A 53,787-nucleotide genomic window follows, 5' to 3' on the forward strand; every position below is an offset into this window, starting at 1 on the left:
AATGATTAGTATGAAAAAAGAGTTTTTTAGGGTTCAAATACAATGTTCTTTATTTTAATGTATTTATTTATTTATTCTTGATGGACCACTAGTAGGGGGTATCAATCAGTTGGTTTGGGCCGGTTCGGTTTGGTTTCACTGGTTTCTGTGTGAGACTAGGTGAGTTCAAAATCAATTCAATAAGGTTGCACATGTTTTGGTCTGGGTTGGGTTCAGTTTCTTATCAGTTTCTCTAATCATTGTGTTATCAGATTAGTATTGGCTTCGGTTCAGTTTAATATGTACATATATTCATAAGTATGAGAAAAACCATGTTTTTTTGGACTAGCATCAGTTTCTTATCAGGTTATATCGATTTGGGTTCTGTTTTGATCCGATTTTAAAGACAGTACAATGTCTTTAAAAACCCAATCTAAAACTGATCCAATAAGCTTCATTTCAGTTTTGATTCGATCTAGTTCAGGCCAGTTCGGCCTTATTTCATCGGATTGAACTAGGGTTTGACACCCTTAACCACAGGTACATGGAACTCGGAAGAATTGGGGACAACAAAATTGAGGAAATAGACAATGCATGGTGGAATTAGAATAAAGGGAACTGAGCCTCCTCCATGCAATTTTTATTTGACCTTTAATGCTGACTGAAACCCTATTATTATCTTGTTGGGACCATATTCATGTCGGCCAAACACATATTTTGATGTGTTACCCCCAAAAAAAAAAAAAAAAAAAAAACATATTTTGATATCACACAGTCCCATGTGTATATCTTGCTTGGTTTATTTGGTTTATCTTTTATTATAATGCAACTTCTTTACTTTATATGAAAACAGAAAATACATAAAACAAGGACATGTCATGCCAGCATGCATGGTTTGAGGAATCGGTATTGAATCAATTGGATTGGTCAATCTGTATCGTTATTGGTGGAGACCAATCTGGAATTGGTACATCTCTATCTTTATGGGGAAAAAAAAGTCTAGAAACTGGTACACATGTGACACTCCCCAGTGCAAATCCTATTCGGTTCGATTTGATGCAAAACCGACCGTTTTTTATATGAGACAACCAAATCAAACTTGTTTCATTTCTAAAATCAAAAGTGTACTGAACTTGTTTCGGTTCAGATCGATTTGATTTTAAATGGCCGGTTTCGTTTTCAAATTGACACCCTTAGATTAGAGGAGACCCCTCTAGGTTACATGAATCTTATTTATGTCACAATATGATCAACACAGACAGTTTTTACATTAAAATCAGACATTAGCAGCCTGATTAACAGCTAATATTTAGCTTAATATTTAAAGCAGCTCAATCACAAATTAACACACTCTTTTGCTCCTATTGCAGGAAATGGGTAGTGAGAGACAACTCTTTTCAATCTCTGTTGAGCTGATTTACATCAACTGTGGCCTTGAACCCAAATACTTTTTTTGGGAAAAAGAATGCCGGCTGGTCGCGTGGAACCTGTGCCCAGATGCAGGAGCGCACAAAATTACCACTCCACCCCTGTGAAATAAAAAAATTCATTCATGTTGATGCCACTGCATGCGCTCTCAATGACCCCCACACTGGTGCAGGGACCACACGATTAGGAAGTGATCTCTTGCCTATTTTTTATTCTTGTAACAATTAAGCCCAATCCAAACTACCCAAATCATTAATGGACAGGGATAGATATGGACCACATGCCTGAGGCTATCCCATTTATAATCAGGTGGGTTTGGATCCTGGACAGCCCATGAAAAGTTAGCAGAAAAGCAGGAGATGGGGCCTATCTACTACTAAAATTTGGTCCTACCTAACCTGCAATTTCCATAGTTTCCTCCTCTTTTTGCTCTATAACTATGGTAGAGCTGCAAACCCACAGGTTCTTACAAAAATTAGTGTCACTCTGCAACCTCTTAAGGTTCTTTTGTGGATTAGTTTACAATCAAATAATATTGTCCTACTCATGATTATATTTTGAACAGAAACCCTGATCCTACATTTCTGATTCAGGTCTAACTTAAGTAACCACTTAGATTCATTTCAATCTCAATAAACACCTATTGCTCCTCTTTAATTTGCACAACCACATCATGGGTTCCAATGTATTTGGATGTTGGGCAATTTGAAAGATGCGATTTGGTACGATCAGGCGAACTATACAGGAGTGGTTACTCAGAGATATGCACCATTTTAGCTGGTAAATTTGAAAGTGTAGTGTCTTTACATGAACTTAAAGAGGAAATATTGAAAAAAATAATAATAATTTTGATCTACATTTTTGTGTTTACATCACTTCCTGAGGAAACTCTGCCTATTTATGCTAGAAACAGGCCTTCTATTTCTTCATTCTCCCTAAATAAAGTAACATATAAAGTTTAGGACATATATCTGAATCCCTAAATAAAGTGAGACTAGAAATCAATTTATATGTTCCCTAGATGCAAGGTGTGAGAGCTGAATACTGTAGGCTTCTTTTAGTTCTGCCAACACCTCAGCCATTGTTGGCCTTTTTGATGCATCTCTCTCCACAGACCTTGAAGCTACAGAAGCTACCTTTTCCATGCTCTCTAGAGCAAAAGTTCCCTTCAAGCATTCATCCACGATCTCATAGGCACCTGCTTGCAAATATGGCTTTGCCTGCAAGTGACAATCAAATTCCAAAATAACATGACCACTGTAGAATTGACTGACTGAATATGAATGATGGTAATATGTTACAGAAGACCTATTAATCAATTTCATTTAGAATAATAATGTCAGGGCCAAAACTTTCAAAATCAAGATAATCTTCAATGTTGACATCAAGAAGATGCATAAACAACTCTGAGCATCAACAAATTAACACACACACAAGGTACAACATAAAGTTAATACTATGGTTCTGGTAATTTTCAAATCCAGAAGCATTTGAAGCTTATAACAGTTCCTCTCATTTCCCACGTCTTCAGTGAAGAAACAGGAAAAACAATGCCAGTAGCTCAAGCAGAAAAATAGAAGCAAAGAAGAGCACTGGAGTTCTACAACTCAACTAAGCCTCATCGCAATTAAATGGGGTCAGCTACATGCATCCTATTTTTCCATTCAACTCTGCTCAAAACTTAAAAATAAAAAACACTGAAGTATTACTAGAAATAATTTAAAACCCTAGATACTCATGCTTTCTTGTGGAAACTCAGAGACAATATGTCCAGAAAAGAATATTGACCTGGTTCTAGAGGGATAAAACTACAAAGGGGATTGCGCTACTGAAAATCTGCTTATCAGTTTCTCCTGATAGAAAATAAGGCCCACCACCAATATGCTCTCTACATTCATGAAAGAATTAGATGCAGTCTCTGTTAAATGGGATTATCCCCAAAAGTTGAAGTCACAAAAGAAAGTAAATGTCCCTGCCCAGAGTCGGGACTTTGCTGAGATGGCCTTGATCATTTTGCTCCACAATTAATGACTTGGTTATCTGGTTCCTAACAATGTAAATGCCAAGGTTAACCATTTCCCATTTTTGACCATTTAAAGCTAACGAAGAGATGAACTCTATAAAGGGAAGAAGTATGATCCAAATCTGAATGATCAAATAGAGAACCAGAAGAACACAAGCTAGTTTTCAGTGGCAAAGGTATAAAAAGTACTAAAGGCTAGATAGTGCAGGTCCCAGGACTTGATCTAATAAGCTCATCTAACTCCAAGATGTTCCCAAGGCCCCAAAAAAAAAAATTTTGAGTCCAGGAAACAAAACTTTTAGCCAGAAAATAAATCATAAAGAAAACTTGAATTCTGAACAATATGTGAACCCAATTTGTGTATACTACCTCCAAGAAATAAAAAGAAAAGAACAAAAATATCTAAGATCTAATTATATGCCTCCTCAGTTACAAGATAACGAACAGATACATACAGGATTACAGTGCAAGCAGCATATGCACATAACATGGCCATCTCAATATTGAAGCACCAAAGCTATAGTAATGCATTGATAAGTAAATTTGTTAAATCTGTTACTTTCTACAGTGCCCTTTTGTACACCTGACATAGTTTCAAGCTGTCAAATCAATAAGTACACAATCAAACAACAGATCTGTTCCACTACCTTCTCCTAAGGACTGAAAATCCAGACTATGATTTTTAACATAGAATCCTAGAGTTTTGTATCCCAAGAAAAGGAAATGCTACAATTTCCCCTAGTTCTTTTTTAAGTATTATAAGTAAACCCCTTGAATTAATCAAGATGACCTATTTAGAAGTGATTTTTCTCAATTAACCCATAAAATTTCTTATATTCTGGATGGAAGAAAATTCGACGGGTGCAGATTTTGAACAGATACAAGACAATAAAAAATATTAAAAAAAAAAAAAACCATGAAATCAAAAGTACCCATAAAACCAAATTATATGAATCTGGAGTGCCAGCATGACTCAAAGGTTCACGACCACAAATAAGCTCCAAAAGTACAACGCCAAAGCTGTAGACGTCACTTTTCTCAGTTAATTGCAGGGTGCAATAATACCTGCACAAAGAAATGATGAATAAGAATAAAGACTTACTTCACCAAGAATCAAGTCAAGGATGAATTCAAAGACTTACTCAGGGTCAAGATAGCCAGCGGTTCCCTTGACAACAGTGGTGATATGAGTTGCATCAGCCCGAGGTACTTGCTTAGAGAGACCAAAATCGGAGACCTTGGCATTCATCTCCGAATCCAAAAGAATGTTGCTGCACTTCACATCACGGTGTATGATTCGTGGATTGCTTCCATTGTGCAAATAATCCAATCCTTTGAAGGGAAAGGTTAAGGAAGATGAACATTAATATCATAATATATATCAATTACATAATCCTGACAATTGAAAGGTTATAATTACTTTGATATAGGAAAGAGAAGTACCTTTTGCAGTATCAAGAGCAATTTTCAGCCTGTGCACCCAGCTTAACATTACCTTTTTGCTGTTTGGACCTGAAAAATGGCTTATTCAAAATTATAGAAAGAAATACCCATCCTGAAATATCAAAAACCCAGACTACAAAACAGTTGAAAATGAATTTATGAGTTTAAGACTAGGAGATAAAATCGACTTGTTTGATACAGCTTACCATATAGAGCTTCGGCCAATGATCCACCAGCTAAATACTCGTAGACTAAAATTTGCTTCTTTGATTCATAACAAAATCCTTCCAAGGATACAAGATTTTGATGGCGAACTAGTGACAAAAGATGCACCTGCAGCCCCCAATGACACACAGAAAACCATGAAACTTTAGATCAAACAAGAAGCATTGAGCTGAGGAAGAAACAAGGAATCAACCTTCTTTAAGGAGTCCACTTTGTTTAGTGAACTGACAACAAGATAAGGCGAAGAGAAAGGAAGTGGATAATTTAAAAGAAGCAATTCTAAAAATTTCCAAGCATGAAGTCCATGAAAGACCCTGAAGGCATAGCCATCCACCAAATGAAGATCATATGAATTCCACAAAAAAAAAAAAAAAAAAAACTTTCTGAGCAAGAATAGAAAACCATTCATTCTTCTAAAGCATTAGAAAGAACCAAAACTTCAAATGCAATAGGCGTTGTTTGACTTCTCAGTTCTCACTATGGACAGGTTTGGCTAGCCTGTGATCAAAATCAACTCTTTAAGATTGATGTCTTCTTTAGAAGGACTGACATACGTTGAGGGTATGCTTAAGTCAGTTGGCCATGTTACATACGTAGGTTGTGTAACTCTCAATGTACCCAATCCATAAAATCCCTAAATTTTAAATCAGGTCTCTTGTAAACAAACAAGAAGTATTGATCCATCGTATGTCCAGTACAGGTTAGCCCAATTTCTCAGGGGAAAGGACAAATATAACAAATGTTGATAAATTTTTTCAATGTTTTGAACAGATCCTTTGTTGTTCCTTTTTTTTTTTCAATCCTTCCGTAGGGAGAGGGTGAAATATCACACATGAATTTAGGACCCAGAATTATGAAGCACTATTCCTTTCACCAACATATGCCATTATGCCAGCATAGATGGTGTTATCATGATCAGGATCACGGTCATCGTGGTCATCATCATTAGCATTTTGAGAAGTTGATTAATGATCACTAGTAAGCATTCTGAAGACTATGGATGGTAAACCTCATTGATAAAGGAATCAGCCCCAAGTTGAGTTTGGTCAAACCGCACTTTCACAGCAACTAATTTTCCCTCTGGAAGTTTTCCACAATAAACAGAACCAAAACTCCCATGACCAATAGCCTTCTTGAAGTTGTTTGTAGCTGCTTTGACCTCTTTGTAAGACAAGACCCTCGTTGCATTCCAGTTACGCATCTCAGTTGCTTTCCCTAATATTACAAGCAGCAATGGTATTAGAATGAAGTCAAAATCTAGTCACAATACCATCTTTGTGGACTCTGAAGCCGGCATACTTGGTGTAGTAGTGACTTCAGTTTCATTTCTCCTCCTTCTGTACATGAATACTGAAAATGCAATAACGAGAACAGCACATAAGGCACCTCCAATTGCACCAATTATAATTGCCCTTTGATTACGGCCACTATGCTTCTTCGGGTTGATTATTGTAACCTGTGGGGCATCATTTGTAGTATTTCCTGTAAAACCATTGCATGTTGATGAGGAGAAGGAAAGACACAAATTGCCCGATGTTCTGCAAAAAAAGATGCATTAAAGGTGTTGGAATCTCCTTTGCCGAAAAAGGTGTCTGTCTGTAAATGAGACAATGATAAAGCACCAATGCGTACCTAACTTCCAAACTTTTTCTGTTTAAAGACTGTGGTAGGGGGCCTAGAAGTTTGTTGTTTTCTAGATTTCTGCAGAAAATAGTTTGTATATATTAAAACACTAGACACTATTGGACTAAATAAAGAGGAGTGGTGCATCATTAGCTGAACTTCTTATGTGACTTACAGTAGGTGAAGATTGTTCAAATTTCCCAAGCTCACTGGGACAGTTCCTTCTAAGCTGTTGTTTTGCAAGTCCCTTCACATAGAACAAATAGAATGCACTAGTAGTCATATATTTATTGTCCATCTGTGGATCCAGAGAAGACATTTTTGGGATATGAAATGTCTTATGTCTTCATTATGCTGAAGAAGGTTATTACTGCATAGCCTGAATCCAATAAGTAGATAAGACAAAATACTTGAAAGCTAGCTTCCATAAGTGCTTCATGCTGGAGATAAGACAAAATACTTGAAAGCTAGCTTCCATAAGTGCTTCATGCTGGAACTTACAAAATCTGAAGGTTAACCAAGGTGTCAAAATCAGACCCAAAGGATGTCAGCTTATTGAAACTCAAGTTCCTGCAACATTTATTCCATGTTATCCCAAAACTAACAAACTATGGATTTGGATTATATAAATAAACCAGGAAGAAGTTTACAATTTCTCAAGTTGTTGTAGGCTGACCAGATTCTGTATCTGTCCAGCAAGTGATGTGTTGTGCAAATCCCTGAAGCATGATTCCACCAGCAGCAAAATAATAATAACAGTAATAATAATAAACACTAACTTCAAAATATGTATAAGTAGTCTCTTAAGAGTATTTCAAAATCTTACAATGTCTTGAGATCCAGTAGGTCATCAAATGTTGGGCTGATTGCCCTCAAGTCAATATCTGAAAGCTCCCTAACAGGGAAAAGGAATGGTAAACTCATAATAAGATCACAAGTCTTGTCTGGGACAAATAGATGAATATAAATCTTCCTAATATTACACTTACAATGATGTAACCATGCTTGCTTCACATCCAATGTGTTTCCATTCTGTTGGAGAGCATGGATCATCTTCCCATCCTAGATCTAAACCAGTAGACTCTTGGATAACCTGGAGGGCTGAAACTGCAGCATATATTAACACATTATGAGTGAATTTCACCAGTTAATGACATGGAGTGTTACTAGAAGCTGTAGACACGATTAAAGGTTATTTTCTTCAGTACTTATGGCACCTGTAGTTGAAGAAGCCTCCAAGGGAATATCAACAACCTCATACACCTCGATTGCATTCACTTGTGGATAGAAACTGATATTTTGAAACGTTATGTTCAAGCTTCGGATGCCCTTCTGTGAAAAGAAGAGAACACTTGCTACCGAACTCTTCACAGTATAGTTCAATCTCACAACATCCCCATTAATTAATACATCAAATGAGGGTGACACAGGCAGAATCCCACCAAAATACAGGGAAATATAATAATCTCCTAGGTTATCAAGAGGAAGGTTGTAAGCCAAAACGTTCTTTCGTGTTAGAACCCTTGCTGACTGGAGAACAGCAAGAGGCAGGCTCTCCTTAATTCCTGATAGATTTAAAGGAAGCTGAATATTGAACTCAGATGAAAAACGAAGAGGAGAGAAACTCTGATCAGCATCCCATATACGATCATACAAATCAACAGGGTACCTGGTTTATAAAATAAATAAAAAAAATTACAAACAACAGAACTTTAGATAAACTTTTAAAAAAAATACAACAATGATGATGACTAAAGAGTTTTTTACCTTATTGATCCATTACTGTAACCACAATTGATTCTATAGCACTTTCTTAGTGATGTAATTGGGAAGTCCTCCATGCCACTGGTGTAAGCTCCCAAAGGGAGTGAGCGGACTTCAAGGTAAGAAATTACTGGAACTCCCCCATCAGGTTTTGAAACTAAACAGAATGAGAGAGTTTCTTTAGAAACTGGCCATATGAATTCTTCAACCCGAGGATCAGAGGTGGTAAGATTTATGGGAGCAGTGATGGCTGTCCCAAGAGAAACAAAAAAGGCTGGAGGCTTCCCTAGTCCATCATAGTTCTTGTAGTAAAACCGAGGCCTAACAAGAATCATGGAAGACATATTCTTTACTGGCAGTTTGTAACAATTGCGTCTCTCTTGGGCATCTGGGAAGTACCGCACTGGGACTTGAGATGATGAAGAACCTTCAATGAAGTTCACTGTTGTGATGTTGCCTGTATTCACATAAGTATCGTCTGGAACCCATGAAATGTTACTGGAATCCACAAAACTCCTACCTTCCCCACAGTATAAACTCAAGAAACCTGTTGAACACAAAATGAATAAGCAACTGTCAGCATACAAGAAGAATATCCAAAATTCATTTAAAAACTGGAATAGATCAGGTACACAGAGTAAAGGAGGTATTAACTATCAACCACCCATGTAAATCACATAATAGAATTATACTTGACATAAATTATTTTTTTTTTTTGAATGAATATGCAGATTGAAACAAGCTGTATCTTAACTAAAATGAAGTATATCCATACTAAAAGAAACAATCACCCATCAAATTAAAACAAGAGTTTAATTAAAGACAACCATAGCTCAAACAGAACACAGTAAAAGTAGTATCAACCATCAAGCACTAATGTAGATGCTAAAACAGAATTACATAAAGCAATATATGAAAATATGAACTAAAGCAACTGCATGTTCCAACATTTCCAGATCAGCTTCCTAAAATTCTTATACAAAACATTCTATCACTTACAAACTATCCAATTCAACATATAAATTTTATTTTTTTGGTGCGTAATTCAACATGTAAGTTCATACTGTAGCACAAAGAAAGAAGTACATATTAACAAAGAAAGTAAATTTCATATTTTTCAGATAAAATCAACCCACGTTCTAATAATTTAGTTTTACCAGAGTTCGAACAAAAGCAAATTCTTACCTTCTTGATCGCAAAGGACAGCCCTCCAGAACCCATATACCAGAGAAAACCCAAGACAAAAACGATACAAGTCCATCAAATTTAACGGCCGAATGAAACCCGGAAAATTGAAGATCATCTACTCCTCAGCTCGAAGTTCGAACTGATTCAAAGAAAGAGAGAAAGAGAAAGAAGAAATTGATGAAGGAAAAGGGCCAACACAGACAGGGTACACAGCTTTTTCCTGCTTTTCTGCTTTGGGGGGTAAGAAATCGATAGGAGTATGACTAATCAGTGAAGAGGTTAGCTTGGCTCCAGAGTTGATGTCGTGGAGATGGAGGAGAAGGTGATGATAAGTCGGGTAGGGTGGACGATGTTGGGGTTACCGTTAGGGTGATTATCTCTGCCTCCACAGTAGTTCAAAGAAGTGGAAGCTGAAGCATTGAACTTGGCTTTCATGGCTGGCTCCCCCTACCTCCCTTGTCCCTATAGGTGGACTGGGTCGACAAAGTGTCAATTTCAAACGCTTTGAAAGTGATTAGAGCCGCCGTGTTCCAGTGCACCGTATCGGATCGGGTATCGGTCACCTGTAAAACTGATATGATATCAATACAGATCGGCTGTATCAGACAAATTACCCCTGCATCTATTTTTCAAAAATGAGTTTTTTTAATCATTTTACTCATTGCTGTACTGTGCCATTAATACGGTATTGGTACAGTATCAGAGTCGATTCCTTGCAAAACCAGTACATATCGCCCAATACAAACAATATGATACCGATACCTCAAACCATGTTTGAGACATGTCACTGATCCTAATACCAATATGGATTGCTCTGAATTGGGTAAGATCATACGGATTTATCCTTGTTTTTCTTTAAAAAAAATCAGATTTATTTATTAAACCCTTGGTTCATACCAATCCATCGATACGGGATCACCGAGAATAAGTGTCATTGCCTTCGGATTCAAATGTGAATCACCTGAATCATGCCATCCCGATACCGATTTCTCAAACCATGCTGTATTTACAAATTTTTTATTTTTCCTTTTGTTTTTTGGAAAATTTTTATTTCACTACTTGATCTGTCACAAAATATAAGAGAATAAAGGGATAGAAAGTAAAATAAAATTAAATACTTATACTTTGTTTGAATTGTAAGAAATAAAGAGAAGGAAGATGAAATCAAATCAAATAAAAAAGAGGAAAGTTTTGTAGTCATTAGCTCACACAAGTATAATTAACAACAAAACATAATTATAAAAAAAAAAAATACCAAATTTGGTTATTAAATTTCACTTTTATTTTACAAGTAAAATCCAATTAAATTGGATCGCAAACGAAAACCAACCTAAATGGGTTGTGCGAAAATTCTTTTGCCAATATTCTTAGGTTGATACACTTATTACTTATTTTGTCTTATGGAGGAGGATTGATTTGGGAGTTTCAACAAGTTCATGGATTCACAAATTCTCTGCATTGCCAATATGTTAAAGGGTTAAAGTTTTTTCTTGATGCCGGCTTAAAACTCAAATTGCATACCTCCTCATCTGAAGTATTATAGCACCCCTATAAAATGTACCAAGTATTCCCTATTTTTTGGGTTTCCTAAAATACCCCCTCCCCTTCAACGCCCGAAACTACACATGCGTCGGAGGGAACTTTGCCCCTATGTTAAATTTAATGCCATTTCTCAACCATATGCTTCATTGAGTATTGGAATCGTCTCCTTGATTTATCAATGTACAATATCAACTTTTAAATTATTCTATTTATATAAAAATCCAACAAAAAATATTCACATGATGGTTGATCCAACCATGTTGAAGTGGCTTTCTGGACGAGTGCCGGATCCCAAATTTCACATAGAACTATAGAAGTGAAATTTTCAAACCTAAAAATGAAACTTTTGTAATACATAATTATATTTTTTGACTCCAAATCATTCTATATTTGGTTATAAAAATTCACTTTACTTTGCATTTAAATCTCTTAAATTTGGAAAGTAAACAAAAAATTACATCTAAAAAGCATTATTACTCAACAAAATAAAAAATTTAAGTAATTTTATACAATCATGTTGGAAAATAATTCCAAAGATTTCTCTTTTAGGTTTAATTAATATTCTTTACAACCAAACAGAGCCATCGATTCAGAATTTTTTTTTTCCAAACTAACCAATAGGATAAATTCTGACTCCTGTGGTTGCTGGTGAACAAACACTTATTTCGCCATTAACCAAAGTTAGGAGAAAATCTTTCTTAGAAAGCATTCAAATGTAACCTTAGATAGGAAAGAGAGTGAAAGGGATATCAGTGGAAAGGGTCTCTAGAAAAGGGTCTCTTTAAATATATTTTCATTTCGTTCTCAATACGCTACCATTTATTAATGGATTGCAAATTTCCCAACCAACCAACTAACCAACCTTGGAATTCAATTCAAATACAATTTCAAGTCATATTTATGATGAACACCACTTCAATTAAGCACAGACACTTGGGATTGGAGGGAGGGAAAAACGAAAAATAAAAAAGAGGAAAAAGAAAGGGGGGAGGGGGAGGAGAGGACCAAGGTTTAGAACACATGGTATAAGCATATCCAAAAATAATGCTAACACACCATAGTTTCCCAAAAATGACAGGACTGCATAACAGCCTAGGAGAGTGGCAAATAGATTCCCCTCAAAGAGCAGTCAAATCTGTAACCCAAATTCCTCTGCATACCTTGATCCAAATAGAGAGGATGAACCTTGCCAACTTTCTCTGAAAAGCTCCTATAACCTGCATGTCTATTGGATATGACAGGCAACCACTAACCCGTTAAAGGAAAATAAAGTGGAGCCTATAATCAGAATCCTCAGAGAATAGCTTATAACAAGGCTAGACACTTGTCAATCACCCAACACAAAGACAGAGAAAACAGCAGTATCAAGCGGAAAAGCCATATCACGTGAACCGACAACCATGGTAATGCATTCTGGAAAACAAACCAACAGTGCAGGTTCGCCTTCAGACATCAGCCACCATTATCTTTCTACTGAAAATCATTCATATCAGACAGCTCCTGCATTGGTTGAGATGTAAATCCTAGCCCACATAAGATCCAGGCTATAAAGGCTTGAAATAGAATCTGGCATCTTGAGAAAATAAATTTAAAAAAATTAACCAGAGCCTTTCCATTAGGTAAGCCCTTTGATAAAAACTCCACTACCAAATGATAGATAATAATTCAACACACATTAAGCAGCAAAATTAGTTTGTCACAAACACTGCATGATAGATCCTGGATGCATGGAATACAGTGCACTCCTTGGAATCACTTTGACCAAACCAAGGTCTGCTCCTACAATCTCTTCCGTGCAGTTTTCTCAGACCTGCAAAAGATGCACAAGAATGTTTATGAAGAGTTGAGAGAGGTGACACCAAAATTCTTAGTACAGAAATTTAAGATATCCACAGAATGCTCTTGTTCCTGGAAAGACAAGATCATTTCTCCAGAACTCAAACTAGGTGACATGTTTTTAAAAGAATCTTGATGTGCTCTTCAGTACCAACTCAAACGCCTATCTTAAATGCCATGCTTCATCTCCTGCAGAAGAAACACTTGAATCAAAGACTGATCCCTGGTCCAGTTAGAATTTCGCTTGCCTTGCATCTATAGAACTCCTTCGAAACCCTAATAATCCTATCAACCTTAGGTGTTGAACTTCCCTTTTGAGTCTTCAACACAGGCAATCTGCAGCCTTCTCAGCGTCCATCGGGTCTGTTTAATCATCACCAGTGTAATCTTGGTGGTTGTTCCTCTCAATATTTCCATCCTCTGAGCTTGATTTTTCATGTCCCCCTTTACCCTCCACACCCCCATACCTCTCATAGTCTTCCACTGAACCTTCTGGATAATACTCTTGTCCCTTGGTGAAAGGTGGGAAATAAACAGGTTCCGTATTGTATTTGACATCAGATGACACTTCACCAGTACAGTCTCTGTCCTCGTTTATATCGAACACACCACAGTCCATCATTGAATTTTCATCCTTCCTCAGATTGGCTGCATCATTAGAGTGTTCATCGGGTGCCAATGATCTTCTCTTCCTAGTCTCCAGCTTGGAAGATGGTGGAATCATCTCATCTTCCATCAAGTCCTCGGAGATATTACCAGATTCTTGTTCATTTGATATGCAACCTATTTTGCGAGGCTGCTCATCACCTACCACGTCAGTAAATTCAGAATCAGTAAAATCATGATCATTGAGGGAACTATGTTCATTTAGTTTTCCATGCTCCAATTTAAACTGTTCAAGCATGTTCAAATCTCCTGTGCCCATATAGGTTATACCACCTCTTGGACTTCTGATATGGGTCTTGAACTTAGAACAAGATGCATCATTAACATCTTCTCCTCTTTCCCTAAAACTGCCATCTATACAGCCTTCTTCATGGGGGATGAAATCATTTCTTTCCAGTTTCCTGTCTTCCATAATCAACTCTTCATGCCTACTAAGATCTTCTGCACCCCTACAAGTTCCATCTTCAACTGCAGGTGAACACATATGAGTCTTCAGCTCTGGGGAACTGACAGTATTATCCTCTCCATGACCAAATGAATCAAAATTAACCGATGTAAATCCCTTCATTGCAGAAGCAGATCTTTCAAGTTTAGAATCCTGCAGCTTTGATTTGTCTGATTTGTGTCGATCCTTTATATCTCTAGAGGAACTATCCCCTGAATGCCTTGAACTATGCTTGTGGTATTTGGACTTCCAAGAATCCATGGCTCTTCTATCTTCCCTTGTACATGTTGAATCATCATGAAAAGAATCTTTTTCCGTTCTAACTGGATCATCTTTCTCACGTCTTCTAGATGCTGAATTTGATTTTCCATGCCTGCTCAAATCCTCACCATGGGCATGGTTTCTATCCTTGTCAGAAGAATCCCGCTCCTTTCTTGATGTGTTGGTTATTGAATGCTTTTTTTGTGCAGAAGTTGATTTTTCATGTCTGCTTGACTCCTTGATACTTGAATGAGCCCTATCGTCCCCAAATGTTGAACTCTTCTCACGTGATTTTAACACCAGATACTTTGCAGAACTCTTATCGTCACTCAAATCCATCGAGCTGTTCTCACCAAAATCCTGATCCTTTATTGCAGCCTCAGGCTTCCCAGAATGTCTGTCATCAAGCCTAGACTTCTTATGCATACTTACATCTCTTCCTTCTATTAAAGCTTCATCCTCTGATAACGAGTTTTTATGTGTTGGTGCTGATGAATCTAAAATTCCATCTTCTCTCATCTCCCTTGAATCCTTCACTGTCAGATTGGATTCCTTCATAGCATCCTCGGTTTTCTCAGTCTTTTTGCCATCAAGCTTCAACTTCTCAGATCTGCTTCTATCTTTCCTATCATCCGCATGGGACCTGCCCTCAGCAGATTTAGATCTTGAGCGTCTTCTTTGGTTTGAGGTGCTCCCATTTTTGCGTCTTGGGGATGACTTACTACCTCTGTGATGCCTTGGTGACCTTGATCTAGCACGAGATGATTTCCTCGCTCTGGGGCTTAAACTTTCTTGATGTCGCTTTGGAGAGATTGAACCAGCCCGTGATGATTTTCTTGTTCGAGGAGTAACACTCCTACTCCTATTCCTCCTTGAGACAGAGGAATAACGATCATGTAATCTCTCTCTTTCCCGTCTTCCAGATCTGATATCCCTGCTTTCTCTATGTGACCTCCACTCATTACTGTAGTTGGCGCGATGTCGATATCCCAAGGGAGATCTGGATCTACGATCCCTTGAATGGTGGGTCAGAGGAGAGCGCGAACGGGACCTTCGGCTGCATCGGTATTTGATGGGTGATCTTGACCTGGACTTTGATCTTGGACGAGAACTGGATGGTGACCTGCTTAAGATTTAAGGCAGATCAGTTTTCATTAGACCATTTACAGGATCAGCACTTCAATTTTTTCAATAAATACAATAACAATGCAACTGTTTGTTTTTTTATTAACTTCCAAACCAAAACATTACCAGAAAATTAGATTTCTTACATAAGCATAGCAGGTGCAACAAGGCCCCCATATCTGTGTCGGACACCTACATGTGTCCATGTCCTTGGCCAGAAAAGAAAATTACATAGTAGTCAATGTTGAACAACTGAAATAAAGACAATACCAACTACCTAGGGGGTAAAAGTTAGGCCCGAGGAGCCCAAGGTTGCCCAAGGCCTGGCAGTATATAAAATTATACAATCAATATATGTAATATAATAACAAATGGATTATAGACCATTGACAAGTATAATATCAGATAACAAATATAGACCTTTGATTTGATACATGACTACATATTAAAACACCCCTTTTACCAAATTAAAGGATGAATTGTCTTAGTCGGGCCCAACCCAGTGCAACTGTGCCTGGATGGGCTGGGCCTGGGGTGAGGATACCCCAACACAATCTTGAGTTGGTCTGCGCTTGAGCTATGATATAGGGACCCTGGGGCAAGACCTGGATTTGGAAAAACCCGGCCCTGTTGCACACCTAACAGTACCTGTGAAACAAAAACATGTTTGGGCTCCCAAAGGATGGCTCATGCACATGAAGGGGAATGAGGCTTCCTAACGACATAAAGCGAACCATGGACCTAATCAAATGATCTTAATTATCTAATACACATATCATTACAGAAGTTTCCATATCATTTGAGCACACATCAGGTTCCACAGGATTCATAAAAAGTTTTTAACCTGAACATCTGTTATAGTTGGAGGACTTTCTTCTTGCTATCAAAAATGCTTCCCTTCTCTAAAAATTCTAAACTAGTACGCAACAGGTAATTGATAATCATGACAGCAGAGAACTGCCACTGTAAGTTCTAAAGGTTTTCTTTTCCAGCCAAAAAAGAAAAAGAACATAAAAGAAGTTAGAAGGAAGCAACAGATACCTGGATTTTTGTTTAGGTTCCTTCTCTTCAACACCCAGACCATCGGCTTTCAACTTCTTGCTTATCTCTGCGGCTCTGGCAGCTGCAGTTTCAGTTGCAGACTTCATTGCAGCTCGATTAGCAGCTTGCTGTGAATTTATTGTTGCTTGTTGCACAAGAAGAGACTGCTGAAATTGCATCTGCTGCAAAGCAACTGCCTGCTGCATCATCACTGTCAAAGAAGACTGGTTCAAGTTAGAACTCAAAAATGGAAAGTTTTGGAGGACAGCCCCCAACATCCCGATTGTTCAACGCAAGAGCAGCAGTTGCTTCTTCTGGCATTGAGTATTTTAAGTAAGCAAAGTGTTCTGAATCAATGATGCTACATTCAACCACACACACACACACACAAAAAAAAACCCACTAAAAAGCTGTCTCAGCTATTCCACTGTGAGAAGTGAGTTCAGGTTGCTAACTTGAAGCATTCTTTTTTAGCACATCTGCTTTGCCAGGTGAACCAAATAACGAACAGAAACTGAAATGTAAGAAACCCTCTAATGAAATAAAGGAGAGAAATGTAAACAGGGGGTAACCTTTGAGGGTGGGGGCAGGGGATACATGGCGAAAGGAGGGTATGCATGTGAATTTACATAGAGCAACAATAACAACAATAATTATTAGACTTGACAATTATCTCTTGATAAGGGACATACGGCTCCCCTCGGATCAAATGATACCTATAAAATGAAGGGGGGGAAAAAGTGATAGAATAGAATTTCACTAAGTAATTTATGAAAAAAATAAATAATTATCCATCCATATTGTACATATAACATAATGCTGTGATAAGGACTAATTGCTAACGAGTTACTAAAGCTTGAGTTGGATTCTCTTAAGCCCATTTGTTACCTTGTAAAACCACTTGTGAAATTTTAGGAGCCACAAATTTTCCTGTGCATAAAATAAATAAAAAAAATTTCCTCACACCTCAATTTGAGCATAAAATTTTCCCAGGGAAAGACACTGAAAAATGGAGGAGCTGAGGAAACACTTTATATGGGTTTTCATTTAACAAACAAGCAACAACAAAGCCAATTTAGAGGGAAATTTGAGTCAAGGGGATTTTGTAAGGAAAAAAAAAAGGCACCTTGATGCAGATAAAACACAGAATTAGACTTATTTACAGGAAATAAGCCTTGGGTTGGGTTATATATGTGCTGGGCCTTTGGTCCAATGGGTTTCTTTGTAATATGCCACTTTAATAGGCCTAAAATATGGGTAGGAGGTAGCAAATACTGGATTTACTTTAATAGTGTACTTTGAATCTTTTATTTCTTACTTTATTTGTCATTAAAGTGCTTTAGTTATGGTAGATTAGGTCTCTCTGAGTCCAGCCTTGTTATAAGCTGTTATCCTTTAATTTTAGGCCGACTTGTAGTAGCAGTAACTACCTCCAAGGTAGGCTATTGTCCGGAGGAGTTTCATATGAGATTCCAATTGATGGCTTGCTACACTCAACCCTGCTGAATCTCAACCAATACCAGTCCAACAACCAAAGATTAATGTAAAAATAAATTACTGAAATAAGGCCTGGCATAAGTTTAGATAACAGGTCTGGTTTCAGATCAATATATCCTGACAGGGGATGCCCTATGGGCTGATAACCAAAGGACTGAATCACCCCAAGTGAGTGAGTTGCCTCCCAGAATCTCTGACCAAATGGACTGATATCTGATGAGTTCTAACAAAGTCTTCCCAACCAATATTCCATTTACAGAAGAAAAAAAATAGCAGTAAGGATAGTGAAGAAATAAACAACGGAAGAAGATGGAGAGCAGTGGGAAGGAACAAGGAGGAACAGGAAGAAGAAAGAGAGGAAAGAAATTCACCGGAAAAGGAAGTTGTTGAAACGAACCATGAGAAGAGAGATAGAGAAGGAGCAGCATGCACCACTCAACCTGTGTGGAAAATCTCAAATTTTCATTTAATTCAATTCTGCCCAATAATGAGGGATCACATCATATAAATAAAAACAAAAACTCACTCGTAGATTTCTTGAACTCTACTCCTAACCATACTCCATGGCTGAAATAAATTTTCCTAACGTTATCTAATCCCCCAGTATGAAATAAAACAAAATGCACAATACAAGGGCCAACCTCTATTGGACCAGAATACTTGGACCAGGTTCATCTCAATTTGGGCTTCCAGATCGGATAATGACGGTCCAGCCACACAAATGCAAATGCATTAATTCTCCCCCTCTGAAAAGTGTCGTCTGAGTGAACTCACTGGAGAAAAAACGATCCCGTTGTCCGCTTAAGCTTAATGGCTGGAAGGTCCTTAAAAGAAGCTTCACCTCGAGTCCACCGTGCTTGAAGGAATGGGTATTCTCATACCCACAATGTTGCACCTTTTTTTCGAATAGCAATGTAAAACATCACATTGCATTGTATCTATCAACCCACCAATGGAATATGTGAGCAAACACCTATCATTGATTTTAAGATTGGTGTTGTTCACCCATTGAACCTTGTAGGGATTGGGATGTGGCTCTATTTTCAACCCAAGCTTGTGAACATCTTCAGAAACAACATTGGTACAACTGTCGTCGTCAATCGCCATGGTGAACAAACTGTCATCGTTGCATTTCACCCTGGTCTGAAAAATGCTGCTACAGCACCAATCATCTTCTTCATAAATTTTATGTGTGGCCAAAAGAGGATGAAGAACATTGCAAGGCTATTGCTCTCCATCACTGTCACTACCGCTGCCTTCACTAGGATCACGCTCTGCCTCCAAATAAACTATCTTGTTCTCCCGTTGCTCTCCCAAAGCAGTGGCCATGAGAGTGCCCTTATCAACAAAGGCAACTATACAATTAGAACACTAAGCAGAGAAATGCACGAACCCTCAGCACGTGAAGCATTGTATTTCAACGCTTGGCTTTGAAGTAGGTCTGTCAAAACCATGCCCACAAGCAGTATAAGCGTGGTTTGACAGTGGATGCCATAGAAGAACCGTTGACCTGTGGTTGTTGAATGACTTCTCTGGTTTGAGAAGGATGTTTGCCCACAATATCACCCTTAGAGAAGGTGTCTAAGAAGCTCCTCCAATTGTAAGGCTTCTTTAGACTCTCCGCTACCTGATACACTACCTATACAACATTATCCATTGTATGCAATCGGCCATAAGCCAATCCAACACTTATCTAAGGGTGCAACCCATTCCGAAATTGTGCCACTAAAGCCTCTTCGTTCCACTGATTGAATGGGGTTGGGGAAGGGAATGGCTATCTCAGCCTGGGCATCTCACCCAACCTATCTCTGGATTTTCACAAAGGCTAAAGCCAATATTTCATTAATCAAATTCGTGTACCATGCTGGCCTCCCTTACAAACTTATATAGAAGCCTCAAAAATAGACTCAGACATTAAAAAGGCAAGGTCTAACCCTATCGTTAACTAATAAGGTAACCTAATTGACTACGAAAGTGAAATAATAAAGAAACAAACTCAAAATAGGACTCTAACTAAACTAAGGAAGTAAATCTCGTTTTCCTATTTTCTACCCATATTTTAGGCCCATTAAATTGGTCAATTACAAAATAAACTCATGCGATCAAAGTCCCAATACATATAGGACCCAACCCAAAGCTTATTTCCACTAGAATAAGCCCCAAGTTACTTATCTACATCACAAAAGGTGAGGATTGGCACTAACATTGTAGTTTTTATAATTTAATGGTTAGAGTACCTTTGACATCACAAGTGATCGTGGATAGTGGAAGCTGTGTAAATGCTATATCTCAAGCCTTTGTCATAGCAGGAAAGTTGAAAATAGAGGCTCATCCACAGCCTTACAAAGTTTCCCTCCTCAAGAACAACATTTTGGAGGTAAATCAACAATGTTCGGTACTGCTGAAATTGGGAGTATATGAGGAAGATGTTTGGTGTGACATCATACCCATGGTATTGACTGATGTCTTACTTGGACGACCATGGATGTATGACAATAATGTGCTAGTGGGAGGTACCAAGTATCAATGTTTCTTTGATTTCAAGGGAAAACCATTGGTACTTAATCCACTCAACGTGCCAGCCATGAAACTAAAATTTAAGGCTGCCCAAGCCAAGCACCAACAATTGTTGAAGCCTATTCTTGAGAAGCAACCAGCAAAGGAAGAATGTAAACATCTTTAGCAGCAAACAAGTGCAATCACAAGTAAAGGACAGCATGTTGAAAAGCCGTTTCTAGTATTACCTCACACAGAATTCTTGACAGTTAGTAAAGAATCAGATGTAGCACTTTTACGGAAAGAGTTTTTGTCTGAATCAGAAATGGTTGCTGACACATATGTGGATGATCCCATGGATACATCTGAGGATGTTGAAGTTGAACATGTGGAATTTGTTATCCTACCAATGTACTCCGAAGAACGACCTCCAAACCTTTTGGATTACATTCGAATCTTCAATGCACTACCTGAACTCTGCAGTGCATTGAAGACAGACGTGCACAACACGAAGAAGAAAAGCCCAAAACACTGTTCACGTGAACAGTGTCACAGCTTCATATTTGACTTGTGGAAATATTACTAGAAGATCTTGTGGGACCCAAGACCAGATTGCTTGAAGGTTTTATTAGAAGATTCAATTTTGCCTATACGTGAGGACAGTTTTGTCAATTCTTCTATAGTTGTTTTAAGTTCTCAGCTGGGCCGATGGAACTGTTTTAAAAAGGGGACCACAAGCAAAGAGAGCCAGCAGCAACACTTAAGTCACTTAAGAATGGAGTCCACAAGGAATCGGCTGCAGCATCTTTAATCGACCGGACCGATCGATTCCAGGCCCGACCTAGCCCGTCCGGTTCCAGCCCGACCCTTTAACATTTTTAGGCCCATAAAATATATATATATATATATATATATATATATATATATATATATATATATTGTGCAAAAGCAGCTGGTACCTTCTGTTCCCTTTGGACACCACATATATTTAGGAAAAAATAAACATTTCTCTGTTTTTTGAAGTGTGTCTTGTAACGTAGAGAGAGTAGACATTATCATCTTTAAAAATACTCTTAGAAAACCCACAGGTTTCATAAACCACAGAAAACAGAAGTGTTGATGGTGATCGAAAGTGGTTTTGGATTTTGGAAGTGTTGGTGGGGAATCGCATCTGCATATAAACTGTTCTTGCTTCAACCCTTCACCATAAAAATAAGGTGGTCATTAAGAGGACACGTTACCGATGCCTAAGACAACCATGTGTACATGTAGTTGTTACTAGTGATGGAACGATCGCCAGAAGAGTGAGACTGGGTTGTCATTAGATCAAAATAGAGCCGTGTAGATATAGCTATTGAGACACAAAAGGATCGAAATCGCAGCTTGAGTGGCGTCACGAATCCTAGATTTGGAACAAAATCGGGCGTCACACTACTCGGAAATGGCTGCACTGTTTAAAGCCCGTTTATATTTAAACTGGACCACAGCCCAGTTTTGCACTGTTTAAGGCCCGATTATAGCCCGAAGCCCGACCTAACCCGACTGAGCCCGACCAGGCCCGGCCCGAATAATTAAATGGTCGGTCACGGTGCAGGCTTTAAGCACCGAGAGGACCGGCTAGGCCCGACCGGTTGACATCCCTAGTTGTTTCAGACCCCTCAGAGGGCCACTCGATCAGAGTCTTGGAACCTGTTGCTGGCTGGATCGATCTGCATCACTTACCTTCTAATTTGAGGCTAACCTTCTATTTTCAACTCCAGTTCAGAACTCCATCACTGACCATCAGAATGGACCCAAACTTGCAGCAAGCATTCACACCAACAAGACCAACTTTCGATCTACTTTGGAGTCCAATCTCAGTGCTGGTTTGCGAGATACACCCTAACCTTCTATTTTTGAATTCACTCCATATCTCAGTTTTTTAGCCATCGGAATTGTCTGATTTTTGGAGCATAAGATCCATTCAACACCACTTTCACTCGATCCAAGTTTGGTGAAGTTCTGCTGGCTGGTTTGGTTCTTATTCTCTAAGTTACTAATTCTGGTTTTGTTGCAATTTTGATGTTCTGCTGCAATCTATCATCGATGCTACCATAGAGTGGTTCTTACTTGAACCTCTTCTACATTAAACTCTTAGTGAGATACTAGGGCAAGTTGGTGGGATTCCAATCTGGTTTCAGATGAGAAGCATGACCCATATCATTCTATCCTTCTTCTTCTCTATCCATCCATTGGTTCAGGTCAGAATTTTAAAGCTTTTTTACTTTCTATTAATGGTTAGATTGTTGGATTCTACTGCTTCTTTGAGTATTCTGGTTTGTTAATTCTTGTTCACAAGTCTCTCTAAAGTTCTGCTACTGTTTTGAACTTAAAAAAAAAACAACTTTTACATAGATTTCCAGAAATCCTCTCTCACTAGGATTTTCTAATTGAATTTGGGAAGTTATTCTTCTCTATATTTCTGACCTTCGACCAGAGTTTCAAGTCCATCTGAAATTCTAATTTCTGGTTAATAAATTCCTCTTCAAATCTGGTTTCTAACCTGTCACTATTCTAGTTTCATTGGATTTCTGAACCTAGTGACCTTAGGCTATCTTTGGTATCATTTTTATTTTTTATTTTTGCCTTAAAAAACGTTTTTGGTTGCGTTTGGTATCGTTTATGGAATCTGTTTCTATTTAATAAAGGTTGAAAAAAACCAAAAACTAAAAATAGATCAAAAGTTGTTTATGATTATTCACTGAAAACCATTTTTCAATGTTTTTGCAGACACTTAAATGAACACATGCTCATAAGCCCCAACATTGAGGGGTAAAATAGTCATTCCCTTTGTAATTAGAAAAGCAAACCTCCTCCTCCTCTTCTTCTTCTTCTTCTGCTGCTGCTGCTGCTGCAATACCGCCGGCCCCAACACAGTGTCCCTACAACACCATTTCACCCACCCCATTCCACCACCACCGTGTCCCTGCAACTCCAAAATCCCTTAAATTATTTATATTTTCTTAAAAAGAATTCAATTTCATCTAAATTCGTCAATAGTTTAACCTCAATCAACCGAGAAAAGCAAGGAAACCAATCATTAGACAAAACATAAAAGAAGAAACAGACCGTCAGCAGCCATGGAGACAACGGAGAGTCTTCTCTTCTGTTCCTGAAGAGCTGAAAGCTTCAAATGCTTCGAGCTGAGACGAACATTTCCAAACAATTCAGAGGAAGAGAAAGGGCGACTGAGTGTGTTGAAGCCCATGAACCGATTGGGATAAAGAGGAAGATGCCTCCGAGAGCTAGTGGAGTTGCGAAGAGGAGGAGCAGAGGCGTTTATTCTCAGAGACTCCACCCCCATTTTTGCTGTTGTGTCCATCTACTCTGCTCTCCCCACTCTCGTCCTTCTTAGGGATAACAAGAACTAACGCAGGCTATTCCCCAATCCCCACTTATAGAGCACTAAAGCTACAGAAAAATTGAGACTTTCCATCTCTATCAAAAATAAAAATGATACCCAAGATAGCCTTAGGCAGGGGTATTATCGGTTCAATTCTGGTTTAAATGGTTCAGTTTGATTCATGTCGTAATGGACAGAAACCAAAACAATTAATTGGTTTCTAGTTCCCGAATCGAAATTGATTACTAATCGGTTTGCAATCCATTCCGGTAATACGGTCTATTAGCCAATTCGATTTGTTCCCCCCCCCCAAACCCTGTAATACAGTTCATAATCAGTTTACTCACTTTCGTTATTCGGTTTAATCGGTTTAATCGGTTCGGTTATTCGGCTTTAAAAAGGTTCAAAACCAAAACCGAACAGATTTTTTTTTTTGTTCAATACATAAAGCCAAACCCAAACCAAATAATAAGCAGTTTACCAATTCCAGTTTAAACGGTTCAATTTCAGGAAACAGTTTCATTTTAAATTAACACCCTTAACCTTAGGCTTCTAGAACCCCATCACACCTTAGGCTGGATTTGATTGCTTTCTTGGATGAAAGAAAAGCAACATGAGAAAAAAAAAAAAAAAAGGGGAAAACAAAGTAAATGACAATATTTCCTTCACTAGTTGGTTAGTTGCAGTAAGAAATTCAAAAGAAAACAAATACAGAATTCATCATTGTGTTAAATTTTAGTAAATCCTTCCCCACCCTATGAAAGGGAGAGGAGAAGCCAGGTATGACCAGCTTTCCTTCAATTTTCTTTTCCTCGTGTCTTCCTATGGTAACAGGTGAGACAAAACCCAGGATAAGCTTTCCAAAAGCAGTTTTTCCCCAGCCTTCTCCCACTAATGCGACCAAACAATCAGATCTCCTGTTTTTCTCTCAATTTTCCTTTCCCAAATCATAAGAGAAAGCAACTAAATGTAACATTAGAGATTTACAGAAGGGAAAGGTATTCATATACAGGACATTCTCCCATCAACTCCGTCAAATAGGGGGCAGGGGTGTTTATGTCATTTCAGATAGGCATTTATGCTAATCTAAACAGGGCGTACCCAGTGCACAAGGCACCCGCCACTGCGGGGTCTAGGGAGGGTCATAATGTATGCAGCCTTACCCCTGCTTTGCAGAGAGGCTGTTTCCAGAGACTCGAACCCCTTGACCACTTGGTCATAATGGAGCAACCTAACCGTTGCACCAAGGTCCACCCTCTCAGCATTTATGCTAATCTGACTGCATTTAATGCCGGTTGGGCACATGCACAGGCGTGCATGAAAATTTTTGCCTTCAAAAATAAAAAAAAAATAATTCTCTGAAACAAGAAAACTGTGAAATCTAACCAATTAAAAACATTAGAAGAGCTGAAGAGGTGCTAAATCAATATGTGAAAGTGTCAAGATATAATTGCACAGTGGAACAAACTATTTATTGGAAGTACAACCCAACGTAAAATGTGAGCCATTGTATTTGTCGCTTTGTATAGGCATTGCACCTGTACTCCCCACTCATTTCCTTTTGGGGTCGCTTAAGCACATGCACAGTCGGGAGAGTGGACCCTACAGCCCAGAAGGATGCCTAGTGGACTTGGACCCACACTGGTATAGGGTGTCACAGTGAACAAGAGCACAGTCTAGTTTATGGCTGGGCATCACATTCGGCTGTAACTCCCAACCTCCTAACAGGGGGAGAAGCTTGCTTTCCTGAATACTTTAGCAGTCTGGACCCAAAAAAAATACTCCTGACTTTGCTTGAGTGTCACCATATAAGAGATTGACACTACTGACACTAAAGGACCCCCACCAACAAAAAATCTGATACTGTACTTTCCAAACTAAAATTTTTAATTGAACTTTAAAAATAAATAGTTAACACAGTATCCTGTTTATAGAAATAGGATTTCATAAACAAGTCTAGCTCCAAAAAAATGTTTCATTAATATTCAAGCAAGTCAAAATTCTTAGACATAGGACATACTCCATCCGCTTGCTTTGTCAAACATATATTCAAGTAGAAACAGCAAGGACTTCTTGCAAACTTGACATGAACCTAGATGTAAATAAACTGATGAGACATGATGCATCTCACTATTTGACCATTTCATGTGTAGGTGAGTATATAAACAAACTGAAGAGAGAGAAAGAGAGACTTAAATTCATGGAACCAGCAGAGTCACTTCTACTGGTTTCTCTGACATTGGGGTATCAAATTAAATAATACTACCAAGATAGACAAGCAGCCAAAGGTGGTTATCACTTAAAAAGTGAATGAAGAAAATAGCACCCCAAAAAGAAATATAAAGGCTTACAAATGATTCAAATAAATATGCAAAGATAAGGAAGAAGTCAAACCAGATGAATCTCTCGCTGATTGAGGTTGGCCCTGTGCCTGAGCTTGAAGCACTTGTGCAGCAACAATTGCCTGAGCAGCAGCCATTGCAGCAGCAGCAGGACTCAAAGTCCCCATGTTGGTTGAGGAATTCACCAATGTCGACAACAAATTTTGGGGTGGGTGATTAAACTTACAGTCAGTTTTCACACATCGCCCGGCCAGATATTCCCAACAAACTTCTCCAAGGGATACTAAGCCAGGCAACAATGCACCTCCCGAAGGACCAGCAGCAATACCTTGGATCATTCCAGCTAATCCAAGAGGTCCCGAAACAGATCCTGAATAATTTGGCATGTTGGGCATTGTCTGGTTAACAAGATTGGGGTATGGAACTGTAGATGGCATACCCAGCAAGCTTCCAGTAGTACCGTGGCTGAAGAACACTGGAAAGGGACTGCCCATTATGGACTTCCCATAACACTCAACGTGCACCATGTAATTCCCTCTCTTCGGAACGACGTAAGTTACAGTATAACTCCCATCTCCCTGATCCTTCACCATCCCTTCCTGATCAGAACCTCCAACCCCAACCCCAGGGGAGATCTTGACTTTAAGCTGAGCACCACCGGTGAGTATCTTCCTACCATCGCTGTCTTTTGTCACAACAACAAAAGACGAAGGAGCACCAGCAGTGCCACCAGCAATCCCAGCACCAGCGGCCGTGCATTTTGTAGGATCAACAGGCCCAATAGGCTTGTTAGCCAATTCTTCGACCTCTTCTGCCTCACTATCCGAAGAAGCATACTCTTTGTCCGCCTTCTTCTCAACATCCTTGAAGGTGGCCTCAAAAGCAGCTTTGGCAGCCGCAGCTTTCTCAGCCTCACTCTTCAACTTCGCCTCTTCCGCCTGCTTCATCCATATTGGTTGTTTGACAACCAAACTACGATCAGCCATTAATACCACCGCCGCCGACAACCCAATGAAAAAAAAATATATCTTTCAAGGAATCCTCTACCCTTTCAGACAAAGCCAACCCTTCAAGGAATCAATGAAAGCAAGCTTCCCTCTATCTGCACCTTGCCACCAAACAATCTCTAATGATAGAAGCTACCGAAACCCTAAATTTTATGCGAAATTGTAGGGACCCTCGCAAGACAAGTATGCCGATGTAATGGATCTGAAAACAATTTATTGTAGGAACAACAAATAGGTATAAACCTTGAGGGAATCGGAAACCCCACTTAGGGCTTCTTTGAGGAACTCTCTAGGGTTTTGAAGAATAACAGGAGAACAGGATCGATAACGAAGATGGATTGGATACAAAAGAGAGCACACGAATCTCAGGAATCTGTGAAACCGAAGGCGCGGAGGGCACCCTTCGGACCCGTAAACGGTATCAACGGGTCTTATTCATGGTCTCAGAAAACCTAATCGGGAATCGAATCGGTCAGTGTCGATTCCAATGTGGTCGGAATCGGTGAGAAACGGAGTAGTATCAGTTGGAATCATCCGGATTATTTTTTTTTTGGGTAAAGGAATCATCTGGATTGACTCATTGACCACGGCCGATTCCTATCCAAATTGGCCACATTTGATTCCATATTTTTAAACGTGGTTTAGTAAGGCACCGTTTGATAACTTTTCCAAAAACTGTTTTCTTTGTTTTTCAGTTCTAAGAAACGGAAAAATACCCTAAAAACTGTTGTGTTTTTTGTATTTTTTGTAACATAAATTCCTAGAATACTTTTGACAGAACACAGTTAAACTTGTTTTTCCGTTTCTCAAAACAAGTTGGATAAAACTGTGCCCAATAAAAATGACTTGAAAAAAGGGTTCTCATTTACCACTACTCTCTTCGCTCTCAACACCCTAACTGGAAAATCGGAGAAAACTCCTTCAAGTTATACATCCCACAGTTGGCGGTTCCAAGGATCATGGCGGAAGGAGCAGAGAAGGAGATGAGAAGTATGAAATACACGCACTAAGGCGGAGGGATTACACGCACAACGGCAGAGAAACCCTAACTCATATTCATCTTGGAAGAAACCCTAACACAACCGCAGAGGAAGAGAAACCCCAACCCAACACTTTCTTTTCTCCAATACGACTTCACACAGAAACCCCAAGAGAAGGTCTCGGATAGATGGAGAAGTATAGATTAGAAATCAAAGAAGAAATGAAATGGAAAATAAGGCAATCCAAGAGAGGGTTAGGTGAAAATGGGAATCACGGTGTGGGTATTGGAGTAGAGAGAAATGAAATAGAGAGTGAAGTGAAAAATAGGTGGGATTCAAATGAGAATGGTTTTTAATGAGATGGTTTCAGTGATGGTAGGAAGAGGGTTTTAGAGTTGGTAGATTCCAGAAGTGGATTTTGGCTTTAAAAAAAAAATCAGAAGAAGGGAAAAAGAAAGGATAGAGAAAGGAGAGATGGTGCAGCCATTGTATGATGGGTAATGGAGGGGATGCCAGTCCAGAGTTTCTATTAGATTTTTCAACTTGATTACAAAGGAGCAGACGAACTGCTTAAATAGAAAATCACAAACCTAACTATGGTTACATCGGAGATACAAAGTCTTCATCTTACCTAACCAGAGTAAGATACAAAGTCTTCTTCTTACCTAACTAAGGTAAGTTACAAAGTCTTCATCTAAGCGAGGTTGGAACATAAAGTCTTCACCTAAGCTGGTTGGGACAACAAAGTCTCCAACTAAGTGGTAGCCGAAAGTGATCTGATTCTTGTTGGACATTGTCGGTATGGAACATAGACCGTACATGACATACATACCCAATACAATACAAGTAGAGAGACAGACATACTTAATACAAACTCGTCTGGACATACGAGACATACGGACATACATTCAAAATACAATACATATTCTAATACGTATCAAAGTGGTATCACGGTGTAGGGGATGTAGAAGTCTAGAGCATGGTGTCGACTTAGGACCCGCGTGGGCGTCTACTTAAGGATAGTGTCGCGCCTTCCCCACAAGGTCGATCTTTTGGTGCGCTGGTTGGCACTATTCCCTATGTTGGTATCAGAGCCTTGTGAGTAGTTCCTCCGACTCCTGTTTGATGGAGCTCTGCTCCCTGTTCTTCTTCTGTCTCTCTTACTATTTTCTTATGGTTATTCTTTATGTTGCCTAAGTATGCTCTGCATTGCCGTCTTTGTGGATCCTCTGCATCGGAAATAGGTGTGAATTATGCATAGTGTTCTTCCCAAGCTGCGGTTGTGCGTCCCTTGAGGTAGGTGTGGGTATGCGGCAAGGCCGCTATAAAATCCGCACAATCGGGTTACCTCCGACCAGGGTCTAAGAGGCTTACTATTCATACTTCTCCGTTTCATCCTAACCATTTGAAAATAGTCCTACGACAGACGTCCAGGTGCATCTCTATCAGACGGTTGTCCCTTATTTAAATTTACATGGCTCTCCAACCGCCTTCTCCGGCTCCGGTTACCCTTAAGCAATCACATGCTTCTAAGGTCGACTATCTGTACGAACTCAGCTATACACCGGCTGAACAGCAAATTCATCCGACGAATTTCCCGATCCTCAATCCCTATGATGTCTTCCCACAGACATCCACCTCGGTTACCAGGAAGCTTCGAACAATTATTGCTCCCAAGAAGACTCAGGGTCTTAAGGAGTATGTTCAGGCTCCCCCGTTTTCACAAAACCAAGTTACTGCAAGTGGCAAGGAACAATATTTTCCGGTTACTATCAGTCCGGACCTGATCCGCCAGTGGATCCTTCTTGGCTACACTCATCTTCATTTGGGTGCAGTTAAGATCGCAACAACCTTTCATGGTCGCAAAGGTCTTCCAGTGGCGATGCGTCTCAATTTCCTGGACACACGATTCCAGAAGTTCCCTCATGCCACTATCACTGATGTTCAGACCACTCTGAACGATGGCACCGTGTTCTACACTGTATACCCGAATTACAATATATCTCTTCAGGATCCTAATCTTCCGGATGCCTGGCAATTCCTGATACAGCTCACCGGTGCTCCTCAAAAAGAATCAGCAATTGCTGCGACCCTCCACTATCAGATCTGTTACAGGCTGCAGAACCATGCCATGAATCTCAATACTGGTTTCTCCAGTAATGATGCAGCTCTCTTCGTCCAGATCGGTGAAGATCGGATCCCAACGATCACCCATGTCCCACGACAGATCGATCGAGAGACTCTTCTCAAGCTTATCCCAGAGTCCTGGATCACGGCGTATGAATCTACCCACAATATACCTGCTGCAACACCACCGTTGACAGCAACAAATCCCGTCTACAAAGCACTTGATGACGGACGTACCATGGTCACGTACCCACGACCAACCGATATGGGTATGATTCTCCCTTTTCCTTCAATGGATGCCTGGCCTCCTTGGCCTGATCAGGTGAATGATCTCGATGATCCTCCTCCTACACCGCCACCGATACCTAGAAAGAAGAAGCGCGGCCCGGACTCTCTATGGCTTCGTTATCAGGCAGGTTGCCCTAACGTTGGCCCCCTTGGCGAAGATCGTGGACGATATCAGTTCATCGTCGAGTATGGCAACAGCAAACCCTGTTCTCTGGGTTGTTGTTCGTCTCCTGACCCTCCGATGACTCCTCCACCATCCACTCTTTATTGTAGGCCTGATCTTCCACCGGCTCCTCCATCTCCCCCGGAACCCGCTTATGTTATGGCGACAGCTCATTCCATGTTACATGGCTACCGATTCGAAGGCATCGGCGGAATTTTCCTCCTACAGTTGATTATGAGGATGCTGACCGCCGTTATCACAAATGGAAGATTATTCCGCCAAATGTTCTTGACAACAATGGCCAGATGGCACATAATTCTTCTGTTGAAGCCCAGCTTAATTGGCAAGCTGAGAACGCTTTGGTTCAAAATCAGTATCTCACCAAGCTTCTCTCCTATCAAGAACATCACACTCTTGCTCTCCGGCAAAATGAAGGCGACATCCGTTATCTGAAAACACGGATTGAATCCCTCCACCAGGAGCTTATGACTATAGCTATGACGGTGAAGGATTCAGCTCAGGCCTCTTATCTCATTTCTGGCCGAGAAAAAGAAAAGCGTCTTCTGGAAGAACAGCTCCGCCTAGCCCAAACTCATACTTATCCGGCTAGTCCGACCCTGTTCCCTGACTCTGTCATGACCCCTGTTTATCATGACTATCAGGCTCCACATAGTTTTCCTACAGCTATGTTCAAGGAACTCCAAGACCAGCAGAGACAACTAGCTGCACATAAGGCACGGTCCGCTAAACCTAGGCGATCTCATGACTCGCCTTACCCTTCAGTGTCGCAGCCAATTTTCCAACCCTCTCCTATAAATATTGCTAAGCCTATGGTGCAACCTACTTTCCAACCTTTGGACGAGCAGCCTTCAGGACCCCCTGGTTTTGTCCCCTGGGTTCCTCCCAGATCTAAACCAACACCTCCTGACTCTGCCTATACAGTTGTTCCATCACCTGCACATCCAAATACCCTTAGCAATTATTTGACCCAGTTAACCTTAGCTCCACAGGCCATCCCTGCGTTGGCAATCTCTAAGGTTTCTTCTGTCACTACCTTCTCGGACTCAGAATCACAGGCTTCCTCAAGTCCTTTGCCAGTCTATCAGACTAAGGCACCAGATGATCCTCAGGCAACTGAACCTATCATCTATAGCAGCGACAGTGAAGTGGACACTGCTCCACAAGCACCACCACAGCAACGGCAACAGCCCCAGGCCCAAAATCCCACGATGCCTCCTCAGGCCCATGTTCCAAGCCCTTTTGGCAATCAAGACCCCAAACAGTTGTTTACTTTTGACGGTCTTCCTTTCCACAAATGGCCTGACCGCATCTTGGAGTTTCATGCCTGGCTCCATCGCCGAAATGTTAATTGTCTTGTGCACGACAATACCGTCCTCACCAAGTTTTTGGCCCGTTCCCATGGCACTCTCAGAGAATGGTTTATGGCCCTTGGTGGTTATCGTCAGCTTCAGTGGACTCAGATCCCCATCGATGTTTTCATTGCCCAATTATACAATGAAATGATTGGTCCTATTGAAAACAACCGCATCAAGGCACGAGAAGAGTACTTCCAGATGAAGTGCTGCTCCTTCCAAAAGGCAGATCTTGCAAAACATTACACCCGCATGCTGGACCGCTTCTACATCCTAGGTGGACTGGATGATCCTAATATGAAGCAGGTTTTCTTGAACTCTTTCCCTGAACCTCTGGGAAAAGAGGCTACAAAGGCTTTGCAGCAATTCGGCCTTCGTATTGATCAGGCCCCTATTGGACGTCTCTACCAAGAGATCCTCAGTGCCCTGCAAAAGCTCTGTGATCAACAGCTCTTCTTCAAGCAATGGGAGAAGACTACCCATAAGCTTACAGATGCGTGCGATACCTCATATCTCAAGATCAAGTGCAAGGACAAAGATTGCTCATGTCCTTCGAAGAAGAAATCTCATTTCTCCAAAGTTCATCCAGGCAAATTCCGTTCTAAGCATAACCGTCCTCATCGGTTTAAACGGACTTCACAGCAACAGAGGCCTTACAGGTTCTTCAAACGGAAGAAATTCAGGAACAAGACCTCTACGAAGTGCTATGCCTGCGGAAAAATCGGACACTTTGCAAAGAATTGTCCTGACAAAGCTAAGCAAGCCAAACTCATGCACATGCTTGCCCCCTTTTCCATGACGGATGATCTTGAAGCAGACGTTGAATCTCTCTACTCGGTGGACGATGATTTCACGCCAGATCTACTGTTCGTCCTTGAGAACTGGAATGACGAGGGTCCAGACTCTTCTTCACCCGAACCCGAGTCCAATGGATTTGACCCCATCTACCCGATCAATTCTCTTGACCCGCCTAAGTCACCAGCTTTGGCTATCACCAAAACTCCTTTACCACAGGCTCCTCTTTCCATCCTCCCTACATCTTGGGATCGTCCGATTAAGATCATTGGTTATTTTGACACCGGATGTGCTACCACCATCCTAGCCCCCAAGGTTCTTCCCTCAGAATTTTGGAAACCCCATAGCCAGTTCTTTACTGCAGCAGATGGTCAAACATTCTCCATTGACCTCATTTCCAAACATCCCGTTAAGCTTAGATTGTTCCCCAATCTTACCATCTCCCACACAGTGTTAGGATCCTCTCTCCCTGGTCGAGATGCTCTTATAGGCTTCGATGTTCTATGTCAGTTACCCCATCTCCGATGGGGCATCCATGGTCTCAGCTACAAGAAGCATTTTACCCCTTGGACCACTTTGCCCAAATTGTTTCTAATGACTCCTATTGCAGATCTCAAAGAACAATTGCTCCTCCGTTGCAGTGCAGATAATCATGCTGATTTTCTCCCGAAATGTTCCAGCCCACTATGGCACAATGATAAGTTCTTCATCCGTCTCCCATTTAAAAAGAATGAAGATATCAATCCTACCAAGGCCAGCCATTCAGGCATGAACCCTGAACATCTCATCAGTGCCCGTGCAGAAATTGCCCTCCTGGAAGCCCAAGGACTCATCGAGAAGACATCTTCCCCTTGGGCCTGTGAGGCATTTTATGTTAACAAGAGAGCAGAACAGAAACGTGGCAAACTTCGTCTTGTGATCAATTATTAGCCTCTGAACACGTTCTTGCTTGATGACAAGTTCCCTTTGCCAACCAGACCAGCTCTTCTTCTCCAGCTATCTAAGGCCAAAGTTTTCAGCAAGTTTGATCTCAAAGCAGGATTTTGGCAGTTAGGCATTCATCCTGATGATCGCCCCAAGACAGGTTTCTGTATCCCTGGCGGCCATTACCAGTGGACAGTCCTCCCTTTTGGACTCAAGGTGGCTCCGTCCTTATTCCAGCAGGCTATGTTGCAAATCTATGCTCCCATCAGAGAAAATGCTCTCATCTACATAGACGACATCCTCCTGTTTTCTACCACAGAGGACGATCATGCCCTTCTTCTTCAAACATTCTTGGACATCACTATAGCCCACGGCATCATGCTATCTCCTACAAAGATGACAGTAGCAGTCACCACTGTGGACTTCCTTGGTGTCACCATCTCCAATGGACAATTCCAGCTACAACCTCACATTGGTCACTCCCTTCTAGATTTCTCAGACGGCCCTCTTACCCGTCAGGAGTTACAACAGTTTCTCGGCATCATCAACTATATGGCAGAATTCCTTCCTCATCAGACCCACATGACTAGTCATCTTCATCGTCTCTTGAAGAAAGATGCACCTCCATGGTCCGCTATTCATACCAAGGCAATCAAGGATTTAAAGGCCCTGGCTCAGACTCTTCCTACCCTGCAGATCCCTTCTACAGGTCTTCGCATCCTCAGGCCGATGCCAGTGACACCCAATGGGGTGTTGTTCTCCTCGAAGAACTTCCAGATAAGACACGTCGTATCTGTGGATATCGCAGTGGCGAGTTCAAGCCGTCCGAACAACATTATCATTCGACTTTCAAAGAGATTCTAGCAGTTCGTCGCGGCATTGAGAAGTTCCAGTTCTTCCTCATCGGTCATACCTTCTTGATCGAAATGGACATGACAGCTTTCCCGAAGATGTTGCGGTTCAGCAGAAGCAACTTCCGAATCGCAGCTCCTTCGTTGGGCTCAATGGTTCTCCCAATGGTCGTTTACGATTCGCCATATCAAAGGCAAGGACAACGTACTTGCAGATTTCCTCTCTCGTACCAAGCGGAAGTTACCATTATCTTCTTCCATCCCTGTCCTTTGCATGCCCCTTACTCCAGGTGCTTCCTCCTCCGCACCTCCACCTTCTTCCATCCCTGTCCTTTGCATGCCCCTTACTCCAGGTGCTTCCTCCTCCGCACCTCCACCACCTGACCCTTTGCTTCGTCTTCTACCAAGGCTTCCAGCCTCACTGTTTAGTCATCTCTCTCTTCGTGCTCTGAAAGCTTACAGCATCTCAACCTACCAGTCTGTCCTCCTCTCCATTGTTCACACCAGTGGACTCCAGTTTGACTGGGTCGCTTGTCACCCTGACTATCCCTTCCTTATGCCCTTCGCCATTAATCCAGCATTATTTGATAAAGAATGCGTGGTCTTCTTTTGGCACCTTCTTGCGGTTCATAAGGTGGTCCTCACCTTTAATCGCCTTACTCTCTGGCATTATCTCAGCACAGTCTCCACCATCTTCTCCAATCCAATAGGCTCAGCCTATTTTCGCCTCCAGAGACCCCAGTGCTTAGCCCGTTTTCTCCGTCTCTTTGCTCCTATTCCTACTTGGCTCAATCATCTATCAGCCCTTGATGAACAGCCCTTTGTCACTTACATCTTCCATCGACCACCGGATTTCATCCACCATCATCTGGTTACACCACCCATTTTGGATCATAACCTTATTGCTTATGACCCTACCTTCACCTTCCTCGAATCCAGCTCTCAGGATCTTTTCATCCATTGTGATCAGTCAGATGAGCATAAGGCTCGATGGTTCTCTTTCATGATGACCATGTGCACCCACAACCAAGTTGATCCAGCCACTTTGCCCTCTTGCCTTTTGCAAAGTACCAACACGGCTTGGGAAGTCAACAATGTCCTGCACCATCCGTTCATTCATCGCATCATGCGCGAGCATATGGAGTTCGAAGTCGACCATGCTCTAGACTTCTACATCCCCTACACCAGTGATACCGACTTTGATACGGATTAGAATATGTATTGTATTTTGAATGTATGTCTGTATGTCTGTATCGAGTTTGTATTAAGTATGTCTGTCCTCTACTTGTATTGTATTGAGTATGTATGTCATGTACTGGTCTATGTTCCATACCGACAGCGGTCCAACAGCAGTCAGCATCACTTTCGGCTACCACGGTTAGTTGGAGACTTTGTTGTCCCAACCGCAGTTAGGTGAAGACTTTATGTTCCAACCTCAGTTAGATGAAGACTTTGTAACTTACCTTAGTTAGGTAAGAAGAAGACTTTGTATCTTACTCTGGTTAGGTAAGATGAAGACTTTGTATCTCCGATGTAACCATAGTTAGGTTTGTGAGGTTTGTAATTTTCTATTTAAGCAGTTCGTCTGCTCCTTTGTAATCAAGTTGAAAAATAATAGAAACTCTGAAATATGGTATCAGAGCCAGGTTGGTCGCGGGTTCGAAACGCACGAACTGCGTATTTCGACGTGATTTAATCTGGCAGCACTGTGCCGCGTTGCGGAAGCGCGGTAGGACCCGCGTAGGGGCGTACTACTTAAGGATAGTGTCGCGCCTTCCCCACAAGGTTTTGATTAGAATAGGGTTCAGATTGGGGTTTCGATTAGGTTTGGATAGAATAGAAGCAGGGACCGAGGAGATGGAGGGAAGAACATGGAGTTGGTGATGGTATCCCAGTTGATGGAAAGTATGTACCCAAAAAAAAAAAAAAAATAGCAAAAGAAGAAGTAGAAGATAGGTCGGAGGAAGAATCCCTCCACAGGGCCAAACTTACATTGCTGGCCTAGAGAAAACTCCTTTAAGGTATACATCCCATGGAAAGATTTTTCAGGAGAATATTTTTAAAGTGTAGGGATTTAGAAACCCCAATCAATCATGTATATTCCCACATAGATTTGGAACACCATAAACAGAGAATCTAATAATAGAATTTACCTTTTAACGGCGGCTGTAGTCAATCCCCAAGCTTTTCTCCTTCCCTTTAGCCTTTCACAGCCTTTTCACCTTTTCTCCCGTGAGTAGGAATTCAAAAAACAACAAGTGACGGCTGTGGGGACCTTAGGGTTGAATATATAATATTCTCCCTTACCCTAATCACACTCCCACAATGTGTAAGGTCAGTTATACCCTCACTTAACCTGGAGTAAAATAAAACACCTTTTGGGCCCAATAAAGCCAAACCATATTAATTAAGCCCAATAACCCAACAATCTCCCACTTGGGCAAAATTAATACAGGTGTCTTTATTGAAATTGGCCAAAATCCCACTTTCACTCAAAATTACTTTGGTCCTATTAATGCCCACTTGTGTCAAACAATAACAGAAGATATGCCTCAACATACGGCATAAAACCTCCTATCATCACGGCCACAAATGATCCATCAACTCGAACCACTTTGGGTATATGTAACAACAAGAAAATCAAGAGCATAATAAGTGATCAACAAGTAAATGCTCGTTTCCTCGTAGGTCCTCTACCTTGAACATCCTCACAGGTAGTACACTTTGATATTAACTCATACTTGGGCTAAACCGCCATGAACCTTGAGTCAACACCATACTTTGACTTACCGCCCATGGCTTATCCACCAATCTTAAAGCTTTGGCTAAATACCGCCTATGGCTAATTGCCATTTTGAAAACTTTGGCTAAATACCGCCAATGGCTAACCGCCATTTTGTAAGATATGTCATATAAGAATAAGTAATCAACCATAACCAGTAGATGTATTAAGATGGCAAAAGAATACAAAAATCACTGGTTAAATAAAAGAGCTCAAATAATAACCAAAGAGGAAAAGCAAAATCCTCCCACTTAACCGACATATCATGAATGTAACAATCATGATTGTCAAAACAACCCAGACTCCCACTAAACCTCGGGAATCACGCTGCCATCACCCAAACAAACATGCCAAGTACTATGCTGTTCTATACCTTCATGAGTCTATCTTCATGAATCTAGGGACTTCTGCTCATACGGTACTAGTCGGTCTTCTGGAAGCATGACCTCAGATTAAAACTCTACTAAGTGAAACCAAAGAAAAGATTCAGTCACCAATTGCCCAGTAGGGACGTAAACACCATCGACCTCTCTCCTAGTCACCTCTTCTCGGATAGGAAAATACTTTGTCCCTACTCGCCTTGAGCTGTTTGCCTTTCGATGTTCCTTTGGATAAACAATTGCAGAACTCTTGTCTTACCACAACCACAAGGGTTTAGCGACAGAGCCAGCAACCTATAGTTCTACAGAGAAAAGCCTAACCAAACAACCCTCTCGATCGTCTCAAAATCACCATCACGATTCTTACATAGTGGATAGAGCAGCAACAGTCTAATAACGGTCTGCTTGACACCTTTCCATTTTCTTCTAGAACTTTTTCAACCACCAAGTCGACACCACCAGAGATCAATTCCATGTCATCAGTTCAACCACTGGAGTCTGAATCTGATCATCCGGCTATACTAAGTCAATCATCCTTTCCTTGGACTAGCCTGAACTCTTTGGCACTCAGTAAGTACCGCACCACCTTCTCAGCTGCGGTTCAAAGACCCAGTCCTATATCAGACTGAAAAGCTCCCAAAAATGCTAACTACGAATGTAATATCGGGATGAGTGCACACTTGTGCATACATCAACCTGACCACAGCTGAAACATGAGGCTCGTCCTACATGGAATCACTCTCAAGAGTCTCCTTCGAACACCACTCCAAGTTCAAATTGTCCTATTTGTGGATAAGTGCATCCTCCCACATCATTGGGTAAGTCGAACTTTAACAAGATCCTGCTAACACAAACCTTCTGTGGCAACCTAAGACAATCTTCCTTTCCACCATGACTTGCCATGACTTACCACGAAACCAAATACATAGGTATACCTTTCTATGTCTTTAAATTTATGATCAGTTTCCCAAAAAAGGTCAAGATCACTGTCGGCTAGCAGTATATCATCTACATAGGGCACACAGAAAGTGAACCTACCCCTAGTAGTTTTCTGGTGGATGCAATTACTAATTGCTCACGCTTAACAGAACCTCAAAACACTGTCCTACAGCCTGGTTTAGACCTTATAGTGACACCGATAACTTAAAACTCGATGATCATTTCCTTTCCTTCTCAAGACATTCATACTGACACATGTGGACACGCTCTGCCTGATTATTTATGGTTCAACTTACTAGATTGGTTGTGGCTTACCAGTTGAAGGTCACATCCTCGAGGAGATCCACGATATTGACTCTCAAGCCTTTCTTCATACGTGACTCCACGATAAGGGTGCTACTGTAATGATTCTAAAAGATTCCTGCGAGGACACTAGATGAACGGCTACTAAGTAATCACACCCTTTCCTATTCAGTAGAAATCTTTGGTATTGTGCTGTTCTGCTTTCTGCGGTGTTCAACATTCCCCTGAAGGTCAATATCGGTTTTATATCAAACATCTTTGATGCAACAACCTTGCACCACTGGGGAAGCTCAATGAATTTTCAAATGAATTTTCAAACACCATTTCATCCTAATCCTTCCAACCATCTCACAATCGCAGACACTTTACCTTCATCCTCACGAAGCTTTGCACAAGTGATCTTATTAACTCTACTTTCTGAGCCGGGGTGTTAAATATCCTCCAAGCTATCACCCGCCTTGGATTGTAAAATATAAAATTTGCGAGGATAGGTTCTTAGGTAATCCTTGGTTGTATCAGATGGATAATCCTTGGTTGTATCAGATGGGGTATCTTAATTGACTTGTTTGAAACACTGTAGCTCAAAATATCAGGCCCCAAAATCTCAACCAAAACAGAGGCTCAGGGTTTTCTAATTTACTTCCTTCTCAAGTGTTGACTAGCATCACCACTACTTTCGTAACACTTCCAAGCACAGTGGGACTAATTTTCTTCGAAAGTTATCATCTTCCCCTTGATGTAGTCAACACACTTTTCTAACATTTCAAGGACTAAGTAACAATAATGCCTTCTTCTATAGGCCCATCCTAACATCCATTCACGGTGATTGATTACACTATGGGAGAGAAAAACGACTTATGCAACCATCAATCACATAATCAAAACCAAATAAAAGAACCAACTCTATTAAAATAGCGTAAATCCTTATCCAAGTAAAACAAAATTCTTCTAAATTCAAATAAATTACATGTTTCAGCAAAACAAAACAATAAAATAAACATGAATGGAATTGTCTAAAAGTTCTCAATGGCTCCTATATGATTTCCACATTCTTATATCCTCATTTCTTACTAAGACGTTTACTTCTCATTCACCCCTTGATCATGAAACCAAATCTCATCTTTCGCGTGCTGTGGCGAATGGTTGCGAGACCTGGGACTCTGGGAGTGTAGAATGGTGACTTCGGTCTTTCCACTTCCTCAGATTCTGCCTCATCTCTTGGTGGGGACCTCGGAGTATAGTAAGGTGAGTCCGACTTATCCACTACAACAGAGAGGATTTTCTCAACTGATCCGCACCCATATGGCCAATCCCTCACCACCAACGGTCTCTTCATCTTGGATCCTTTGAAAACCTCTGCACGTGCCCTTATGACAACCCTATATGTTCGTGCAGTCAAACGCATCTTTTTACTCCCTATTCGAGTCCGGTCTCTAGTGCGCTGGGAAGAATCTAAGGCACTGGTATCACTATTTTGCATCTTGAAGTTATAGTTTACAACCGACTTATCCTTGGTGGGTGGCATCCTGTCAAACAGAATATCAAATCAATACCCATAACTTCAATAATTATCCGGTGTTAAGACTGTGTCGGTTATAACAAAACAAGTTGGTGTAACATTTAAGGGTTTTTGTCTGGCGTATATTTCTGACCTATACATCCTTAGATGCAGTGATCCACATTCATTCCCTATCCCTTAATTAGTCTGGATAGCGTACACAACTCTAGTTACTATTAAATAAATAAATGCGCACTATTGACCATGGAGCCTAACTAGGATGTGTTACAAACACGCCATAAAAGACAAGTTGGTGGAGAATACAACACAGTATACGAGCAACATATCCCGAACATATCTTTCCCTCTCTGAGCATAAGATATGCATTTATTAAGCCATACTTACCATAAAACCAGAAGTGACTATAGTGGTCCTATCACTTTTCGGCATAAGGAGCCCTAGGGTGCAAATCCTTCCTATACTTGCATGTGCATGCATAATCACTTTAAACTTGGGTAGTAACTCTCATAAGCATGTACTACCTACTTTGCTGCCATGGCCGAACTGTCGATGAGATTGATGTGCCACTACGGTGGTCATCATTTCATTCCCCTATAGTTCCCATGAATGAAAAACCACAGGTAATTATCTCTAGTAAAGTACTTTCTTGCAAGCACGTGCAGTATATTTTCAACCACCTTCACTAATTCTTATGTGTAAGGTTTTCCCCATGCACAATCAAGACCTTTCACTAAATTAAATACTGGGTACCGTTAATACCTATACATTATGGTTCATGCTAGTTTCTAACGAACTAGCTTATAAAACCGAAAGAGTATCAACCGGAACTGCATTTCTAACCTTTGGGTTTTTGAAATGCATTGGTCCTCTTCATATTTTGTTGGTTATACAACCCAATATACCAGCACACAACCGAGAGTGTCAATTGAATCTACATCCCTAACCTTTGGGTTTTGAAATGTACTGGTCCACTCAATACTTTGCATTACCACGGGACAGCACCAACCTATGGAAGAACTGTCACCTTTGGGTAAACAATTATTCCTAGGCCAGTCTCTCCCTATATGTGTGTGTCTATTATTTTGGTCTTGGATGATGCTACCTTTGGGTGAGCATCACCATTCTTTGTTGCTATAAGAAAAACCTTAAGTTATTGAGCATTCTGATAAAATCAGATTTTACCACTTTGGTGGATTCCACCTGACCTTATTAGAGTACCCAACAACTCATGATGCAGCCATGGGATATTTATTTATAAATTAGAAACAATTCAATGTATATAAATCTTATGACACACATAAATTCTATAAAAATTTATAGTTGTTTTGCATTGCATCATGACATAATATTGCATATGTTCATTTATGATCAACAGGGAATCAAAGATGCAGGAACACATGCTTTCAAGAATTGCATAACACATTAAAAGCTCATTGTGGGTCCCAGAGGTCACAGTTGAAGTAAGTGGGGCATACCAGTGCGTAGCCCTCGAAAAAACAGATGCAGCGGAAAAAACCCCAATGTCAAAAGCCCTCCCACACGGTCAGTCAAACCCAGTTAACCCAACGATCTGAACCGGTCTGGGTTGGGTTGAACCGGACCAGTCTGGCCAGGTTCGAACCGATTGGTCCAACCAACCCGGGCCGGGCTTTCAGGTTTGAAATTTGGGTCAACTGACCCGACCAAACGGGGTATGGAACCGGGTTCGGGTCAACCCGGTTTCCTCGGGTCGGGCTTACCCCATTCGGGTTGGATCTGGGTTTGCTCCACTTGGATCGGATCTGGCCCACTTGGGTCAGGCTTGGTCTGACCCATCTGGATCTGGCCTGGTCTGGCCCACTTGGGTCGGGCTTGGCCCAACCGAGTTCGGATCTGGATGGGTCCGACCCGCCTTGCTAATCGGGTTGACTGGGAAACCCTACCGAGTCGACCCGACGATGAATCGTCCGCTACCGTCTCATCTGAGAATTTTTATTTTTTTTTTGAACGAAAACCAGGCGCGTGAGATTCACGCGTTTTTTCGATGGCTCGTGTCGACGCGTGGAGATGATTCTGGCCAAACGGCTTACATGGCCGTGACCGCTTCGACCTCCTCTTCAATTTCATATAAAATTTTTCAAATTTCGGTGTCCGTACACCACCGGCAGCAACTGTATAAGGTCGTTCCAAAACCCAAAAAACCTTAAAAAATTCGTTTCAAGTAAAACCATGGATTCCAGATCCATATGGGTTGGCTTTGATGCCACTTGTAGGGATTTAGAAACCCCAATCAATCATGTATATTCCCACATAGATTTGGAGCACCATAAACAGAGAATCTAATAATAGAACTTACCTTTTAACGGCGGCTGTAGTCGATCCCCAAGCTTTTCTCCTTCCCTTTAGCCTTAACTTGTAGGGATTTAGAAACCCCAATCAATCATGTATATTCCCACATAGATTTGGAACACCATAAACAGATAATCTAATAATAGAACTTACCTTTTAACGACGGTTGTAGTCGATCCCCAAGCTTTTCTCCTTCCCTTTAGCCTTCCACAGCCTTTTCACCTTTTCTCCCGTGAGTAGGAATTCAAAAAACAACAAGTGACGACTGTGGGGACCTTAGGGTTGAATATATAATATTTTCCCTGACCCTAATCACACTCCCACATTGTGTAAGGTCAGTTATACCCTCACTTAACCTGGAGTGAAATAAAACACCTTATGGGCCCAATAAAGCCAAACCATATTAATTAAGTCCAATAAACCAACATAAAGTTGCTCCTTCTTGTTTTCGGGTAGAAAGCAAACTATTCATTAGCACGTGAAGGACTCTTAGGTGATAAAGTGGTAGTCTCTATCAGCTACGAAGTGGAATTCGGCCATTGATTAATCAAACTTTCTTACCAAGAAAAACAAACTTCTTCTGTTTCTCTTTCTCTACCAATAGTTTTGTTCTTTTGTTAAAATGACATAATAATAAATCACTTTCAACTTATTTTGAAAACCCTTCTTATACTAAAGAATAAAATAACTTTTGAAAATTAGACAAGCCGCAAAAAAAGCAAAAAAAGTAAGACAACAATATTATTGTAACCAAACTTGGTGACAACAAAAGTTTCCCTTAAGAATATATGGTTGCCTTCCAATTAGATGCATTGGATGACCTTGTACTTAGTTGGAGTCACATGAATTAAAAGCAAATATTTCCACCTTTCCATGTTCTACAATATAGAACCATTTTAGGCACTTATGTAACTACAAAAGAAAACAACTCTGGAAGTCACCCATGCCTGCCTCCAAGTCTATAAGAATTAAGAATGGTTGGATTTCTCAGTTACCGTCTAACCTTAGTAGGTTAGCGTGCATGGGGCAACTAATAGTGGTGGGATTTTTTGTTTCATGGGGCGGTTGATCATTTCTCCCTTCTTGTGTCTACACACAAACGACACACAACTTAGCAACCTTCCTTTTTCTATCTTTTTGAATAAATAATATATATCAAAATTAATCAATTACTTAGAAAATTGAAATCTCAGTACCACACTATATTTAAAGGAAAGTATAGACCCCCTTCTCTCTCGTCCCAGTCCAGCCTTTGAAGCCTCAATCCCTCGCTAATTGGGACGGGATATGATAGAACCTTCTTTAGGATGAAACCTCCTGTCTTCAGAGATATGTAGTACACTCGACATCCCAAAATGCATTCTTCTTCTCCAGCAGCGATAGAGTTGCTTATGAAAACCTTGAAATCCTCATAACTTAGTTAGTTGCAGGGTTAAGATTTTATTTTATAAATTGTTAAATGCAAAAGTGTTATGGGCCTCTTTTTATAAAATGTACCGGGCTTATTAATTGCAACGGGTTTTGGGCCGTAAAGTGGCACATTTGATTTAAAAGGATTATAAACATTTAGGGGGAGTGTAGGGGCCACATGTGCATGGCAGCCAATGAGAGCACACACTGGCATTTGAGAGAGGCATTTCGCCTTTTATGGTGGCTGGGGCAGTCATTTCGTCCCACACTGTGTTCAGGTGTGGCCTGCGCCCCCCCCCCCAAACAGAGAACATTTTCCCATATTTTAATTTTAAATAGTTATAATGCATTTTTGAGGCCAAATTCATCTGACCCAACTGAAATGGTTGACCCGGCGATCCACCCATCAACCCAATTAACTATCGACTAGACCCATTGATTGGCTGTAGTCGAATTAAGTTAGTACTCCAATGAATAAAGCTATTGAGTGTTTTTTTCTTTTTTATGAGAAAAAGAATTCTGTCCAGGAGTATGTACGATAGTATAGCCTAATTCCGACTTGGATTGTAGATTTGTGTTCCCCATCTTTGTGTACAAAAAAAAAAAAAAAAATTGAAGATCAATGAAATCACTCCGACAAAGTACAACCAATCGGAGCCCAATTGACCTCTTTCGTGATCAAAATTTCACAAAAACCATCATCATCCTAGCAAACGACCATATGAAAAGGTGATTATTATTAGGGAGAATGTTCTTTGTGCCGCAGTGCCGACTGTGCCCAGGCACATGGGCCTGCCACTCAGGGGGGCAGGGTGGTCATTGCAACCACCCCCATGTGCCTGGGCACAGCCTGCGCTGCTGCGGCACAAAGAAAAGCGCCCCTTAATACAAATAAGGCAAGCCAGAGAGATATGCTTCAATTGAAGTACAGTTCCAAGAATCTCTTCACCAGGGCTGAAGGGAAAAAAAAAAAAAAAAAAAATCTTTTTTACCCCTGTGAAGTGTGAACTCGTACTACCGGTATTTTACAACTGACTAACGGCGTTATTAACTTGTTACCCCTTGAACAAAGTGTTGAACTCAGGTTTTCTACCATACGGACCAAGTCCACCAGTCACAGTCACAAGTCACCGGTCACCGGTCCACGGATGACGGGTGTGGGTCAAAGTTGAACAAAGTAGAATCAGAGTCGAGCACTAAAAAACAATGGAATGCTTACAACAGCAATTGATCTTAAGTCTTTATCAAACGCGTAGAAATTATGAATTTTGGTAGCACTACAGCCACTACTGTGTGGATCATTTTTTAGTGTGGAAGATCGTTGGAAAAAAAGTTAATATTCCAAACCATGACGCAACGCAGAAGCACCACTAGGACCATTACAAACCCTACCTTCAAAATCCAAACCCTTCTAAACCTTTCTCATTTCAATATATCATAACGAAGTTGTATTTTCCTTTCACTGGTCAACCTTACAAATTTCATCTTTCCACTCTTAACTCTTCAAGACTTTGTTGCTGGTCTCAAATCCGAATAAAGGAAGAGGATTGGTTCGATAGGTCGGCAACCAATACTAAAACCAAATAAAAATCATAGTTAAATCCTTTTTACATGGATCTTAGGATGTTATATTTTTCAAGAGAGATTCGCAAAAAAATTGATCTGTTTTGATTTTATAGGTTCTCTTTTCGGTTTAGTTTTGATTTACACCGCGAAACCATTATTCTAAATTGAATAGGAGTCAGAAAAATCGAATAAAATCCGATACCTCTTATTCGAATACTAGTCCATGCATCAATTGGATTAATTAATAATATAATAATTAATTGAATAAACAATAACTATTGCAATTCTTAATTTTAATGAAAATTAAATAACTAATGATCCTAGCAAGGTCCATCGAAAAACTTAGTTTGAAGTCGAGAGAGAGTGCCATGAAATGAATTTTTGATCGATGGAAGATGTGGAACTGGTGGACCCCGGGGGGGGGGGGGGGGGTTGCCCCTCCGGGGACGGGGAAGCAACTTCGAATTCTGGATTTCTTTAAGCAGAAACCAAGAGAAGAGGTCGTTGTTCATAAGGAGGTGGAAAACTCCCATGCTGGAGGGGAGAGAGGGCTGGTCAATAATAATAGTAAGAGATCATTCGCTAAGGTGGTGGGGGAAACCCTTCCGAGGTTGATGGATTCGCCGGAGCCAATCAAAGCCGGCAACTGTACCAAAGTCATTATTCCTCAGGAGGCCTATGAGTTGGAGCTTCAGGTGTACAACTTTGCGCTGATCGGGAGGACAAACTTCAGATTTGTAACCCTGGATGTGATTAGACAGTCGGTGAATTCCTTTGGCAATATGGAAGGCAGGTGTTTCGTTTCTTCGTTGGGAAGGGGATTCTTCCTAGCACGTTTTGAGAAGGAAAACGTCATGACTGCGTTTTGGAGGAGGGGGTCGATGAAGGTGGGTTCACAGAGGATCTCCTTTCAGAGATGGAGACCACGACTCAATCTTAACGACAAGGTGGCATCGACTAAGCCGGTCTGGGTTAGATTCCCTGACCTTCCTTTAGAATATTGGAATGAGAAAAACCTTCTGTCTATGGCAAAGGCTGCTGGTAGGCAGGTGGCGATTGATCGAGTCCTAGTAGAGATTGCGGAGGAGGGAGACAGAATAAGAGAAATTCAAGTGGAACATCTGCACCCGACTTCGCACGAACCATTTTGGTTCTAGCAGAAATTTGTGTTTGAAGATGAACTTGGTTGGTGTGGCATCTGCAGAAAGGTTGGCCATTCCTCAGAGAAATGCCGCGCTAAACGCATTTTTAACGGTAGAGACAATGGAGATGACCGTAGCAGTATTCCTCCCGGTGAGAGGGATGATGGCCAGAGCCGGCGTCGTCGGGAGGTATCTCATGCTAACACGCCTCTTGTGAATCGTGACGTAGAAGGTAACTACTGCCACAAGGAATATTCTGCGCCTGACCTTCCATTTTTGGATGAAGCAAATAAGATATGTGAGGGAAATGGGGCTCAACATGCTACTGTTACCTTATTGGGTGGAGATTTATTAGGGATTGATAAATCCAATGATTATAGAGGGAAGACGGTAATTGTTGATAACGCTTTTGCGTTGTTGGCGGACTTGGAGGAGGATTCGTTGGAGTCTAATATTGAAGATATTGGTGCTGCTTTGGTAGGTAAAGATTTGTCTATCGAAGATGTTAATCATCTTGATCCCATTGTGGATTCTCATACGGCTGTAGATGAGGATGATGGTAATCAATATAGAGAATTTAATGGAACAAGGAATATTGGATTTAAAAGTAATGATGAGGTGGAGATTGAGTTGGGAAAGGAGTCTTTATATTCAAATAGGGAGGGATCTTCTCATGTAGGTGGGTCGGATGGAGTGGATTCGGGCCTAAATATGGGTGTGGGTTCTGCTTGTGCATCTGGGTCAGATGTGGGTGGGTCGGATTACGATCAATTTGATCAAGAGGAGATGCAAGGTGGGTGGACTCAGGTGTTGGGTCAAAAAAATCGTGATGGCCGTAGGAATGCCCCTCGAGGTGGCTGTGTGGGTTGCCGTATGGCAACTCCAGTTATTGGTAGAACTCAACGTCAAAAGAAGGCTAAGCCTGGTGTTAAAGGGGTGGACACGGCGGGAGAAAAACCTCTGGTTGTAAAGGAGCCCGCATCTCCCTTTTCACCAGAAGAAGAGGCTCTTTTGGCTCGTGTGCCTTTTGATCGGCCTGGTGTATATGCTGAGATCCCCCGACTATCAAATAAGACAAGGACCCCCTCAGTGCGCCTCACAGATCCCCTGTAGCCTTGTTTTAGTATTTCTCTTGGGTAAGCGAGGGCTTCATATGGTTTAGGACTGAGTCCCCCCTTTTTAAGCTTTGGCTTTCTTTGCCAATATTCTGTCATAGGCTTGTTTGCCCCCTTTTATATATTCAATAAAATTTCTCTTTTTTGAAAAAAATAAAAAAATAAAATTTATTGCATCATACTTGAAACTTGAAGAAAACTTGAAGAAATTGAGAATGATGGATGATGTTAAAATGGATTAACAAAACCCTACTTGCTAATAGAAGAAATAGTTTGTTATCATGTGAGAGTGGAGAAGAAAAAATAGAAAAACATAGAATAGGAAAGGAAAAGAATGAGGGATGAAGATGTGGTTTGTTTTATTTAATCACATAGGCATGTGAAATATGATGAGTGAGGAAGACCAGGAGAGAATGGGGAAACACGGGAATATAAAAGTTTTGAAAATTGAGGTTCTCTTCATTACTGTTCCCAAAATCTACACTACACAAACCACAAGTAAACTGGTTGTGAATCGAATAACAAAAACCAAATAGAAATCAGTAAAACCAGACCATATGCAAAACGGTTATGATTTTGACTAATTTCTATCCAGTTCGATTTTGATTTCACTTTATCAGAATGTAAACCGCACGGCAACCGAACCAAATAACCAGAACCACACCGATTGACACCCTTACATTTTGAACGGTTGTAGTGAATAGTGAGCAAAGGTTAGCTAGCACTTTCTCCACAAGCAATACACTATACTTTGACCTGGGTGTAGTGAATAGCGAACAAGGGTTAACTAAGCCATCTCATGTAAGTGACATTTCACCTCTATGCCCAAATTAGATGATAAATAAACAACAATTCTCACACTATGGACGAATGCATGTAAAGAAACTAGTCCAAAAAATAGGTAAAATTAGATTACCATTTTGGAACAATGAATCTTTAACGGGTAAGAGTCTAGAATTGATAGTTGTACCTCAAATATTTATATGTTATTTTGTCAAAACTGACAAAAGCATTACAAATTCACTAAGAATTTCTGGGATCCGACTCCTCAACTTCCGTAAATGGTATTTTCATCTTACTTCCGTAAAACCTAAGCATGCCACGTGTACAAGAAGCCATCCAGAAATTCTTCTACTTCCGTAAATGCTTCTCTGAAATTTTCGAAAACAAAATCAGAAGAGAGTAGCGGCTGCCAATCGTTTTTGGGAGGAAAAAGAAGAAGATAAGAAACAGATGGATCGTTTCTAGCAGATGTAGCAAGAGGATCTTTCAATGTTTCTCTGAAATTTTCGAAAAACAGAGAAGAAGAGAGTAGCGGCTGCAAATCGTTTTTGGAAGGAAGATGAAGAAGATAAGAAACAGATGGGTTTGGGTGTCGTATAGGTTAGGGATTTGAGAGAAGATGGGTTTTGGGGTTGGGGTTTGGTTTGAGTAATTATTGAGCCGGTTGGGTTGGGTTGTTTAGAATGATTGGTTTGAGTAATTATTGAGCCGATTGGGTTTGAACGAAATTTAAAAAAAATTTTGAATATTTTAATTTTAGGCCATTGGATGGCCTCTTGTACACGTGGCATGCTTAGGTCTTACGAAAATAAGATGGAAGTAGAGGAGTCGGATCCGTTTTCTGTGACCACAAATAAAAGTGTTTTTGTCTCTTCTACAAGATTTTCTTTTTGTATGATCAATAATAAAACCGTGTTCATTACTCCGTTGTTAATTTTCCTAAATTCAGTCAAGTCCACTCCAGACAAAGGCAAAATGACCCCCAAGAAATATAAGTCTTCGAGCATTAATGGTTGGAAACTAAGCAGAAACCTCAATTCCCTCATTGTCCTACTTTGAAAATAACGAATAGTATTAGCCCGCCGGAGAAGAAAATAATCTTTTGGTGCAAAGTCAAGCTTTCAATGAATAGAAGCCATGAAGCAGCTAGCAGCCTAGCACTGCAACAAAACTCTTATAAATACCAAACAGACCCTTCTACTTCTATATTCCACCATTCACAGGCCAATGGAGGATCTTCTTTTCCAATCCCAACCAATTCTAGCCATTTTTGCCCTAATCTTCCTCTACCATCTATGGAGAGGAACAAGGTCCATAACTCATAAACCCCAAGCCCCTGAACCATCTGGTGCCTTACCCATTATAGGTCATCTCCATCTACTAATGGGTCAAGTTCCCCTGGCCCGAACACTCGGTGATATCGCCGACAAGTACGGCCAGGCTGTGACACTTCGTCTCGGCGTTCATAAAGCCCTTCTTATCAGTGGACGTGAGGTGATCAAAGAATGTTTCACCACTCATGACAAGATCTTAGCTACAAGACCAGCAGTAGCTGCAGGGAAATACTTGGGCTATAACTATGCTGTCTTTGGATTTGCACCTCAAGGGCCTTACTGGCGTGAGCTTAAGAAGATAAGTTCTATTGAGCTTCTCTCCAAAACCCGGCTTGATATGCTCAAACATGTAAGAACCAAAGAAGTAAACACATGCATCAAAGAGTTGTATTCTTATTGGGTACTCAAGAACAAAGATGGAGGTCCAGTTATTGTGGAGATGAATAAATGGTTTCGTCACCTTACTTTCAATACCATTACCAAACTTATTTCTGGGAAACGATTTTTTGGTACTGTAGATGTTGGTGGAGATGATGATGATGATGATGAAGCTAGAAGATTCGAGAAAGGTTTAGAAGAACTTGCAAGGTTAACTGTGATTTTTGTTGTATCAGATGCATTACCTTATCTTGAATGGATGGATTTGCAAGGACACCTGAAAGCTATGAAATGTGTTGCTAAGGAAATGGATTGTTTAATTGGGAATTGGTTGGAAGAACACAAGAAGAAACTATCAGGTGATCATGAACAAGACTTTATTGATGTGATGCTGTCAAGCTTTCCTGATAAGGATAAGTTAATTTATGGTTATGATCGTGATACTGTCATCAAGGCAACTGTACTGGTATGTCTCGAGTGTCTCTCCCTTATTTAAGTATGGCTTCACCATTATAGTGTTTGTCTCATTATACTGTGGAGATAAGCATGTCTTAATGGCATTGTCCACTCGTTTGGACTTGTTGGAGACAGGGTTTAAGATATCTGTATTAGGGCTGCAACAGGGTGGGTTGGGCCGGGTTTTATATAACCATAGTCCAACCCTGATTCCCATTAGCTCGGCGCAGGCTTGATCCGAACCTGACTCAGGGTCTGAAAATCCAATCCTGGACTACCCTTGGGGTCGGAGCGGGCTGACCTTGATAGGCCTTGATCATGGGGAGGGAGAAGGAAATGCATGGGTTGGACTGGATCGGGGAGAAAATTATCAAATTTACGTAAAATAACACTATATTATATCACTTATTATCTTCATATATAATATATTATATAACAAAATGTATGTGGGTGATCTTTAAAGTTTATAATATATATTATATTCATATATATATTTTATAATATAACTTAAAATAAGGTCGGGCCAGACTAGACTAGGCTCAGCCTGAGGCCTTAACCCTGGCCCAACCCGACCCTAATTCAAGGCCAGAAAATTCTAGCCTTGACCTGCCCTCAGGGCCAAATATCTCAGCCGAGGAAATGGCAGGTTCGAGCCGATAGGGCCAAACTTACACCCCTAATTTGTATCAATCTTCGTCGATATCAATCCAAAACCAATCTAGGTCAGCTCGTATCGGTCCAGATCTATTGTTTTATTAAAAAATAAGTTTTTTTTTAACGATTTTACCCTTATCCCAAATGACCCATCACCTACTAGATTTTCTTCTTTTTTAATTTATTTCCAATTATTGAATTATAAAGCTTTATTTTGTCACTTGACGAACTCCAATTGAACTAAAACTTGGCATATGATGAATTTCCTACTAATTTTTGACAATCTGTTGTTGTTTGTTTGGGTTTTCTATTTGCAGACACTTATTGTAGGTGGCTCTGAAACCACATTCCTGTCCTTAACATGGGCGCTTTCCTTACTATTAAACCATCCCCATGAGTTAAAAAAGGCCCAAGATGAGTTGGATGTCCATGTTGGCAAAGACAGACACGTGGACGAGTCAGATATAAAGAACCTTGTGTACCTCCAAGCCATTGTCAAGGAAACATTACGCTTATACCCACCTGGACCAGTATTGCCACGTCAAGCCATGGAAGATTGCCAATTGGGTGGGTATCATGTTCCAAAAGGCACACGTTTACTAGTGAACATATGGAAGCTACACAGAGACCCTAACATGTGGTCAGACCCTAATGAGTTTCGACCAGAGAGATTTCTCACAACCCATGCTGACTTAGACTTCAGGGCTCAGCAACACGAGTATATACCGTTTAGTGCCGGTCGACGGCCATGCCCTGGTATTGCCTTGGCCCTTGCTCGTGTTCTTCATGGGTTTGATGCGATGAACCCTTTGAATACATCGGTGGACATGAGTGAAGGTGCAAGCATCACCTTACCCAAAGCAACCCCTCTTGAAGTTCTTCTCACGCCACGTCTTCCTTCTAAGTTGTATGAAGACTAGATTTCATATAGATGTATAAATAGAAAGGTTTGGATAGATAATTGATTAAGCATTACTTCATATTTGTTGCAAAATGTCTCAAATACATAATTTGTAATTTTACTTTTGCCCTTTAGTTTAATGCACAATTTTTTAAATGAGGATGAATCCTGTCATTTCACGTGTACCATAGTTGAAAAATATATCAGGTTTTCTGACTTGACTTGTCTTTAAGAAAAACCCGGTGACTCGGTCTTGTCAAACCCGATCAAGGCGAATCAAGTTTTTTAATTTTTATAATACAATAAATATGTATAAATTAGTAAAAAATTAGAAAAATACAGAAAAAATATGGGGGGGGGGGAATCAGATAAAATAATGAATTTCATATTAATAAATTTTGAGTTTATACCATTACACAAGAGAAGGGAGTCGAAAAGTTGAGGTTTTCTTACTGTTTTAGAATACGGATTTACTATTTTACTCAACTCAAATTCTAGGTGAACCGGCTAGGGGTGCAAAAAAACCCGGCCATCCCGATCCGGCCCTAACCAGTCCTGAGCCTGGACAGGGCTGGGCCGGGCCTGTGTTCTAGATAGGGTGAGGCTGGGTTTAGTATTTTGTTGGTCCTAGAAGGGCCGGGCGGGCCTGGGTTGAGGCCTTTGCCCGGGTAGGGCCAGTCCGACCCTGTATACATAATATATTATCTGTATAATGGGCTTTGTTCAGTGGGTTGGGGCTATGCATTCATATATATGATATATACAATGGGCGTTGTTAAGTGGGCTTGGGCTATATGTATACATAAGATGTACGTTAAGTGGGCTCACAGGCTGTTATGGGTTGTTCACTATTTAGGGTCAATAAGGGCCGGGCCAGGCTTGGCTTGGGAAAACCCTACCAGGATCGGGCTGGGCTTGAATTTAGGTTAAGCCTGCCAGGGTTGGGTTAGGGTTGAGGCCTAGCCCGGCCCAGCCTGATCCAT

The 53,787-nt window shown here is 40.6% G+C and overlaps 3 protein-coding genes across 7 annotated transcripts; 1 reads left to right on the forward strand and 2 right to left on the reverse strand.

Annotated features, from left to right (window-relative positions):
* Positions 1 to 2,211: 2,211 nt before the first annotated feature.
* On the reverse strand, positions 2,212 to 9,811 carry LOC122667002 (probable LRR receptor-like serine/threonine-protein kinase At5g48740). Of its 3 annotated transcripts, XM_043863148.1 has the most exons (17): positions 9,671 to 9,811; positions 8,489 to 9,032; positions 7,939 to 8,390; positions 7,711 to 7,828; positions 7,548 to 7,616; positions 7,372 to 7,440; positions 7,223 to 7,291; positions 6,897 to 6,968; positions 6,731 to 6,799; positions 6,398 to 6,636; positions 6,108 to 6,313; positions 5,080 to 5,206; positions 4,874 to 4,942; positions 4,573 to 4,762; positions 4,363 to 4,495; positions 2,392 to 2,627; positions 2,212 to 2,344 (listed from the first exon to the last, which is right to left on the reverse strand). In XM_043863148.1, the coding sequence occupies exons 1-16, from the start codon at positions 9,786 to 9,788 to the stop codon at positions 2,409 to 2,411; spliced, it is 2,763 nt and encodes a 920-aa protein (XP_043719083.1). In that variant the 5' UTR covers positions 9,789 to 9,811; the 3' UTR covers positions 2,212 to 2,344; positions 2,392 to 2,408. The 3 variants fall into 3 exon arrangements, with proteins under 3 accessions (XP_043719083.1, XP_043719082.1, XP_043719084.1); XM_043863147.1 differs by having other exon boundaries at positions 2,212 to 2,627; XM_043863149.1 differs by lacking the exon at positions 7,223 to 7,291 and having other exon boundaries at positions 2,212 to 2,627.
* A 3,026-nt stretch (positions 9,812 to 12,837) lies between these two features.
* On the reverse strand, positions 12,838 to 27,366 carry LOC122667001 (serine/arginine repetitive matrix protein 2-like). 3 transcript variants are annotated; one of them, XR_006333744.1, is made up of 4 exons: positions 26,359 to 27,366; positions 16,590 to 16,800; positions 13,345 to 15,546; positions 12,838 to 13,254 (listed from the first exon to the last, which is right to left on the reverse strand). XR_006333744.1 is itself a non-coding variant. In XM_043863146.1 (4 exons), the coding sequence occupies exons 1-4, from the start codon at positions 27,290 to 27,292 to the stop codon at positions 13,419 to 13,421; spliced, it is 3,141 nt and encodes a 1,046-aa protein (XP_043719081.1). In that variant the 5' UTR covers positions 27,293 to 27,366; the 3' UTR covers positions 12,838 to 13,418. The 3 variants fall into 3 exon arrangements, 2 of the variants coding, with proteins under 2 accessions (XP_043719081.1, XP_043719080.1); XM_043863146.1 differs by having other exon boundaries at positions 12,838 to 13,858; positions 13,991 to 15,546; XM_043863145.1 differs by having other exon boundaries at positions 12,838 to 15,546.
* A 22,945-nt stretch (positions 27,367 to 50,311) lies between these two features.
* Positions 50,312 to 52,845, forward strand: LOC122669424 (xanthotoxin 5-hydroxylase CYP82C4-like). The gene is made up of 2 exons (XM_043866179.1): positions 50,312 to 51,259; positions 52,221 to 52,845. The coding sequence occupies exons 1-2, from the start codon at positions 50,465 to 50,467 to the stop codon at positions 52,821 to 52,823; spliced, it is 1,398 nt and encodes a 465-aa protein (XP_043722114.1). The 5' UTR covers positions 50,312 to 50,464; the 3' UTR covers positions 52,824 to 52,845.
* The last annotated feature ends 942 nt before the right edge of the window (positions 52,846 to 53,787 follow it).

The sequence above is a fragment of the Telopea speciosissima genome, chromosome 7 (genome assembly GCF_018873765.1).
Source record: "Telopea speciosissima isolate NSW1024214 ecotype Mountain lineage chromosome 7, Tspe_v1, whole genome shotgun sequence".
Classification (NCBI taxonomy): Eukaryota; Viridiplantae; Streptophyta; class Magnoliopsida; order Proteales; family Proteaceae; genus Telopea; species Telopea speciosissima.

Bases quoted from the DNA above. Each gene is read 5' to 3' on its own strand.
- LOC122667002 (XM_043863148.1), bottom strand. From the start codon at position 9,788: ATGATCTTCAATTTTCCGGGTTTCATTCGGCCGTTAAATTTGATGGAC. The intron at 6,800-6,896 runs GTAAGTCACATA...TATTTTCTGCAG, and splicing joins TTGAACAATCTTCACCTACT to AAATCTAGAAAACAACAAAC. The intron at 6,637-6,730 runs GTACGCATTGGT...CTTTTTTTGCAG, and splicing joins AGAAAAAGTTTGGAAGTTAG to AACATCGGGCAATTTGTGTC.
- LOC122667001 (XM_043863145.1), bottom strand. From the start codon at position 27,292: ATGGCTGATCGTAGTTTGGTTGTCAAACAACCAATATGGATGAAGCAG. The intron at 16,801-26,358 runs GTTTGACTTCTT...CTTCTTTGACAG, and splicing joins ATCAGCGAGAGATTCATCTG to TGATGATGCAGCAGGCAGTT. The intron at 15,547-16,589 runs GTATCTGTTGCT...AATCTTAAGCAG, and splicing joins GAACCTAAACAAAAATCCAG to GTCACCATCCAGTTCTCGTC.
- LOC122669424 (XM_043866179.1), top strand. From the start codon at position 50,465: ATGGGTCAAGTTCCCCTGGCCCGAACACTCGGTGATATCGCCGACAAG. The intron at 51,260-52,220 runs GTATGTCTCGAG...TTCTATTTGCAG, and splicing joins TCATCAAGGCAACTGTACTG to ACACTTATTGTAGGTGGCTC.